Genomic DNA, 72,089 nt, shown 5'->3' with positions numbered 1-72,089 from the left:
CTTCGTAGCACATTATCGTAGGGGGAGATTTCAAATATCTTTTGCACCCACGGTGGACAGAATGCCCGAAGGCACCAAGTACCATCTTTACAATCTAAGCAATTAGTGGATTTTTGTTTGGAACTGGGGCTGGTGTATGTATGGAGGCAGATCCACCTCATAGATAGGAATTTTCCTTTCTTCCTTAACCCGCAGAAATGCCACACTAGTGTTGATCCCTTCCTCACCTTGCAGCAATGTTCGATTCAGTGGTGTCCTGTACAATTGGGAATATTACCATTTCTGACCATGCAGCAGTATACTTATTGGTTAAGATTAAGGGCAATATAGCAGGTTCAAGACACTGGCGAATGGATCCCTTTATTCTTAAAGACAGTAAGTTCATTGAGTATTTCTACAATGAATTCAGATATTTCTTAGCCATTAATTCAGATTCAACCAGTAACCCATCCATTCTATGGGAAATTGCTAAGGCTTATGCCAAAGGAATAATTATTCCTTAGGATGTGGCAGAAGCTAGAGCAGGAACGCTTGCTCCAGACACGGTTGTAGGCAGCCGAGAGGGCATATTGTGATAGACCCTCGGTGGCTAGGCTGCAGAGGATCACAACGCTTCGGTCTACAATGAATTCTATGCTCATACAGACAGCCAAGAAGGAACTTATTTCCAAAGGCTGTTTGAGCATGGTGATAAGCCTGGCACGCATTTAGCCTATCTTGCGAGGAAAAAGAGCGTGAACAAGTCATTACCTAAATTAGGAAAGGTACTGGGACTCCTACCTGCGTTCTAATAAAGATTAAAGCCGCATTTCGGAAATGTTACTCCGAATTATATCAGACTGAGCATTATGAGGATAGGTAGGTTAAGATGGCGTATTTCTTCAAGAACTTGGATCTTCCAGAGGTAACCCCCAAAAAAGCGTCTTGCCTTAATGCGCCATTGACAGTGCTGGAGGGTATAAAGCATCTTCAGAGCGGAAAGGCGCCCAATCCTGACGAATTTCCAAGAGAAAGTTATAAACCTATCGTCAACGCCGATGCTTACCATGTTAGTCACTCATGACTGCCTCCCAACATCCTTAAGAGAGGGTCATGTCTCTCTTATCCCTAAGAAAGTGTGCTTCTTAGAGGCCCACCTCACTTCTAAATGTTGATTTCAAAATCCTGTCTGAGACCCTTACATTACGGCTGGAAACTGTGTATCCTTTCATTGTCAAACTGGACCACAGCAGCTTATAATGGGCTACAGATATTCCAGCAATATTACGAGATTGCTCAATATGATCCAAGCGTGTCAACAACAAGTTATACAGGTATTAGCCATCCATTAAGATGCAGAGAAGGCATTTGACTGGGTTGAGGGGCTGTATCTCTTCTATACGTTAGAATGGTTTGGTCGAGGCAAAGTTTTTATCAAGTGGGTTAGGGTCCTTGAAAGCAATCCTCTTGCCACGTTTCTCACCAATGGTGTGCGACCCTATAACATTAATATTCCTAGAGGCAGTCAACAAAGAAAGCATTCACACGGGGTATAGCAAGCAAGGGATGGAATTCATTTTAATAAGAGCTATCCGACCTAGCCAGGATATTGGAAGTGCCTTCCATCTTCAAATGTCTTATCTAATTTTGTCGTACAAATGGACAAATTCCATGTTTAATATAAGTTCAAAGATAGGATTAATGATTATACCTAAATAGGGAATATCCCCATAAACCCCGGGACCATTGAAAAGGAAACCAGGAATCTCTCTCGGCATCAGGTATTTCCCTAAGGTCACCCATAGGCATAGCCATCGGTTTTGTGAAATCAATGGTATAGCCGGAAAAGGCAGCATTCGAACTGTTGCATTGCATGAGTTGAGGTACCAAAACTGTGGGATATAACAAAAATATAAGACCATCACCTGCAGAAAATGTAATTTTACGTGACTTCTATTCCACTTCTGGGGCAGATATGCTGTGGTCCCTGCAGATGGCCTTCTCCAGTGGCTCAATCACCAACTTAAACAACACGAGCGAAAGGGGTCTACTTACCTTTGAACTTATATTGTTGTGTTTGGTGCCTGAAAACCTGCTGGGTCTATTGTGTTTTCGCAAGCTCGTCATGGAGCATAGCCCTTTGGACTTTTTCAAAGGTATGGTGCAACAGAAAACAGGATTCTTATAAAACATGGCAGCCCTTTTTGAATTACCAAGATACAGGCAGATATGCCACTCTAATAACGACTTTTATACAGCTATGACGAACTTGACTAATGATTCTAATGTCCAGGCAGAAAGAATTACGGGCAAATGAACGTGTATTAGTTAATGCTTGTGTAGGTTGAGAGCCAAAGTGTTGTGACACTGAGTTGTATTAATCATTTGTTTTTATTTTGATTTTTCTTCTGCCCATTTATTTACCTTTTTGTTTTGTATGTACATGTACAATGGTGCAATTTTGTTCAATTTGTATTGTTTTTTGAGATGGGTACTTACTGGTTCATTGTAGCATGAAGAAGATTTTCTCTCAATAACAATATTTTTTTTTAAATTACCATGTTATCCTGGATAGAATAGAGTCCCAAAGGACCACTTTTCTCATTCGTGAGACCACAGATTGTGGTTTATCCTCAGGGTCATTACATCTCGGGTAACAGGGTAAGTTTGGGAGGACGTCCCCTTCATGGTAACCTCTGTCAGTTTGGGGAATTGAACCTGCGCTGTTCGCCTTCCTCTGCATCACAAGCCAGCCAGCCAGCCAACAGAGTGGGAGATTGTGTAACTGCTATGGACAGAAATAGCCAGACTCAAAGTAAAGTATAAACTTTGATAAGAAGGGAAAAGGTACAATTCAGATGACGGTCAAGATAATGGCTGAGGGGAAAAAAGCCGCTGGAAATTGTATTTTAAAACGAGACAGGTGATTAGATGCTTTCTTTGGTAAAATATAATAAGGTGACACAAGCACAATAACCAGAATTATTCATTGTGATTAGATATCGATAACCGTAAACTAAGAGTATATTTTTGATTGGTCTGTGTGAAGCATGCTAAGCATCGCATGAAAGTAAAAAGCTGATGGACCATATTTTTTGGAGGCTCCATCCCCATGGGAAATGCCTCCCGAACACATGCTTGAAGAAACTCGTGGTAAAAAGTGGCTGAGTGTCGTTTGGTCAGTGACAGGAAACCAGGGGGCTGAATGATTGAAAGTTCCTGCAACGTGAAGCTCAGGAGACAGTCAGATCGTCCCCGATCTTATTAAATGGTACAGCACATTTGAAGGGCTGAATGGCCTTATTATGGCTTTGAATTTCAAGTGATTAACAAAAAAACACTCTGTTCCTTCCCCTAATGTTTTACACAAAGAGGCACTGCCATTTTCCTGAAACTGGGAATTATTTGGTATATTATCTGGAACATACCATAATCAGCATTCTCCAGACCATTCTACAATCTGTGGGGGTATTACAAAGGTCAGCAACAGAGGGGGAAGGGGGTGGGGTAGGTGCTGCATGCAGGAGTCAGAGTGATGGAGCATGAGCCTTGTTTGGGGTCGGTGCTATAACAGATATACAGTGAGTGTTAGGGAGCACGGAAAATACAGTGACTCTAATGCTGACGAAGTGGGGAAGGTTATTGATGCTTGTCGTGTGTTACTGAACGTTCTTCAGACCGCAGATACTGCACTGAGCTCGGCGGTGAGTACAGACCATGCTTGGTGGGTCTGGTGGTGTGGCCCACTCTGGGAAGTGACATACTAACTCATCCACCAGGACATCCTTGACCCTGTTGACAACCCGTGGTGTAATTGGCCTTAATCTGCCATGCTCTTGGTAAATTGTACAGGGCAGCTCCAAACTGAAGAACACCCAATCGTGTGCCCATTGTCATTTTAAAGATGGCACCAGTGTCAGGGTTCATGGAATATCCAGGGGCATACGGGCGATGGTGGGTACCTCCAGCCAAGACGGGTGGGAGAATCGGGCTGGCATTGAATGAGAGGGATACCAGGGGGTAGGGTGGGTAGTTAATGAGGTGAGTTCGATAAGATAGCACCAGGGAACTGGCTCGGCTTCGTGCAGACAATCCCTCTGTCACACTCAATGAAAATCACACAAAGATGAATTATTTTTGGATTCAGCCCAATGAGTTGAAGACTCTGCTGACACCATTCCCAGATACAAAGCTGCAGAACAAATCCTCATCCAAAACTCTCCATCATCTGAACTCACACCTATATCCTGTTCACCATCATTCCTGCTATTACTGGCATATCTTGCCGGATGGTATTGAAATGTCTATATTTCAGCATTCTGAAACCTGTGATCACATCCTTCCATGACATTGTTTCTCAATCTCACTTTCTCTGTCTAAATCCAAAACCACTTTCCTTTGCAGTCATGCACAGAGACTGGCTATTCAGCCAAAACTGGTCCTTACTAACCAAAATGTCCGTCCACATTCACCCCATTTCCCTACAGTTGGCCCGTATCCTTCTCTGCCTTTCCAATTCATGTATTGTTCAAACAAAGTCCAGCGAGGTTTTGTGACATCAAGAAAGGTCTCAGGAAAGATCTCGCTGAGTCTACCATTCATGTCACCCTTGCAATCAGATTACATAGGAACAATTTGACTGGACCTTTTTAAGCAAGAAGTAGAAGCAAATGCTAGTGTGAGATGTGTAAGGAAGTAAACACTGCAGGGGAAAAATTGTGTATGTTATAAAAAGGAAATTAGATACACAAGCGTTTGCAGGCAAAACTCAACGGGTCTGGTACTATTTGAAGGATGAAAGTCGAAAGTTTGGCCCTCGAATAGCACAGCAGGTCAGGGCGCATCCAAGGAGCAGGAAAGTCGATGATTCAGTCATAAGCCATTCATCAGGAATTCATTTCAGAATTCACTTTTTCCTAATCCTCTGTAGGAAGAGAGTGAGTCAACATTTTTAATTTGGGGATTCTTCGTCAGAACAGCTTTTGTTTTCGATCTCCAGTATATGCAGCTCTTTGTTTTATTTTAGATCAGCAATTATCTTGCATGCTGCAGTATTAATGGACAACTTGATCTGGGAAGAAGGGGAAGGGGTGAGGGCAGAAGAGCAGGCAATGAGTCCGTCATAGCTTAAGGCCCTGTCATTCAGAATGTAAAACCTGGGGTGGAGGAAAAGGAAGGCTTGTCGGAATCACCGTACTGGAATTAGACATAATTTGAACAGATGTGACGGATCCAGAGAATGTGGGAGGATGCAGACTCGCTCGCAGCTGGTCATTGAGTGACACAGTGGCTAGCAATACTGTCTTACAGCACCAATAATCTGGGTTCGATTCCACCCTTCGGTGATTCTCTGTGTGGTGTTTGTACCTTCTCTGTGTGTGTGTGAGCTTTCTCTGGGTGTTTGGTTTTTCTCTCAGTCCAAAAATGCCCAGGTTAGGTTCAGTGACCTCACTAAATTGATCTGCAGTATCCAACGATGTGCAGTTTCGGCGGATTGTCTATGGGAAATGTAGGGTTAGCGGGGTAACGTTTGGGTTTGTTGATCTGGATGATATCTGGAGGGTCAGTGTGGACTCGGTCGGCCAAATGGTCTGGTTCCACACTGCAGGACTTCTATAATTTCTATGTAGCTGTCTGTGTTTGAAAACACTTCCCAGGATCCTACCTATTAGTGCTAATACAATGTGCCTCAACAAAATGTTACACTTTCCATTTGTCTAACATGAACTCCATCAGCCACCCCTCGGCCATTCACCCTATCTGATCAGCATCCCATATTACTCTGAGTTAACCATCTTCAGTGTCCACTACCTCACCATAGAACATAGAACATAGAAAAATACAGCGCAGTACAGGCCTTTCGGCCCTCGATGTCGCGCCGACCGAAGCCTACCTAACCTACACTAGCCCAATAACCTCCATATGCTTGTCCAATGCCCGCTTAAATGACCATAAAGAGGGAGAGTCCATCACTGCTACTGGCAGGGCATTCCATGAACTCACAATCCGCTGAGTAAAAAATCTACCCCGAACATCTGTCCTATACCTACCACCAGTTAATTTAAAGCTGTGTCCCCTAGTAACAGCGGACTTCATTAGCGGAAAAAGGTTCTCACTGTCAACCCTATCTAAACCCCGAATCATCTTGTACACCTCTATGAAATCTCCCCTAAACCTTCTTTTCTCCAATGAGAAAAGCCCCAAGTGCCTCAGGCTTTCCTCATACGATCTTCCTACCATACCAGGCAACATCTTGGTAAACCTCCTCTGCACTTGTTCCAATGCCTCCACATCCTTCCTATAGTATGGCGACCAAAACTGTACACAATACTCCAGATGAGGCCGCACCAGAGTCTTATACAACTGCAACATGACCTCAGGACTCCAGAACTCATTTCCTCTACCAATAAAGCCCAGTAAACCATATGCCTTCTTCACAGCACTATTTACCTGGATGACAACTTTCAAAGATCTGTGTGCATGGACACCAAGATCCCTCTGCTCATCCACATTACCAAGTAGTCTACCATTAGCCCAGTAATCCATCTTCTTGTTACGCCTACCAAAGTGAATGATTTCACACTTAACTACATTGAATCCCATTTGCCACCTTACTGCCCAGCTCTGCAACTTATCTATATCCCCCCGTAACCTGCCACATCCTTCTTCGCTGTCCACAACTCCACCGACTTTCGTGTCGTCCGCAAACTTGCTCATTCAGCCTTCAAGCCCCTCCTCCAGGTCATTTATAAAAATGACAAACAGCAATGGTCCCAAAACAGAGCCTTGTGGAACACCGCTAGTAACTGCGCTCCGAGATGAACCTATACCATCAACTACTACCCTCTGTCTCCTTCCAGCCAGCCAATTCCTAATCCAAACCTCCAATGCACCCTCAATGCCATACCTCCGTAGTTTTTGCATTAGCCTGCCATGGGGTACCTTATCGAACGCCTTGCTATAATCCATATACACCACATCTACTGCTTTACCCTCGTCCACTTCCTTGGTCACCTTCTCAAAGAATTCAATAAGGTTTGTGAGGCACGACCTGCCCTTCACAAAACCATGCTGACTATCCTTGATCACATTATTCCTATCCAGATGTTCATAAATCCTATCCCTTACAATTCTCTCTAAGACTTTTCCCACAACAGAAGTGAGACTCACTGGCCTATAGTTACTCGGGCTATCCCTGCTCCCCTTCCGGAACAAGGGGACCACATTCGCTATCCTCTAGTCTTCTGGCACTATTCCCGTAAACAACGACGACATAAAAATCGAGGCCAATGGCTCCGCTATCTCCTCCCTAGCTTCCCAGAGGATCCCAGGATAAATGCCATCAGGCCCAGGGGACTTATCTATCTTTATCCTTTCCAGAGTTTCCAACACCTCTTCCCTACATACCTCAAAGCCGTCCATTCTAATTAATTGTGACTCAGTATTCACATCGGCAACAATGTCCTGTTCCTGAGTGAATACTGACGAAAAGTATTGATTTAGTTTCTCACCAATCTCCTCCGCCTCCACACACAACTTCCCACTACTAACCTTGACTGGACCGATACCTACCCTAGACACATTTTATTCCTGACATACCTATAGAAAGCCTTTGGGTTTTCCCTAATCCTACCAACTAAGGACTTTTCATGTCCCCTTCTCGCTGCTCTTAGCTCTCTCTTTAGATCCTTCCTGGCTACCTTATAACTCTCAATCGCCCCAACTGAATCTTCACGCCTCATCTTTACATAGGCCGCCCTCTTCCCTTTCACAAGGGATTCCAATTCCTTGTTAAACCATGGCTCCCTCACAAAACCCTTTACTCCCTGCCTGACTGGTACATACTTATCAAGGACACCCATTAGCTTTTCCTTGAACAATCTCCACATATCATTTGTGTTCTTCCCTTGAAGCCTATTTTTCCAATCCACGCATCCTAAGTCATGCCTCACCGCATCATAATTTCCCTGCCCACAGCTATAACTGTTGCCCTGCAGACCACACTTATCCCTCTCCATCACTAGAGTAAAAGTCACCGAGTTATGGTCACTGCTCCCGAAGTGCTCACCTACCTCCAAGTCTAACACCTGGCCTGGTTCATTACCTAGAACCAAATCCAGTATAGCCTCACCTCTTGTTGGCCTGTCTACATATTGTGTCAGGAAACCCTCCTACACACATTGGACAAACACCGACCCATCTAACGAACTCGAGCTATAGCTTTCCCAGTCAATACCTGGGAAGTTAAAGTCCCCCATAACAACCACTCTGCTAATTTCACTTTTCTCCTGAATCATCCTCGCAATACTTTCCTCTACTTCACTCGGACTATTAGGAGGCCTGTAGAAAACTCCTAACAGGGTGACGTCACCTTTCCTATTTCTAACCTCAGCCCAAACTACCTCAGAAGGGAAGTCTTCCTCCATCTTCCTTTCCACTGCTGTTATACTATCCTTGACAAGCAATGCCACACCTCCCCCTCTTTTACCCCCATCTCTGACCCTACTAAAACATTTATACCCTGGAACCTGCAACAGCCATTCCTGTCCCTGTTCTACCCAAATCTCTATAATGGCCACAACATCGAAGTCCCAGGTACCAACCTATGCTGTAAGCTCACCTACCATATTTCTTATACTTCTGACATCGAAGTATCCTTCGATATCGATGCCATGTTCCTAACCTCCCTTCACTCAAGGTCCTGTACTCTAAAGCTACACTCCAGGTTCCCTAACCCCTGCAGAGTTAGTTTAATCTCTCCCAAAGAGCACGAGCAAACCTCCCCCCAAGGGTACTGGTGCCCCTCAGGTTCGGGTGTAGACCATCCTGTTTATAGAGTTCCCACCTTCCCCAGAACGAACCCCAGTTATCCAAATACCGGAATCCCTCCCTCCTGCACCATCTCTGTAGCCACGCATTTAACTCTTCTCTATCCCTATTCCTCGAATCTCTATCACGTGGCACGGGTAACAAACCAGAGACAACAACTCTGTTCGTTCTAGGTCTGAGCTTCCAACCTGGCTCCCTGAAAGCCTGTCTAACATCCTCACCACTCTTCCTACCTATGTCGTTGGTGCCAACGTGGACCACGATCTGGGGCTGCTCCCCCTCCCCCTTAAGGACCCGGAAAACACGATCAGAGACATCACGTACCCTTGCACCTGGGAGGCAACATACCAATCGTGAGTCTCTGTCGCCCCCGCAAAACCGTCTATCTTTGCCCCTCACTATTGAGTCCCCAATAACTATCGCTCTACCTTTCACCACCCTTCCCTTCTGAGCAACGGGGACAGGCTCCCTGCCAGAGGCCTGAACCTCGTTGCTTACCCCTGGTAAGTCATCCCCCCCACAAGTATCCAAAATGGTATACTCGTACTTGAGGGGAATGACCGCAGGGGGTCCCTGCACTGGCTGCTTCCTCCCACTCCCCCTCACTGTCACCCATCTCTCTATAACTTTCGGAGTAACTACTTCCCTAAAGCTCTGATCTATGACTACCTCTGCCTCCCGAATGATCCGCAGTTCATCCAACTCCAGCTCCAGTTCCCTAACACGGTCTTGGAGGAGCTGGAGATGGGTGCACTTCCTGCAAGTGTAATCAGGAGGGACGCTAATGGCTTGTCTCACCTCATACACGTTGCACTGCCTTCGCTGTCATTCCTCTAAAAGGTAAACTTTAAAAACTAGATCTAAAGAAACAAACAAGCAAAATGCAGCACTTACCTGCTTATCCCAACGGGTCGTATTATTAGGTTAGAGGAGGGCGGGTGGGAGGCTCTACCCCTGTAGTGCCTCGAGTTCCTCGCCTGCGTGCTTTTATAAGAAACAAAACCTTCCCAGGTAAGCTCGCGCAACACCAGCTTCCGGGTCCGCTAGGCGCTTAAAAAAACTTTAAATTTTAGCTGTTAAAAAAACAATAACTGGACTATACCGTGACTTTAAAAAAATACCACCAGACAGCCGTTACCTGCTCCGCCGAGAAAGTGAGGCCGAAGGCTTGGAGCTGCGTGCTTTTATAAGAAAAAAACCTTCCCAGGTAACTTAGCACGACACCAGCTTCCGGGTCCAATTTTGGTGTTATCTGCAAACTCACGAACCATTTCTATTGTATTCTCATCCAAATCATTTCTTTAAAATGACAAAATCCATTAGATACTTGTGGTACACTGCGGGTCACAGGCCTCCAGTCCAAAAAAATATACAAGTTCATAAACATTTCCTTCATCTATTACCTTCGAGCCAATTACCTCCAACTCTCCCTGTATTCCATGTGATCTCACCATGCTAACCAGCTTACCATGCGGAACCTTTTTGAATGCCTAATTAAAGTCTATATTCTATTCCACAGTTATATTTCTGTGTCTTCATCAATCTTTTTCGTCACTTCTTCAAAACGCTAAATCAAATTAGTAGGACACGATTTCCCACACACAAAGTCATGTTGACTATCGCTAATCGGAATTTACATTTCCAAACACAAGTAAATCCTGTCCCTTTGAATCCCCTCCAACAACTTACCCATCAATGATGTCAGTCCCACTTGTCTACAGTTTCCTGGCTTTTCTTTACCAACTACTCTTAAACAATGGCACAACCTTACCTGTGACTGTCCATGATACAAATATCTCAGCCAGAGACTGAACAATTACTTCCCTAGCTTCCCAACAGATCTGGGGTACATCTGATTAGTTTATGGATCATAGAACAGTGCAGCACAGTACAGGCCCTTAACCAGTTGATGTTGTGCCACCAGTTTATCCTACTCTAAGGTCAGGCTAAACTTCATTGTACTAAAATCCATGTGCCTAGCCAAGAGTCACGTAAAACGTCAGAGGGGGTTATCCACCTTTATGCATTTTAAAATATCCAGCTCCCCATCTTCTGTAATATGGACAATTTTCAAGATATCACGATTCATTTCCCCAAGTTATCTACCGTCCATATCCTACTCCACAGTAAATGCTGATGCAAAATATTTATTTAGTATCTCACCGATCTCCTGTAGTTCCACACACAGGTCACTTTGCTAATCTTAAAGGGGTCCTGTTCTCTCCCTAGTTCCTCTTTTGACCTTAATGTATTTGTACAATCACTTTGGAATGTCCCTTACCCTACATTCGAAAGATATATCATGCCCCCATTTTGCCCTCCTGATGTCCCTCTTGGGTATTAGCCTACATCCCTGGGACTCCACGATGGATTCACTCGATCCCCACTGTCTGTACCTATCATTCTGCTCGCCATTCAGCATTCCCTCCACTTACCAGCCGCACCCTGCTCATAGACAGGAACATGTTTTCGCTAGACTCATCCCCGGCCAATATCTGAAACTGAAATAGCTGAAGGCCTCCCACTTTCCCTCCAATAGCTTCTCCAAAGCAGCTTTTCAAAGTGCCAACATAAAACATTCAAAGTTCGCCTGACTCAACTTCAATCTTTAAAATTTATATTAGAAGTATTCTTCTCCATAAGTATTTTACAACTAATAGTTCCTGCACAACAGGCTCAAGAAGCAGAATGGCCTCCTCCTGTCCCTCTGTAACTGACTTTAGAGAGTCAATGACCTCTGTCCCTTGGTAACAGGGGCGTGTGGACAGAATTACTTCCTCCTGTTCCTGCGCAGCAGTCTCGATGCTTTGAATGATGTCCCAAGGTTATGGAAGAATTTGACAACAGTGCACATAAAACCAGGGGCAACATTACACAACGTAAATGGAAAATAAATACATGCACTGGTTTATTGGCTCTGGAAATTACCCCACCAGTCACCTTATGCAGCGGATCTGTTACTTTTTCACTGTCGCTGTTTATAAACAGTATGTAATATACACAATCCTGCGGTGTTTTGGTCCTACTCCCACATACATGGAAGAAACAATAAGAAGATTGAAAGATTTATGGTCCATCCCGAAGCAACGCCCGTCCATTCCACCCACATCGAGTAAATGTTCCCTTTTATTGGGATATGAAAAGTGATGTCAGGAAGGGATTAACTGGATCTGTTCAGTGACTGTGATTAATATTAGTCTCCATGGGTTGCAATTACCCCAGTGGACGGTTTCTATCTTTTAATGATAAATGGGCTCCGTTCAATGTGTTATCCCACGTTATAGTGGGAGCATTGCTGACAGTGTTAACAGGAATCAGCAGCTCCAGAGAGACGGGGGGGGGGGGGGAGAGATTAGAGTCTGAGAACAAGAGTCTGGAATGTTTCAACAATGAATCAGAATCTGAGAACATTAGACTGGAATGCTACTGCAATGGATCACAATCTGCAAACATTAGACGGGAATGTCACAAGAATGGACAGGAGTTTATATTGGGATGTTTGGTTTCTTTCTCCATATTATGATCGAAGGTCATTATCGTGGCGGATCAAATATGCACTTTACATTATACTATATTTTTATTATCCAATTCTGGCTTTTGTTAGCGTACCTGGTAAGTCTTACTGTTCAGTCATTAATTCTATAAATCATGTTTGACAGTAATGCTGTTCTTTCATTCACTCTACCCTCCTTGCCACTGTTATTGTTCCTGCTAAGACTCTGAATCCTGATATTCACTTGACAAATCACTACCACATTGTTAATTCACTCTCTCCCTCCTTGCTTCTGACAGTGTTACTCATGGGTTGCTATGTTGACTTGCTCAGTTTCACCGAAGAACCATGATTCGTTGTATGACTGAACTTGCTAATAAATATTGAAAGCATTGAAGTCACTATCTTCTGTTCTGGTTACAAACTGCATTTCTTTCCTCTGACTCCATCTCGTCCCCGGCCAATATCTGAGGCTGAAATATACAAATGACAACAATTCCCAGTAATTGCAAAACATAGGGGTAGTCTGCTCAGCTCCCCATGCTGGGCAGATAGTCCAGTTTGCTGAGCAATACACTGGCATAGTCTGCCTAGTTCTCCATGCTGGCCAGATGGTCCAGCGAACTGAGCAAAACACTGGGATAGTCTGCACAGCTCTCCATGCTGGGTAGATAGTCCTATTCACTGAGCAATATACTAGCATAAGCTGCGCTGCTCTCCATGCTGGACTGTCTATTTGACCCAGTGTATAGTTTCTGCGTTTGTTCTGTGAGGCAAATTCAGAATTTCGTGGAACAAATCTTTTCAGCTGATCTGGCAATGCCATTATTCAATGTTCTCATTCTTGTGACTTGAACCACGAAGGTCTCACTGCTCCAGATAGACCCACTCCCTTGTTTTTTTTCTCATATTTCAACAAAATGCTCTGTTTCTGTATAAATTGTCCATTTCTAACTTTGATGTGAATATCTCTGTCCATTTCTATCTATCTCTGGCCTTGCGTTTTGGTTGTGAATCGAATACTGGAATTATGAAGTTCAGAAATAATGTGATGGTATGTGTCAGGCTATTGTTCACTTCCCGCTGTGTCCCATGTGTTACTCCATGGACAGGGGAGTGTGTGATGGGCTGTTGTTCACTTCCGGGTGTGTCCCTTGACGTGCTTCATTAAGAGGTATGAGTGTGTGCAGGGCAGTTGGTCACTTCCCGGTGCGTTCCACGTCATGCTCATGTTGGACAGCGGTGTGTGTTTTGGACTGTTGCTGGTGTATCCCATGTGGTGTTCCATGGACAGGGGGTTGTGTTTCCGGTTGTCGTTCACCTCCCGCTGTGTCCCAAGTGGTGTTCCATGTTGGACAGGGAGTTTCAGCAGCTTTGACTCATGTCTTTAAAACGTGGTCTGTGCTTGTCCAATGAACGCCTGTGTTTGTCCCTGACAGTTGATCGCGTGGTTGGAAACACGAGGAAGACCCTGAAGTATAATTATAAAGGAGTAGATATCTTACTTTTTGTGGAGGGAAGCCTGATTGTCTCCTGTTATTGAAAATTTAGTGGAATGGAGGGGCTGGAGCTGGTTTTCTAGAGATTGTGCTGTGAGCAAACTCAGACATTCATGGAGCCCAGAGCATTTGGTGACCCAACTCTGGATGGAGCATGGGGACTGTAGTCACAGCATCAGGGTCTGTGACATGAACAACAAATGGAGAAGAGGCTGCAAAGCATGGAAGCTCTGAATTCATGGACTGGGTCTGTGTGGGGGAAGGGATCTGCCAAATCTGTCTGTGTCTTAATGTGAGCACAGGCTCTCGCTCTCATCCTTAAATACACACACACACACACACACACACACTCCGCATCTCTCGCACAGACACACCTATAAATCTGGGGGTCTAATTTGCGTTTGCAAATTTCTATGTGTGGATAGAGAGTATTTTGTTCAAAACAACATTCAATTTGTACGCAGCCAATCATTGTGGCATTTTATGGTGTCCCTTGAGGTGCTTCATGGACAGGTGTGTGTGTGTGTGTGTGTGTGTGTGTGTGTGTGTGTGTGTGTGTGTGTCTGTGTGTGTGTGTGTGTGTGTGTGTGTGTGTTGTGTGTGTGTGTGTAGGGCAGTTGTTCACTTCCCGGTGTGTTCCAAGTCGTGCTCCATGTTGGACAGTGGTGTGTGTTTTGGACTGTTCTGGTGTATCCCATGTGGTGCTCCATTCACAGGGGGCTGTGTTTCGGGTTGTTGTTCACTTCCCGGTGTGTCCCAAGTGGTGCTTCATGTTGCACAGGGAGTTTCATCATCTTTGACTCATGCCTTTAAAACTTGGTCTGTTCCTTTCCACTAAACGACTGTGTTTGTCCCTCACAGCTGATCGCGTGGTCAGAAACACGAGAAGGACCCTGAAGTATAATTTCTTGCTTTGGAAATAAAACCAGTATGACTCAGGGTAAAACACGTCGGACTCCACACAAGACCGTCCATGATTTGTGCAGGGAAGGTCACATCTTAGCAAAAATAACAAAATTCTTTGAGGAATGACAAAGTTGAGAGTGGAGAAAGGGCTATAGATGTCATGTACATGGACTTCAGTAAGTCGTTTAATGAGATAGACTGATGGATAAAGTGAAGTCGCAGGGGTCCATGGTGGACGAACTAGGTGGATTAGAGAACTGGCTGGGCAACAGGAGACAGAGAGTAGTAATAGAAGGGAGTTTCTCAAAATGGACAACTGTTCTGTGTGGTGTTCGACAGGGATCCGTGCTGGTACCACTGTTTGTTGTTATACTTACATGATCTGAAGGAAGGTATAGGTGGTCTGATTAGCAAGTTTGCAGATGACACTGAGATTGGTAGAGTAGCAGAAAGTTGAGGGGACTGTCAGAGAACACAGCTGCATGTAGATAGATTGAAGAGTTGGGTGGATAAAGGGCAGATATGAGGTGATGGAGTTTGGAAGATCCAATTCGAGAGGTAATTATACAGTAACTGGAAAAAGCCCTCGGGAAAATTGATATCCAGAGAGATCTGGGTGTTCAGTTCCACTGTTCCCTGAAAGTGACATGTCGATAGAATGATCAAGAAGGCATACAGCATACTTTCCTTCCTGCATTCCAACAATTTAAGAAGTGGAGAACCAGAGACCAGTTAACTCGTCACCCACAGGACGGAATCTGTTGGAATCTATTGTGTACAAGAGTAGGCAGGCCATATTACAGTTGTACAGGACTTTGGGTCGGCCACATTCAGAATACTGTGGACATTTCTGGTTGCCATATTCCTGAAAGGATCTGAATGCTTTGGAAATAGGGTAGAGGATTTTCACCAGAATGTTACCGAGGATGGAGACAACGATCTATAAAGAGAGGTTTGAAAGATTAGGATTATTAGGATAGATTAGGACAAAGGTCCCATGGCGACTTGGTATTTCTGGGAGATTTTCTGGATCTTCCTCTTTGAAGACAGACGCAATGTCACTGTTTTGTCTCCTTGTCATTTTTCTGTTCTCTACAATAAATTCTCATATCCACACATTCTCTGTGCCACATTTGATCTTGGTTTCATTTTCCATTCAAAGATCAACAAACACTGTTCGCGAGTATTTACAAAGGGAGGTTGAGCGAGGACTTGATTGAGGTTTACAAAATCATGAGTAGTGTAAACAGGGTGGATAGCAAGAAGCTTATTCCCAGAGTGGGGCACTCAGTTACTAGAGGTCAAGAATTCAGGATGAAAAGGGAACAGTTTATTAGGGATATGCTCGAAAAGTTCTTTGCACAGAGGGTTATTGGTGCTGGGATGCGTTGCCAGTGGAGGTGGCAGAGGCGGGGACGAAAGCGTCATTTACTACATATCCAGACAAATACGTGAATGGGCAGGGAGCAGAGAGATACCGAACCTTAGAAAATAGGCGACAGGTAAAGATAAAGGCTCTAGATTGACACAGGCTTAGAGGTCAGACGGGTCCGTTCCTGTGCTGTGACTTTCTATGTAATTTGTAAATACTAGATAACAGCGTTTGTTGATCCTTGAAAGGAAAATGAAACCAAGATCAAATGTGGCACAGAGAATGTGTGGATATGAGAATTTATTGTAGAGAACAGAAAAATGACAAGGAGACAAAACAGTGACATTGCGTTTGTCTTCAAAGAGGAAGATCCAGAAAATCTCCCAGAAATACCAAGTCGCCATGGGACCTTTGTAACTAAAGAGTAAAATTATCATATACAGTTATGAGGTAGCATTTGGAAACAGAACTGGGATGAGGATTGATCAGTCTGACAGACCGGATATAATTCAAACTGAAATTTCAGAGAAAACAGCAATACACATGTTGATTACAAAAGGGGCCACTGTATTTCTCTGTATTCACTTCGGAAAGTTATAAATGCATTCTAATGATTTACGAACGGAAGACGTGGGAGAGTGGAGGAATACAGGCCAGTTAGTTGTCATGCACAGTAGGGAATCTGTTGCAACCTATTGTAAGGAATATCTTATTGGACACTTACTGGACAAGTAATAGCAAATTACAAGAGAGTTGTTCTGCAAGGGAAGTCATAATTTGCAATTTTTCTCTAGAAGATATCTCGTGTAGATGTAAATAATAGTGAATCAGTGAAAGTGGTACAGTCAGATATTCAGGAGGAGGTTTAATCATCACACACAGTAAGTTATTAGAAAACATATGCAAACAGGGGAAGGTAAGCATTAGAGAAACTATTGGAGAACATAGGTGGCTGTAGAAAGTTATTTGTGTGACTGCAGACCGGTGTACGCTGGTGTGCCACAGGTGTCAGTGCTGTGCCCCTTTAAACGCCTTCCTTTAAAGGGAATCCGAATACATACGTTACAGAATCAGCTAGACTCAAAGTGTTAGCTTGCTCTCTCTTTACGGATGCTGTCTGATTAACTGTGATCTCTAGCATGTGTTTGTTTCAGTATGGATTCTGCTTCTGAAGTGATTTGCTCCGACTAGAAGTAAAGACATTCTGCACTAGTAACACAGACAGTTGGGGAGACTGTACCTGGACTGTACCTGTAAATTTTTGATGTCTTGATCTAGGTAAAATACACTGATCACAAATACTGTATAGGCATTCTCCAGATTAATCTCTCAGATGGTACAATGGTCTGCTGAGGAGACTTGGTCTGAGATCATTTCGGGAATCTGTTTGAAACTGGAGAACTCTGATTGATTGTTATATGAGAACTTCACATCTATTTACTTTGGAAAGGAAGGAGGTAGGGACAAGAATTCAAGAAGATGGACTGTGAAGCTCTTGATCAGATTGATGTAAGATGTGAGCAGCGATTGATGGTCTGGGCTGGTATAAAACTGGACCAATCTCCAGGTCTAGATCAGTTACATCACCGGCTGCAGCAGGAGGCAAGGAATGAAAGGCGCTGATGCAATTGTTTAAATAGAATCTGGTCACAGGTGAGGTGTCCGAAGACTGGAGAACACCCTTTATAGGAAGGGTGGTAGATATAGAGCAGGGAACTATAGACCAGGGTGATTCAGATCAGTGTTAGAGAAAATTTTGCAAAACATAGGTGGTGGTAGAAGGCTGTTTGTGTGACTGGAGAACGGTGTCACCTGATTAAATTACTTACAGTGTGGAAACAGGCCCTTCGGCTCAACAAGTCCACACCGCCCCGCCGAAGCGCAACCCACCCATATCCCTACATTTACCCCTTACCTAACACTACGGGCAATTTAGCATGGTCAATTCACCTGACCTGCACATCTTTGGATTGTGGGAGGAAACCGGAGTACCCGGAGGAAACCCACGCAGACATGGGGAGGACGTGCAAACTCCACACAGAGAGTCACCTGAGTCGGGAATTGAACCCGGGTCTCTGGCGCTATGAGGCAGCAGTGCTAACCACTGTGGCACCGTGCCGCCCACGGTGATGTACATTGTGATGTACCACAATGATGTACCACCTCATGTACCAGCTGTTGTACCACAAACGCTGTGTCCCATATTATTTGTGGTATTTATAAATGATGTAGGTGTGAATGTGGAAGGGGAGTGGCAGCGTGATAAGCAAGCCTGTGTTTGATGCAAATATTGGCTGGTGTGTGGCAGTGAGGAGAAAGGTCTTATATTACAGGAAGATAGAGATGGAATAGTCAGATGGGTGAATCAATGGCAGATAGGATACAACCCTGATAAATATGAGGTGATGCAGTTTGGAGTGGGAGCAGCGGCCGAGGAAAAACGAACCCGGGAGACTACAGCTAAGGTAAGACAGTTTGTTTCAAAATTACTTACCTGTAGCGGGCAGCGGTTTTTTTTTCTCTCTTCACAAAAAGAGCGGGAGCAGCAGAGGAAGTGACGGTAAACAGAGGGGCATCCGGGAAGGAGAACGGTGAGTATAAATACTCCCCCTTTAATTCACCAACGGTCATTTGAGTGGGAGCAGCGGCCGAGGAAAAACGAACCCGGGAGACTACAGCTAAGGTAAGACAGTTTGTTTCAAAATTACTTACCTGTAGCGGGCAGCGGAAGTGAGGTTGGAGCGCATAGCTGGGCGGGAAGGCAAGTGATTAGTATTTGAGTGGGTGTGTTCTAAACCCCAGGTTATTGACTCAGTGTTCTTGTTTTTGGAGACAGTGTACAGTCATGGCAGCACAGGCGGTGGAATGTTCCTCCTGCAGGATGTTTGAGGTAGGGGTGACCACCGATACTCCTGCCGACTTCGTGTGCAGGAAATGCAGTCAGATCCTGATCCTCACCGAACGAGTTCGGGAACTGGAACTGGAACTGGATGAGCTGAGGATTATTCGAGAGGCTGAGAGGGTGATCGATAGAAGCTACAGGGACATAGTTACGCCAGAGAACAGAGGTAGCTGGGTAACAGTTAGAGGTGGGAAGGGGAAGAAACAGGCAGTGCAGGGTTCCCCTGTAGTCGTTCCCCTAAAAAATAAGTATGCAGCTTTGGAAACTGTTGGGGGGGACAGCCTTGCAGGTGTAAGCTGCAGTGAAGGGGTCTGTGGCTCTGAGATTCAGAAGGGAAAGGGGGAGAAGAAGAGAGCGCTAGTTATAGGGGACTCTCTAGTCAGAGGGACGGACAGGCGGTTCTGTGGACATGGGCGAGACTCTCGGATGGTTTGTTGCCTCCCGGGTGCTAGGGTCCGAGACGTCTCGGACCGTGTCTTCAGAATCCTTAAGGGGGAGGGTGTGCAGCCAGAAGTCGTGGTACACATTGGCACCAACGACATAGGTAGGAAGAGGGGCGGGGAGGTCATTCAAGAGCTCAAGGAGTTAGGCTGGAAGCTAAAAGCTAGGACAGACAGAGTCGTCATCTCTGGGTTGTTGCCGGTGCCACGTGACAGAGAGGCAAAGAATAGGGAGAGAGTGCAGTTGAACACGTGGCTGCAAGGATGGTGTAGGAGGGAGGGCTTCAGATATTTGGACAATTGGACTGCATTCTGGGGAAGGTGGGACCTGTATAAACAGGACGGGTTGCACCTGAACCAGAAGGGCACCAATATCCTGGGGGGTAGGTTTGCTAGCACTCTTCGGGGGGGTTTAAACTAATTTGGCAGGGGGATGGGATCCGGACTTGTAGTCCAGCAAGTAAGCTAGCTTTGAGTCAGGATGTCCAAGACTGTAGGGAGGCTGTGGAGAAGGTAGCACTGACAGGGACTACTTACAGACACAGAGATGGGCTCAAGTGCGTATACTTCAATGCAAGGAGTATCAGAAATAAGGTGGGTGAACTTAAGGCATGGATCGGTACCTGGGACTACGATGTTGTAGCCATCACGGAAACATGGATAGATGAGGGACAGGAATGGCTGTTGGAGGTTCCTGGGTACAGATGTTTCAGTAAGATTAGGGAGGGTGGTAAAAAAGGAGGGGGGGTGGCATTGCTAATTAGAAATGGTATAACGGCTGCAGAAAGGATGTTTGAGGGGGATCTGCCTCTGGAGGTAGTATGGGCTGAAGTCAGAAATAGGAAAGGTGCAGTCACCTTGTTGGGTGTTTATTATAGGCCCCCAAATAGCAGCAGAGATGTGGAGAAACAGATTGGGAAACAGATTTTGGAAAGGTGCAGAAGCCACAGGGTCGTAGTCATGGGCGACTTCAACTTCCCAAATATTGATTGGAAGCTCTTTAGATCAAGTAGATTGGATGGGGCGGTGTTTGTGCAGTGTGTCCAGGAAGCTTTTCTAACGCAGTATGTAGATTGTCCAACCAGAGGGGAGGCCATATTGGATTTGGTACTCGGTAACGAACCGGGACAAGTGGTAGGCTTGTTAGTGGGTGAACATTTTGGTGATGGCGACCACAATTCTGTGACTTTCACCTTGGTTATGGAGAGAGATAGGTGCGCACAACAAGGAAGTTTCTACAATTGGGGGAAGGGAAATTACGATGCTGTAAGACAGGATTTGAGGAGCATACGTTGGGAGCATAGGCTGTCAGGGAAGGATGTGGTGGAAATGTGGGACTTTTTCAAGGAGCAGATACGACGTGTCCTTGATATGTATGTACCGATCAGGCAGGAAAGAGATGGTCGTGTGAGGGAGCCTTGGTTGACGAGGGAGGTTGAATGTCTAGTAAAGAGGAAGAAGGAGGCTTACATAAGGTTGAGGAAACAAGGTTCAGACAGAGCAGTGGAGGGATACAGGATAGCCAGAAGGGACCTGAAGAAAGGGATTAGGAGAGCTAAGAGATGGCATGAAAAATCCCTGGCGGATAGGATCAAGGATAACCCCAAGGCATTTTATGCGTATGTGAGAAACCTGAGAATGACGAGAACGAGGGTAGGTCCGATCAAGGACAGTGGTGGGAGACTGTGTATTGAGTCGGAAGAGATAGGAGAGGTCTTGAACAAGTACTTCTCTTCAGTATTTACGAACGAGAGGGACTGTATTGTTGAAGAGGAGAGTGTGAAACGGACTGATAAGCTAGAAGAGATATCTGTTAGGAAGGAAGATGTGTTGGACATTTTGAACAACTTGAGGATAGACAAGTCCCCCGGGCCTGACGGGATATATCCTAGGATTATGTGGGAAGCAAGAGAGGAAATTGCAGTACCGTTGGCAATGATCTTCTCGTCTTCACTGGCAACGGGGGTGGTACCAGGGGACTGGAGAGTAGCGAATGTTGTGCCCCTGTTCAAAAAAGGGAATAGGGATAACCCCGGGAATTACAGGCCAGTTAGTCTTACTTCTGTGGTAGGCAAAGTAATGGAAAGGGTACTGAGGGATAGGATTTACGAGTATCTGGAACGGCACTGCTTGATTAGGGACAGCCAGCACGGATTTGTGAAGGGTAGGTCTTGCCTTACAAGTCTTATTGAATTCTTCGAGGAGGTGACCAAGCATGTGGATGAGGGTAGAGCAGTGGATGTAGTGTACATGGATTTTAGTAAGGCATTTGATAAGGTTCCCCATGGTAGGCTTATGCGGAAAGTCAGGAGGCATGGGATAGAGGGAAATTTGGCCAATTGGATAGAAAACTGGCTAACCGGTCGAAGTCAGAGAGTGGTAGTAGATGGTAAATATTCAGCATGGAGTCCAGTTACAAGTGGAGTTCCGCAGGGATCAGTTCTGGGTCCTCTGCTGTTTGTAATTTTTATTAATGACTTAGATGAGGGAGTCGAAGGGTGGGTCAGTAAATTTGCAGATGATACAAAGATAGGTGGAGTTGTGGACAGTGAGGAGGGCTGTTGTCGGCTGCAGAGGGACTTAGATAGGATGCAGAGCTGGGCTGAGGAGTGGCAGATGGAGTTCAACCCTGCCAAGTGTGAAGTTGTCCATTTTGGAAGAACAAATAAGAATGCGGAATGGAATGCGCTGCCCGTGGGAGTGGTAGAGTCAGATTCATTGGCGACCTTTAAGCGGCATTTGGATAGGTACATGGATGGGTACTTAATCTAGGATACAAGTTCGGCACAACATCGTGGGCCGAAGGGCCTGTTCTCTGCTGTATTGTTCTATGGAGGAAGGAACCAGACAGGAGAGTATACACTGAATGGCTACACTCCAGGAAGCTCAGAGGGTGCTTCTCCGCACATCCATGAATGTAACGGGGGAGGAGAAAAGGTTACGTAAGAAATCATTGTAAATCGTAGGCATAGCGTTTACTCATTGAGGCATAGATTACAAGAGCTATGTATCACTTTGGTTCTGCCAAGATGGAATACTATTTAGGGGTTCTAGGGGCTACATTACAGGAAGGATGTGACTATTCTGGAGAGGGTACAGAGATTCACCAGCATGTCCCCAAGGATGGAGCATATCAGCTATGGAGAGAGGTTTCACAAAATCCAATTGTTTACTTTGGAGCAGAGAAAGCTGAGGGGGACTTGATTCAGAAGGATAAGATTTCGAGGGGCATGGCCAGGGTGGATAGGCAGCAGCTCTTCCTTTTAGTCAAAGTGCCAAGAAGAGGGCAGCATACGTATAAAAGGAAGGATTTTAGGTTTAGAGAGGATTCATGGATTGTTTTTCACCCAGAGGGTGATGGGGTCCGGATTGTACCTCCTGAGGGAGCTATCATGGGTAACCTCACAGCCATTAAAAAGTATCTGGACGAGCACTTGAAGTGTCAAACCATTCATGGCTAAGGGACTGATGTAGTAAAGTTGGAATAATATAGATCGTGCTGTAATTTTGATGCTACACAGGCTATGCTTCTGTGCTTGTATGGCTGTGGAAGGTCAATCATTGAACAGCTTAAGACAGGAAGTAATAGGTTTCGGAAGGACACATTGAACAAGCGTGAAACGGAAAAGCTTCTCAAAATGCAATACATCAAGACGAAATATTGGAGAAAATAATTGTAGCTTCCTTACAATCCAAATCCAGCGAATGGAGAACAGGAAAATGGCAGACTATGAAGTATCTACTTCAGTTCGGCCTTCATGAAAGATAAAAATTTAAAACTTCCAAGCAATTCTTGGTCTACTGAGAGAAAAACAGGAAATACAATCAAATCAGTAAATAAACAGTTTTAGAGAAAATATTGGACTGAAATCTGATAAATCCCCATGGCGTGATAATCTTTATCTCTGATTCCAAAAGGAGGTGGCCATGGGAATAATGGATACTTTGCTTGCTGTCTTCCAAATTCCTGATGATTGAATTGACAGATTTGAGAGCAGCAAATGTAACCCCAATATTTCTGAAGGAGGCAGGGAGAAAGCAAAGACTTACAGTCTGCTTAGCACCAAAGAAGCAAACAGGACTATACAACAGTCTATTAGAATGAATGCTTTGCCAGGGAACTTTGAGAATTAAATTAATTTGAAAGTAATGAACATGGATCAAGTCAATGCCAAATTATTAAAGGTGAATCATATTTGAGAAACCGGCTGGGAAATAAATTATGGCGAAGCAATAGATGCAGTGAATTTGGATTTTCAGAAACCTTTTGAGAAAGTTCCAAGTCTAATGTTGTGAAAATGCTACTCCTTTAACAAGGACGTTGCTGTCCTTGTTTTTTTTCAAAGGTGTCTTAAAAGCCGTGAACCCGAAATGTCTGGGTTTGACTGCTCTATAATGAAAGCACGTACAGTAAGGAGCAAGCTATGCTAGATCTGGTCCTATGTAATGAGAAAGTAATAATTAATGACCTCATAGTTAGAAATCAACTTGGAAGGAATGACCACAGTATGGTTGAAGTTAAAATACAGATGGAGAGCGTGAAGATAAAATTCAATACCAGGGTCCTGTGCTTAAACGAGTGAGACTACAACAGGATGAGGGAGGACTTGGCTAAAGTTGACTAGTAACAAATACTTTATGGGAGAGTTGACGAGCAGTGGAGAATTTCAAAGGAATTTTTCAAACTCCTTAGCAAAAGTATATTCAGTGAAAAGGAAAGGCTCTAACAAAAGGGCTAATCTGCATCGGGTGTCTCAGCAATAAGCGAGGCTACCACATTTAAACGGAAGGCATGCAAAGTGGCCAAGGACAGCAGGAACCTAGAAGATTGGAAAATCATTAATGGTCAACAGAAAGTCACGAAAAGAGCTATAAAGAAAAGTAGGATCGAACACAAGAAAAAAAACTAGCACAGAATATGAAAAGAGATTGCAAATGATTCCCTAAATATATAAAATGAAAATGAGTGGCTAACGTAAATGTTGGCCCTTTAGAGGCTGAGAATGAGCATTTAGTTATAGGATATGATGAAATGACTGAGACATTGAGCAGGTATTTTGTATCGGTCTTCCGAATGGAAGACACTAATAACATGCCAGTAATTGACAAAGAGATGAGGGTAGGTGAGGTCATGTATCATAATCATTATTACGGAGGAGGTAGTGTTGGGTAAGTGAATGGATCTAGAGGCAGACAAGTCCCCGAATGAAATGCATCCCAGGGTACGAAAAAAGATAGCAAGAGAAATATCAAGTGCAATTGTGATAAGTTTCTCAAATTTGATGAACTTTGAGGCAGTTCCAGCAGATTGGAAAACAGCAAATGAGACGCCACTGTTTAAAAAGGCTGGTAGAAAAAGGATGGGGAATTAGAAACCAGTTAGCTCAATCTGTGTAATGGGGAAGATACTTGAGTTCATTATCAAGGGAGAAATAGCAAGGCATTTTGATAGAAATCGGCCCATTGCGCAGACACAGCATTGTTTCCAGAAGGGCAGGTCATACTTAACAAGTCTTTTTGAAATTTATGGAGACATTATGAGCAAGGTAGACAATGCGGCCCCAGTGGATGTGGTGTATCTATGTTTCCAAAAGGTCTTCGACAAGGTGCCACACAGTACACTGCTGCAGAAGATAAAAATGGAAGGCGTTATGGTAAAGTATTAGTATGGATAGAAGATTGGTTGACTAACAGGAAGCAAAGGGTGGGTCTAAATGAGTGCTATTCATATCTGGCAATCAGTGATTGGTGGCGTGCTTCAGGGATCAGTGTTGGGGCTGCAATTATTCGCAATTTATATCAATGATATGGAGTTGGGAGCAACTGTAGTTTGTCAAAGTTTGCAGATGACAAGAAGATGAGTTGCAGAGCAAAGTGTGCAGAGATATATGAAACTTTTTAAGAGGAACACAGATACTTTGAGTGAGTAGGCAAATGTCTGGCAGAAGGAATACGATGTCAGTAAATGTGAATTCATCCATCTTGTTAGGAGTACCATTAAAAAGGATTATTATTTGAATGGTAAAACATTGCAGTATACTGCTCTGCAGAGGGTCCTGGGTGCCAATGTGCATGAATCACACAGGTTGGTCTGCAAGTACAGCAAGTACTGAGGAAGGAAAATGCTATGTTGTATTTCATTGCTGAAGGGATTCAATTTAAAATCAGGGAAGTTATTTTGCTGCTGTACAGGGTGCTGGTGAGGCCACAACTGGAGTATTGTACGAAGTTTAAGCCATCTTACTTGAGAAAGAATGTACTGGCAATGGATGGCGTTCAGAAGAGTTTCACTGGGTTGAATCCGGAGTTGAGAGATAATTTGTTGTTTTTTTCAGATAGTTAAGTTATTCTATCTGCTATCCTCTTGTGTTTGTGTTTCATTCAGCTGCATCAATTCTGGAATATCCACCTTACACCTGCTTAAGTCAATGAGCAAAGGTTGGGACAGAGTTAATTCCTTGAAGTGATTTGAGGATGTCTGTCCTGGTCCATAAGTGTGTAACAGCTAGATCTAATAGCATGGGTTGAGAATGGGAGAGTTTCAAGGAAAACGTTTCTCAGCATAAACAGTTCTATATATTTTGGAGTGAAAAGCAATTACTAGTATGATCATCCAGGAATTGATGTTTGGCCCTAGCTATTCTGAAAACATATCAAACATTTGTTCAATGGCTTTGTATGTAATCTTTCCAAATCTGTTGATGGCCCCAAATTGAGATTGTGAGTGAGTGATCAGGATGTAAAGAAGTTCAAAGATGATTGAGATAATTGGAGGGAATGGGCGAATACGTGGCAGGTGAAGAACAATGTGGATAGATGTGACATTGAGCACATTACTTGGAAAAATAAAATAACGGTTAACATTTCAATAGGAATTGATGTAAACCTGTTGCTCTGTGAAGAGACTTATGTGTACACCTTTGTTGACTTCTTCACCAAATTGACGGACCGAAGTTCCTACTTCCTTTTTTATCCAGATAGTTAATCAGTGCAAAGGCTATAGAGTATATAGTGTTTGGGAAAAGTCAATTGAAGAGATATTTGGCCAAAAACTAGAGTGGGGAAGGCTCAATGTGTTGGATGACCTACCTTTTCCCGATGTACCACTTTTTAAGAAAGGTGGGAGAGAGAAAGCAGGAAATTATAGATCAGTTAGTCAGACCTCAGTGCTCGAGTCTATTATAAAGGATGAAATTAAGACACATCTGGATAGTAGTAACAGGATAGGTCAGAGTCAGCATGGATTTATGAAGGGGAAGTCATGCTTGACTAATCTTCTGGAAAACTTTGAAGATGTAACTCTGAATCTGGACGGGGGAGATCCAGTAGATGTAGTGTACCTGGACTTTCAAAAAAATTTTGATAAAGTCCCACATGGGAGGTTCGTGAGCAAAATTAAGGTGCATTTTATTGGGTGCAAATACTAACTTGACTATCAGTTGGTTGGCTAATAGGAAACAACGAGTTGTGATAAACGGCTCCATTTTGGAATGGCAGGCAGTGACCAGTAGGGTACCGCAGGGATCCGTGCTGGGACCACAGCTTTTTACAATATATGTTAATGATATAGAAGATTTTAAATCAGCAATTATCTTGCATGCTGTAGTATTAATGGAACACTTGATCTGGATAGGAGGAGAAGGGGTGAGGGCAGATGTGCAGGCAATGTGTCAGTCACAGCTTAAGGCCCTGTCCATTAGAATGTGAATCCTGGGGTGAAGGTTAAGGTGGGCTTGACAAAGGCACCACGCCGGAATTCGATATCATCTGAACAGATGTGACAGATCCATAAAAAGTGGGAGAAATAAGTCACTCAATCTGCTGGTCGTTAGGTGGCAAAGTGGCTAGCGATATTGCCTTAGAACGCAAATAACCTCGGATCGATTCCACCCTTCGGTGATTCTTTGTGTGGTGTTTGCTTTTTCTCCCCATGTTTGTGTGGGTTTCCTTCGGGTACTTGGTTTTCCTCCCGCAGTCTAAAAGTGCATAGGATAGGTTCAGTGGCCTTACTAAACTGCACCAAAGTATCCAGGAAAATGCAGGTTATGTGGATTGTGTAAGGGAAATGTAGAGTTACTGGGGTAATGTATGGGTGTGTTGGTCAGCATGTTACCTGGAGGTCAGTGTGGACTCGACGGGCCAAATGGTCTGTTATCACACTGCAGGGTTTCTATAATTTCTATTTTGCTGTCTGTGTTTGGAAACACTTCCCATGATCCTGCCTACAAGTGCTAACCCAATTTGGCTCACAAAAATGTTACACCATCAGTTTGTCTGAAGTGAACTCCATCAGCCATTCCTCGGCCCTTAGGCACATATTATCAGGGTCCCGTTTCACTCTGAGTTAACCATCTTTACTGTCCACTATCTCACCACTTTTGGTGTTACCTGCAAACTCACGAACAATTCTCTACTAATACTCACATCCAAGTCATTTACATAAAAGACAAAATCCATTAGATCGTTGTGGTATACTGCTGGTCACAGGCTTCCATTCCAAATAGAATATGCCGCACCAGCATTACCTTCATCTCTTACCTTTGAGCAAATTAACTACAACTCTCCCTGTATTATGCGATCTAATCATGCTTAACAGTCTACCACGTGGAAACTTTTTGAATGCCTTATTAAAGTCCATATTCTATTCCACAGTTCTATTTTTGTGCGTTCATGAATTTTATTCTTCAAATCTTCAATAAACTAAATCAAATTAGTGAGAAAGGATTTTCCACATGCAAAGTCATGTTGACTATCGCTAATCGGAATTTACATTTCCAAACACAAGTAAATCCTGTCCCTCAGAATCCCCTCCGACAACTTACCCATCAATGACATCAGGCCCACCGGTCTATAGTTTCCTCACTTTTCCTTACCAACTGTTCCTAAGCAATGGCACAACTTTACCTGTGGCTGTCCATGATAAAAATATCACAGCCAGATATCAAACAATGGCTTCCCTAGCTTCCCATAAGATTCTGGGATACACCTGATCAGGTGGTAGAACACAGAACAGTGCAGCACTGGACAGGCCCTTGAGTTGTTGATGTTGTGCCAGCAGTTCCTCCTACTCTTAGAGCAGATTAACATATGTGCCCTTCATTGTACTAACTTCCAAATGTCTATCCAAGAGTCACATAAAAGGTCAGAGGGAGTTATGCACCTTAATGCATTTTAAGATGGACAGCTCCTCATCTTCTATAATATGGACACTTTTGAAGATATCACCATTTATTTCCCCAATGTCTCTACCTTCCATATCCTACTCCACAGTAAATACTGAAGCAAAATATTTATGTAGTATCTCACCAACATCCTGTAGTTCCACACATAGGTCACGTTTCTGATCTTTAAAAAGACCCTGTCCTCGCCCTAGTTACTCTTTTGACCTCAATGTATTGGTAGAATCTCTTTGGATTGTCCCTTACCTTATTTTCGAAAGCTATCTTATGCCCCCAGTTTACCCTCCTCATTTCCCTCTTGAGTATTAGCTTATAGCCCTGGTACTCCGCGATGGATTCACTCGAGCCCTACTGTCTGTATCTATCATATGCTTCCATCTTTTTCTTGAACAGAACCTCAATTCTGCTCGCCATCCAGGATTCCCGACCAGCCTTGCATTGCTCATGAACTGGAACATACTCTATCTAGACTCTATAATCTCATTTCTGAAGGCCTCCCACTTTCCTGCCACGAGCTTCTCCCAAGCAGCTTTTGAAATCGCCAATATAAAACGTTCAAAGTTGGCCTGATTCAATTTAGAACTTTACAGGACTGTTCATCTCCATAAGTATTTTAAAACTGGTAGTTACTGACTAACAGGCTCAAGAAGCAGAATGGACTCCTCCTGTCCCTCTGGAACAGACTCAATAGGTTGAATGGCCTCCTCCTGTCCCTCTGCAACAGACCCGAGAGGCTGAATGGCCTCCTCCTGTCCCTCTGTAACAGGTTCAATGGGCTGAATGGCCTCCTACTGTCCCTCTGTAACAGGCTCAATAGGCTGAATGGTCTCCTCCTTTCCATTTGCGACAGACTTGAGAGGCTGAATAGCTTCCTCCTGTCCATTTGCAATAGACTCGAGAGGCTGAATGGTCTCCTCCTATCCCTCTGCAACAGACCCGAGAGGCTTGATGGCCTCTCACTGTCATCTGTAAAAGGGTCGAGAGGCTGAATGATCTCCTCCTGTCCCTCTGTGACAGACACGTGGGGACAGAATTACCTTCTCCTGTTCCTGAGCAGCAGTCTCAATGCTCTGAATGATGTCACAAGGAGCAGCACTGCACAACGCCAATGGGCAATAAATAGGGGACACTTGTTTATTGTCTATGCAAGTGCCCCCATTGGTCACCTTATGCAACTGGTCTGTTTATTTATCTCTATCTCCCTTTATAAACAGTATGTAATATAAACAGTCCTGCAGTGTTCTTGCACTACTCCCACATACATGGAAGAAAGAATAGGAAGATTGAAAGATTTGTGGTCCACCCCAAAGCAACGCCCATGTATTCCATTCAGACTGATTAAATGTTCCCTTTTATTGGGACAGGAAAAGTTATGCAAGGAAGGGGTTAACTGAGCCTGTTTGAACACACATGCGCACGCTCTTTCTCTCTCACACACACATACATGCTCCTCTCTCACTCTCCCCCTACCCCCGCCCACACACACTCCGCATTTCTTACACATAATTCTGTGGGGTGAATTTGAATTTGCAGATTTGTATTTGCAAATGCACTCTATTTTGTTTTTTTTTAAAAAAACATGCACATTGTAGGCAGTCAGCCAATGTGGCATTTGATAAAGTCCTGCCTTGGAAATAACGGATCGGCAGCTCAAGAGATGCAGTGGGGAGAGATCAGAATCTGAGCACAAGTGTCTGGAATGTTCCAACAAAGAATCAGAATCTGAGAACATTAGACTGGAATGTTCCAACAATGTTTCGCAATCTGAGAACATTAGGCTGGAATGTCTCAAGAATGGACAGGACTTTATACAGGGATGTTTGGCTTCTTTCTACATATTATGATCAATGGCCATTATCGTGGCAGATCGATTATGCACTTTTCATTATTCAATATTTTTATTATCCAATCCTGGCTTTCGTTGGTGTCCCTGGTAAGTCTCAATGTTCAGTCATTAATTTTGTAAAACATGATTGACTGTAATAATGTCCTTTCATTCTCTCTACTATCATTGTCGCTTTTAGTGTTCCTGCTGAGACTCGAAATCGAGATGTTCACTTTACACACCACTACTAACTGCAGCAATGAACTTGTTAATTCACTCTCTCCCACCTTGCTTCTGGCAGTGTTACTCATTGGTCTCTATGTTGACCTGTCCATTTTCAACTATGAAACATGATTCATTTTATCATTGCCCTTGCTGTTTAAATATTGAAAGCATTGAGGTCACTTTGTTCTGTTCTGGTTACAGATTGCATTTCGTTCCTCTGACTACATCCCATCCCCGGCCAATACTGAGGCTGAAATACGCTGTCATAGTCTACACAGCTCCCCATACTGGGTAGGCAGTCCACCTAACTGAGCAATACACTGGCATAGTCTACACAGCTCCTCATGCTGGACAGATAGTCCAGCTGACTGAGCAATACACTGGCACGGTCTGCACAGCTCCCTATGCTGGGTAGAAAGTTCAGCTTCCTGAACAATACCTTTGTACAGTTTGCACAGCTCTCCATGCTGGCAGATAGTTTATTTTACTAAGCAATACATTGGCAGAGTCTGCAGAGCTCCCCAGTTAGTCACACTGCCCTGTCCTTTTCCCCATATTTCACCAATATGGCCTATTTCTATCTTAATTATCTGTTTCTATCTTTCATGTGAATTTTTCTGTCCCTCCGTATCTTTCCCTGGCTTTGAGTTTTGGCTCCCTAATGTATCGAGTACTAACAGTGTGAAACTCAGAAACAATCAGTGTCCCATGTTCCATGTTATATATGCAATCTTGCAGTGCTCTTGCACTACTCCCACACACGTTGAAGAAAGAAAAAAGGTTGACAGTTTAATGATCCATGTTGGACAGGAGGGATTCAGCAGTTTTGACTCATGTCTTTGAAACTTAGCCTGTGCCTGTCCACTGACGCCTGTGTTTGTCCCTCTCAGCTGATAGTGTGGCCAGTAACACGAGGAAGCCCTCGTGTATTATTGTAAAGGGGCAGGCATCGAACTTGCATCGGAGGCTGAGGGGTGATCTTATAGAGGTTTGCAAAATTATGGGCGGCATGGATAGAGTAAACAGACAAAGTATTTTCCCTGGGTTCAGGTAGTCCAGAAATAGAGGTCATAGGTTTAGGGTGAAAGGGGAAAGAGACCTAAGGGGCAACTTTTTCAGAGTAGTACTTGTATGGAATAAGCTGCCGGAGGAATGGTGGAGGTTGGTACAATTGCAACATTTAAGAGGCATTTGGATGGGTATATGAATAGGAAGGGTTTGGAGCGATATGGGCTGGGTGCTGGCAGGTAGGACAAGATTGGGTTGGGATATCTGGTCAGCAAGGACGGGTTGGATCAAAAGGTCTGTTTCCATGCTGTACATCTCTGTGACTCTTTGACTCTATGAAAATCTTCTGACTGACTCCAGTTATTCAAGGTTTAGTGGAGCTGTTGCGGATGGTTTGCTGGAGATTGTGCTGTGAGCTGCCACAGAAATTCAGGGAGACCTGAGGATTTTGTGACCCAACTCTTGGTGGAGCATGGGGACTGTCGTTACAGTATCTGGGTCTGTAACATGAACAACAAATGCAGCAGAGGCTGCAGATTAGGGCGTGAGACTGTGTGTGGAAAAGAATCTGCCAAATCTGTCTGTGTCTTAACGAGGACATACACACACGCCACCCTTGCACGCACATGCACACACACACGCATGCACATGCTCTTTCTCTCACACACACACACACAAATGCTCTCTCTCTCTGACTCTTCCTCCACCCCCGCGCACACACACTCCACATTTCTCATACATAACTCTGTGGGGTGAATTTGAATTTGCAGATTTGTATTTGCAAATGCATTCTATGTTATATTTTAAAAGCATGCACTTTGTAGGCAGTCAGCCAATTTGACTTTTTATAAAGTCCTGCCTTGGAAATAAAACCTGTCTGATTCCAAACAGACTCCAAACAAAACCTTATCTAGTTTTGGTGCGGAGAGGTCACATCTTCGCAAACACAATAGATTTATTTGTGGAAGTGAAAATTGACAGTGAGGAAAGGGCTGTAGATGTCATATACTGGACTTCAGTCAGGGTTTTGATGAGGAAAGCTGATGGAGAAGGTAAAGTTGCAAGGGGTCCAGGGTCTACTAGCTAAACGGGTGGAGAACAGGCTGGGCAGCAGCAGACAAAGAGTAGCAGTGGAAGGAAGTGTCTCAAAATGAAGAACTGTTCTGCGTGGTATTTCACAGGTTTAAGTGCTGGGACCACTATTGTTTATGATACGCATAAATGAATTAAAGGAAGGTAAAGGTGGTCTACTTAATAAGTTTTCAGATGGCACTAAGTTTGGTGGAGTAGCAGAAAGTGAATGCGACTGTCAGAGAATGCAGCAGAAAATAGATAGATTGGAGAGTTGTGCAGAGAAATGGCAAATGGAGTTCAATCTGGACAAATGTGAGATGATGCATTTTGGAAGATGCAATTCAAGAGTGAACTATAGGGTAAATGGAAAAAGCCCTTGGCAAAATTGATTTACAGAGAGTTCTGGGTGTTCACATCCATTTTTCCTTGGAGGGGCAGGTCGATAGAGTGGTCAAGAAGGTATACAACATACTTTGCTCCCTGATTCCACCATTTTAAGAAGGGAAGAAAAGAGAAAGTGGCGAAATACAGTCCAGTTAACTTGTCATCCACAGGAGGGAATCTGTTGGAATCTATTGTGTAGAAGAGAAGACAGGTCATATTACAGGCTTTGCTTCGACAACATTTGGAATAGTTAGTACAGTTCTAATCGCCACATTACCAAAAGGATGTGGGTGCTTTGGAGAGGATGTAGAGGAATTTCACCAGCATGTTTCCTGGTATTGCAGGCAACTGGCTATGAAGAGAGCTTTGGTAGATTAGAATTATTTTCATTAGATTGATGGAAGTTCGGGGGACCTGATTGAATTCTATAAAATCATGAGAGGTATAGACAGGGTGGATAGCAAGACGCTTATTCCCAGAGTGGGGTACTCAATTTCTCGGGGTCAGAACTTCAAGATGAGGGGGAAAGGTTTATGGGAGATATGTTCAGAAAGTTCTTTACACAGAGACTGGCAGATGCCTGAAACGCATTGCCAGCGGAGGTGGTAGACGTGATCACGATAGCGACATTTAATATGCATCAAGACAGATACATTAGTGGGTAGGGAGCAGTGGAATACAGATCCTTCGAAAATAGGTGACAGGTTTAGACAGGGGATCTGAATCGGTGCAGGCTTGGAAGGCCCGAAGGACCTATTCCTGTTCTGGAATTTTGTTTGTTCTTGGTAAATACTGGCGAAAAGTGTCGGTCCATATTTGAAACGAAAATGAAAACAAGGCCAAATGTGGCACAGTGAATATGTGGACAGGATAATTTATTGTAGAGAACAGAAAATTGACAGGGAGACGAAACTGTTACATTATGTCTACCTTCACGGACGAAGATCCAGAAAATATCCCAGAAATACCATCGGACTTTTGTAACTAAACACTAAAATCATTCATACTAGTGACGTGTAGTATACAATAACATACCTGGATTGAGGATTGGTAAGTCTGACAGACCAGATGTACTTCATACTGCAATTTCAGGGAAAGCAGCAATACCTAGATGGATTCGATTGTAGATGACTGTATTTATCCGTATTCAATTTGAAAGGATATAAATGCATTCCAACGATTTAAGAAGGGAAGAAGAGGGAGAATGGAAAACTACAGACCAGTTTACTTGTCATCCGCAGGAAGTCATCTTTTGCAATCTATCATAACGAATGTGATATTTGACACTGAGAAAGTAACAGCAAACTTCAAGAGAATTATTTTGCATTTATGAAAGAGAAATTATAATTTACAAACGTTTTGTTTGAAGATATATCTTGTAGACCTAAACATAGAGAAGCAATGGATGCGATATAGTCAAATATTCAGGAGGATTTTTAATCAGCACATACAGTAAGTTAACAGAAAACATTAATGCAAAGGGTATTGGGAGGAACATAGACAAACAGGGAAGGTAAAGTTAAGTTTGCCTTCATTTAAAGGGAATCCGAATACAGACGATGAAGGGTCAACTAGACTCAAAGCGTTATCTTGCTCTCTCTTTACAGATGCTGTCTGTATGACTAGCATGTGTTAGTTTCGGTACAGATCCCAGCTTCTGTAGTAATTTGTTCCGACAAGCAGTAAAAACATTCTGCACTAGTTACACAGAGTGCTCGTGAGACTGTACCTGTAGCATGGTATACAATTTTGATCTGAAAATGTGTTGTTGGAAAAGCGCAGCAGGTCAGCCAGCATCTAAGGAACAGGAGAATCAACGTTTGGGAAGAAGATTGCAGGTCAAGAAGACATGCAGGTCCTTGGCCTCCTCCATCACCAGACCATGGCAAAACGACGCCTGGAGGAAGAGCGACTCATCTTCCGCCTAGGAACCCTCCAGCCACAGGGGATGAATGCGGATTTCTCCAGCTTCCTCATTTCCCTCCCCCACCTTTTCTCAGTCCCAGCCCTCAGACTCAGCACAGACTTCTTGACCTGTAATCTTCTTCCCCACGTCTGCGCTCCCACCCCCTCTCCGGCCTAACACCCTCACCTTAACCTCCTTCCACCTATCGCATTCCAAACGCCCCTCCCCCAAGTCCCTCCTCCTTACCGTTTAGCTTAGCCTGCTTGGCACACCCTCCTCATTCCTGAAGGAGGGCTTGTGCCCGAAACGTCGATTCTCCTTCTCCTTTGATGCTTCCTGACCTCCTGCGCTTTTGCAGCAATACATTTTTAAGCTCTGATCTCTAGCATCTGCAGTCCTCACTTTCTCCTACTAAGGGAGGTGGCCAAGGTAATAATGAATACTCTTCCAAATGCTTGATGATTCTGGAACTGAATTCACAGATTTGACAGCAGCAAATGTAACCCCGGTATTTCGAAAGGAGGCAGGAAATCGCAGTCTGCTTAGCGCCAAAAAAGCAATCAGGATGATACAAGAGTCTATTAGAAAGGACACATTGCCAGGGAACTTTTAAAATTACATCAATGTAAAAGTAATGAACATAGATAAAGTCATTGCCGATTTATTAAAGGCCAATCATATTTCAGAAACTGATTGGGAATTAAATTATGGCGTAGCAATGGATGCAGTGAATTTGGATCATCAGAAACATTTTTGATAAAGTCCCAAGTCTAGTGTTGTGACAATGCTACTCCTTTAACACGTTTATTCTGTTCTTGTTTTATTTTTCATGGATAAAGCAGCGAATCCAAAAAGTCTAGGTTTGACTACTTGGGAATGCTTTCAAGTCTAAAATAAACGCACTCCCAGGTGAGGAGCAAGGTATCCTAGGTCTGGTCATGGACAATGAGACTAGAATAATTATTCACATCATAGTGAAGGAGAGGAGTGATCACAGTATGGTTGAATTTAGAATACAGATGGAGATTGTGAAGATGAAATCTAAGACCAGGGTCCCATCAAGGGAGACTATAATAGAGTGAGGGAGGAGTTGGCTAAAGTCGTGTCGAAACAAATACTTCATGATGGAGGAATTGACAAGCAGTGAAGAATTTTCAAAGGAGATTTTTAATTTCTGTGGCAAAAGTGTATTCCAGTGAAAAGGAAAGACTCTAAGAAAATGGGTAATCTGTCAATTGTGTCTAAGAAAATAAGGGACACTGTCAAATTGAAAGAGAATAAATGCTAAGTGGCCCAGAACAGTAGAAAACCAGAAGATTGGGGAAAACTTCAAAGATCAACAGAAAGCCACAAAATGAACTGTAAAGAAAAATATGATAGAACACGAGAGAAACAAAAACAGTACACAATATAAAGATCGATAGATGATGGTATTTACCTTAAATATATAAAATGAAAAAGCATGGCTCAAGAGGTGGTCCCTCAGAGGATGGGAAGGGACATTTAGTTATAGGATATGACGAAATAGCTGAGGTATTGAACAGGTGTGTTGTATCTGTCATCATAGTGGAGGACACTAATAGCATGCTAGTAATTGCCAAAGAGTCGAAGGTAGGTGAGGATCTTGGAAACAATCATTATTATGGAAGAGATAGTGTTGAGCAAACTAAAGGAGCTGAGGATAGGCAAGTCTCCTGGCCCTGATGGAATGCATCCCAGGGTTCGAGAAGAGATAGCAGGAGAAATAGCAAATGCAATTGTGACAATTTGCTAAAATTTGCTGAACTCCAGGGCTGTCCCAGCAGATTGGAAAACAGCAAATGTGACGCCACTGTTTAAAAAAGGAAGTAAACAAAATATGGGGAATTGCAGACCAGTTAGCGTTTCCTGTGCAGTGGGGAAACTGCTTGAGTGTATTATCATGGAAGAAATAGCAAGGCATTTCGATAGAAATCGTCCCATTGCGCAGCATGGTTTCATGAAGAACATTTCATGTTTAACAAGTCTTTTAGAAATCTATGGAGACAATGCGAGCAAGATGGACAACGAGGCTCCAGTGCCTATAGTATACCTAGATTTCCAAAAGGGCTTCAACAAGTTGCCACACAAGAAGCTGCTACATAAGAAAAAGGTGCATGGCGTTACGGGTAAATTATCAGCATAGACGATTGCTTGACTAACAGGAAGCAAATTGTGAGTGTAAGTGAGTGATATTCGGCTGGCAAACAAAACCTAGTGGTGTCCCTCAGGGATCGGTGTTGGTGCCACAATTATTCACAATTTATATAGATGATTTGGAGTTGGGGAAAACATGTAGTGTGTCAAGGTTTGCAGAGGACACGAAAATGCGTTTTATAGCAAAGCATGCAGAGGACTGTGAGACTTCGTGGATGAACATAGATACTTTGAGTGAGTGGGATAAAGTCTGGCAGATGGAATATAATGTTGATCAATGTGTTGTCATCCATTTTGTTGGGAGTGCCAGTAAAAAGGATTATTATTTGAATGGTAAAACGTTATACAGAGGGACCTGCGTGCCAATGTGCATGAATCACAGAAGGTTGGTCTGCAGTTACAGCAAGAACTGAGGAAAGCAAATGGAATGTTGCCCTTCATTGCTAAAACGATTGAGGTTATAAGCAGGGAGGTTATGTTGCAGCTGTCCAGGGTGCTGGTGAGGCCACACCTGGAGTACTGCATGTTGTTTTGGTTCACTTACTTCAGGAAGGGTATACTGGCACTGGAGGGGGTGCAGAGATGGTTTATTCGGGTGATTCTAGAGGTGAGGGGGTTGGCTTAAGAGGTGTGACTTAGTAGACTGAAACTAATTTCATTGCAATTTAGAAGAATAAGAGGATGATCTCATAGAAACATATAAAATTATGCAGGGAGTATATAAGAGAGAAGTAGAGAGGATGTGTCCGCTGGCAGGTGAAGCTAAGACAAGAGGGAAAGGCCTCAACAGTAGAGGGAGTAGATTTAGGATTGAATTGAGGAGGATCCTCTTCACCCAGAGGTTTGTCATCTCTGGAATTTCCTGCCCAGTTAAGTAGTTGGTACTACTTCAGTAAATGTATTTAAAACTGAGGTCGATACTGTTTGAACAATAAAGTAAATAAGGGATACGGCGAGAGAGCGGGGAAGTAGATCAGAGTCCACGAGTAGATCAGTCATGATCTTATTGAATGACAGAGGACCAAACAGCCGACTCCTGCTCCTAGTTCTTCTGTTCTTCTGAAAGGGGAGTGGCCGGTTATCCCAGTTCTGCTCCTCTGCTTTGGTTTGTTTGGTCTGATTTTCCGCAGCCTGGCTGTTTACTTAAAGCAGGCAGCTGTTTTGAAGCTACCGGACCCAAAGAAGCAGGTCCATGTTGTTCCCCGCCCCCTCTGACATCTCTCCTGTAAGAAACTGGGTTTGTTTATTTTTCCTTTCGGTGTTCCTTTCGGGTTTTTATGGGGATTATATCAAGTCCTTGGAACTCCATCATTTAGTTGGGATCATCTGTTGGGTTTTCGGATAGGTTACGTTATTCTGCATTGTGTCCCCTTCTGTTTGCGTCTCACTCAGTAATCTTGCAAAGACATTCTGTTTTGTCAAAAACTAAGTGATTTGACTAGTTGTATCACTCCTGGAATATCCGCCTTACACTTGCTTAAGTCAACGAGCAAAGTTTGCGTCTGTGCTACTTCCTTGAAATGATTTCAGGGGTTCTGTCCTGGCCCATAACAGTGTGTAACAGCTAGATCTAATATACTGGCATGGGTTGAAAATAGGAGAGCTGACATGAAAAAGAGAATCAGCATAAACCGTTCCATATATTTTGGAGTAGAAAGCAATGTCTAGCCGGATAATCCAGGAATTGATGTTTGGGCCCCATCTATTCACAAAACAGATCAAACATGTGTTCATCGGTATTAAATGTAATCTTTCCAAATCTTCTGATGGTACCAAACTGAGATTTTGAGTGGGTGAGGAGGATATAAAAAAGTTTCAAGGTGATTGAGACAAGTGTACGAAATGGTACAATACGTGGCAGATAAAGAACAATGTGGATAGACGTAACATTTAGCATTTTGGTTGGAAATATAGACGAACCGGTTAGCATTTCAAAAGTAATTAATGTTAAAAAGTTGCTGCATGAAGTTACTTATGTGTATACTTTTGTTGACTTTTTCACCAAACTCCAAGGTCAGTGCAGGGTAGTGCGTTCTGAAGCCAGAAGTCAATACTGGGATTGATATTGGCACACTGACCAATATACATAGACCCACCAAGTGGAGAGCTGTATCATTGAAAAGGATCTCGATCTCCTTGCACTCCACGCACAGAAAGCAATACTGCTGCAACAGAAAGCAGGTAGAAAGATAAATAGTATGCTGACTTTCATTTCCGGGGGATTTGAACCACGGTGTATCTTACTGCAGCTTCACAGGGCCTTGGTGAGCCCCCATCTCGAACATTGTGCAATATTGTGTGCAGTATTGGTCTCCTTACCTAATAAAGCACAAACCTGACATTGTGGGAGTGCAGTGAAGGATGACCAGACTGATCTCTGGGATGACAGGCTTGTGGGAGCAGCGTTTGAGGCGACTGGGCCTGTATTATATTGGGTTAAGGAAAATGGGTGGAGATCTCAGTGAGATATATAAAACTCTGACAGGGTGAAACAGATTGTCAGCAGGGATGATAATTCCACTGGCTGGAACGTCTAAAACAAGTTTCATAGCATTAGGTAAAGGCAAGCCACTCTGCATTGAGATGAGAATAAATGTCCGCACGCAGAGACTGGCGAACCTGGGGAATTCTGTCCCATATAAGACTGTGGAAACTAAGGCACTAAAAGAGTGAAGGTGCAGCAGAAGTCTGGTGTGGAGATACAGGATCAGCCATTGTTATATTGAATGACAGAGCAAAATTTACGTACCAAAGTTCCTACTTCATATTTTTCTGATACATGATCACTTCAAAGGATATACAGTATATAGTGTTAGGGAAAAGTTAATTGAAGAGTTGTTTAGTCAAAACCAAGGGTAGAAAAGGCTCAATTTGTTGAAAGGCCGACTCATTTCGCGATGTTTCTGTGCAGTCTGTCGGAAAGCTCTGTTATTATTGTCATAACCTCTCAGATGTAAGGAAGGAGGTCTCTGTAGTATCGACAGGACTGTGATTCCAATTCCCTTTTCCGATACAGAGGCTGGTGCCGGGTGTTAGCTCCTTTTTCTACCCTTTAAGACCTCGGAGAAATTTGATATAACGATTAGATTAGATTAGATTAGATTACTTACAGTGTGGAAACAGGCCCTTCGGCCCAACAAGTCCACACCGCCCCCCCGAAGCGTAACCCACCCATACCCCTACATCTACATTTACATTTACCCCTTACCTAACACTATGGGCAATTTAGCATGGCCAATTCACCTGGCCTGCACATCTTTGGACTGTGGGAGGAAACCGGAGCACCCGGAGGAAACCCACGCAGACACGGGGAGAACGTGCAAACTCCACACAGTCAGTCGCCTGAGGCGGGAATTGAACCCGGGTCTCAGGCGCTGTGAGGCAGCAGTGCTAACCATTGTGCCACCGTGCCGCCCACTTGCATGGCCGCTTCAGAGAGCATTGAAGAGTTTGCCACATGTCTGTATATCTGGAGTCACTTGTTGGCTGGACCAGGAAAGCCCTGGAGATTCACTTCCTGAATGTACATTGGGGAAGGAAATTTATGTTGACAATGGACATGCGCTTCAAGGTCAATATTACTGGCACCAGATTTTAGATTTCGATTTTTTTTATTAATTGTTTCTAACTTCCACCAGCTGCCAGAGTATTATTCTGGTCTGGATAAGTAACATTTCCACAGCAACACCGTCTCCACATGGGGGCATATCGGACACAGCACTGTGCACGTTATTTCTGTGCTGGTCGACATCTTCATCAAAGGAATTCCCACCAATTTGATTATCGTGATGGGACTGAAGGGGTGGTAATTGGTCAGATTGTAATTATTGTCCTCTTAGGGGACGGGACACGTTTGTGCAATTTTCCGCGTTGCCAGGGAGATGTTAGAGTTGGAGCTGGAATGAAACAGCTTCCACAGAGACACGGCTTGTTGTGCAGCACAAGTCTTTAGTTCTGTTGAAGGAATGGGGGCAGGACCGATTCCCCTTTTCGTATCTACTGTGTCCAGCTGTTTCTTAATGTTACGTGCAGCGAATCGAATTGTTTGAAGTCTGTGATTCTGTGGGGACCATGCAAGCAACACTTTTGGCTGAGGATAGTGTATACGCTGCATTCTTGTCTTCTACACAGATGTTCTGGAAGGTTCCATTTTATTCGCGGAATGGTAAAGCAATAGCCAAGTGGTGTTGCTGCTGATGCGTTCTCTCCCACAATCCAAAAATGTGCAGGTTATTGGCCTTGCTGACCCCTGTAATGTTCTGGTGACCTGAGTTCGAATCCTATTACAGTACATGATGGAATTCAAATCCAATATCTGTTTGGGATCAAGAGTTTAATGATGATCATGAATCAATTGCTGATTGTGGGAGAAATCGATTTGGTTCACTGATGTCCTTTAGGGAAGGAAACTGCCATCCATACCTGCTCTGGCCCACATGTAACTCCAGACACACAGCAATGTCATTGACTCTTAACAGTCCTCCGGGCAATAAATGCTGACCTAGTCAGCGACGCCCTAATCCCAATGAACATTGTTTTCAAATAATATTTGTGGAGTCTTTTCTCTTGTCAGTTGTTCCATGGTTCAACTACATTTCTGATGGATGTGGCAGGACTGCAGAGCTTCGATCTGATCTGTTTGCTTTGTAATCATGTTGTCCTCTCTATCAGATATTAGTCCTGCTGTTTGGAATGTAAGTACAGTAGTCAGTGCGATAGCTTTAAATGGATTGTCATCAGTTTTAGGTACATATGGTTCTGACCGTGGTATATTCACCCATAATCGTCAATGAAACATCGATCTGATAATGGGAATAATAGACTGAAAAATTAGACTGGGCAAAAATTTACAGGTTGTAACTGAATACAATTCTCCTTCTGTCCAGCTGTGATCTACAGTACCACATGAACTTCCAGGATTGAGCTGTAATTTCTGCAATGCAATTCAGCTGTCTGTCCCCCAGTCCACACCGAGACCCATTCCCCCATCACCCCGTGATCTACCCTGTTTACTGATGTGTTAACACTTCCATTTTAATATTCTCATTCCTCTGAGTGTCTGTCCATGGTGTCACACCTCTTATTGTCATGTATCTGAAAACCCCTAAATGTTTTCCGTGGGGCAGCACCATGGTTCAGTGGTTAGCGATGCTCCCTCATAGCGCTGGGGACCCAGATCCGAATCCATCCTCAGACAACTGTCTTGCACATTTTCCCTGTGTCTGTGTGAGTTTTTTTATGCATGCTCCGATTCCACCCATAATCCAAAACTCTGCAGGTTATTGGCCTTGCTGAACTGACAATAGTGTTCAGGAATGTACAGGTTAGATCCATTAGTCAGGGGTAAATATAGGATACGGAAATGGGTCTGGTTGGTTTAGTCTTCAGAGGACCGGTGTGGACTTGTCTGGCCGAAGGGCCTGTTTCCACACTGTAACGATTCCAACTTTAAAATTAATCTGAATATTTTCCGACCAGTCGTGCCACTTTTCGTTTTAACTTTGTAACTTTTTTTTCTCTGTTTCTCTCCATGGCCTCGATTAAGAACTTTGTAGCGTCAATGATGCCAATCTTATGTAATTTCAGAACCAATGAATTTGTACATCTTGCGTTATTATTCACTTCCCAGTGTATGGTGCTCCATATTGGACAGGGCGTTTGAGCAGCTTTGATATGCGTCTTTCAAGCTGTTCAAAACCAGAAATTGCTGGAGAAACTCAGCAGGTCTGGCAGCATCTGTGGACACAAAGAAACAGAGGTAATATTTCAAGTCCAGCTTGACTCTTGTTCAGAACTGAAAAGGACGTTTTCATCCCTTGATAAAAGTGGACGAGGGATGATGGGAAACAGAGCATGTGGAGGTGCAATGTCACAGCTGAGAGATATTTGATTGTGGTGAAAGAGAAACAGATGTAAATTGGGTGTAAATTAAAGTGTAAATGGAAGAAATGGTTTCTCTCTACTGAGTGCAATATAAACAAGACAAGATCATCGGGAAACCAGGAAGCAGAATGTCTGGAACAGCTATAATGGGTTCAGACTGTGAAGTTATGGAAATGAATGTTAACTCCTACGTGCTGTAACGTACAATGCATAAAGTGAGGTGTTACTCGAGCTTGGGTTGTGCTTCATTGGAACATTGCAGCAGCTCAGGTCCGAAATGTCTGCATGAAAGCAAGGAAGGTTTTTGAAATGGGAAGCAGTGAGAAGATAAAGGTTATTTCTCCAGACAGAGTGGGAATGTTCCTCAGTGCAGTCTCTGTTTGGTCTCACCAGTGCAAACGAGACTGCATTTTGAGCAGCAATGACAGGAGACTGGATTGAAAGAGTACAAGTGAAATGTTTCTTCACCTGGGAGTCAGTCTCCGCTGATCATATGTTCAGCCACATGCAGAAGTTCCCCCGAATGATTGAATAGAACCAGACATCTAAATTGAGGATTTCAGTCTCACATCTGGTCTGAATCGTGATATGGAATTACACCCAGAGGAAGGTCAGTGGGTACATGGGCAAACATTCAAGCAAGGGCAGGCATTCAATTTCTGCACATCCTGCTCAGACATTATTGTTTCTGTTCGAAAAGAAGGACAGAAAGAAGATGAACCACCCGTGGCTCACAAAGTCTGTCAAGGATACTATTCAATCACAAATTAATGAGCATTAGTGTGTACCAAGATTTGGGACATTTGTTTCAAGAACCAGAAGCAGATGCGAGGCATGTATTTAAATTGTGCTTCCGAAATTACACCTTGAAACCCCTGCCATTGCTACTCCATCCTCTTCCCTCCTTGTCTCACCTTTCTGATTCCAGGTTCTGCCTCTCCAATTACAGAGCACATTCTCTCACATTATGGTCCCTACTCACTACAACTGAAGTTCTTTGATCATGTCTACCTTTCCTTGCAGTAGCATCAAGCTACGTTTTGTGCTGCCACTTTGCCTCTGGTCTCAGTGTGGTTCGGCCTCTCCATTCATGCTGTTTTACATCGCCCACTCACATCTCACTCCGGAAAGTTTCCTTTTTGGAGTAAACTTTATTGAAAACACCTCTTCCCCTTTGCACTGAATAACCCAAATTTCAAAACGTATTCTCAGCCTTCATCTCACTGTGCTAAAGGCACCTGCACGCTGCCCGTGTGGTATGACAATTCCTTTTCTTACATAGCTCTGGCCAGAGAAACGTTTTCACTGTAGAGATCATCCCTCCTTTAGACAAAGGAATTTATTTTCCTGACGTCTTATTGGCACTAGTAAGAGTTTCACGCAGCCTTAGTAGTATAACATGGAGAAAGGCAAATCACAGTATGAAGTTTGGGTTGTTTACCTGTCATTTTTTAAATATAGTTTCAAATTTGCAGTGCTTATTAGTGAATGATTGTTCTTGAAGTTAGTATCAAATAGAATGGAGGACGTTGAGAGGTGACATTCTGGAAGTTAATAAAATCATGGGAAGCAGGCATGGATAGGGTGAATTGCCAAAGTCTTTTTCACACGATAGAGGAGACCAACCATATAGGATACAGCTTTAGGGTGCAAAGGGGAAGATTTAACAGGGACAAAATGGCAACTGTTTTCGCACAGAGGAGGTGTGTGTATGGAATGAACTGCCAGATGAGCTGGTAGATGCAAGTACAGTGACAACATTTAAAAGATATTTGGACAAACATATGAATGGAAAGCGTTTAGAGGCGTGTAGACCAAATGCAATCAGATGGGACGAGTTTAGTTTGTAAAACCTGGTCAGCATGGCAGGTTGGATGAAATGTTTGTATGCAATATGACTGTATGAATCTAGTAAGCGAGGGGAAAAGCAAAACAAAATAGATGGAAAAAGGATAAACAGATATGTAGTAAATAAATTGGCAAAAAAAAAATAAAAACAAGCATCAAAAGTTTTTCTGCTTGTATATAAAAAGTTGAAGATGAGTGTGTGACCTTTTGGAAGAAAGAATGTCAGGAAAGTATATTGAGGACATTCGGAGGGCATGACTGAGGAAGTTAATACAAGGAACAGACAGATAATTTACACCAGTATTTGACATCAAGCCTCACAGGGAAGGCACTGTAAGCATTTCAAAGTCATCAAGAAAATGGTAATAGGAGGGTTCTCGAACTGTCTCTAACAAAAGGTACACGGTTTTTAACAACAGATAAGACTAAGGATAGGCAGGTCAGCAGTAATTCATAATTGGTTTTAAAAGTAGTGGTTACAGAGTGACTGGTGTCACTGTGTGAAATATTCTATAGCTCTCTGGATTACAGGCGTGTTCCACTGAAACTCGTGAAGCTCAATATGACGCCTGTTTTCAAGAATAGAGTGAGACGGAAAGCAGCAAACATTTCCCCTAACCATTATTGCTGGGAATCTGCGACAGTATGTTAAGGAAGGAATTGCAGGGCATTTAGAAAAGCTTCACGCAGAGTCAACATGGTTTTGTGAAAGGGAAAGTATATTTTGCTTATAAAATCAATCAAAGTTTTTCTGGAGATCCCTGAGAATGCAGCAAGCCGACTTAATAAAGGGGAACTGGTAGACATGAGGCTTTCCAGAGATTTTCCACAAGGTATCACAAAGTAAAGGTTCTTCCACAGACAGAAACTCATAGTATGATGGATAATGTATTAGCATGGGAAGACAGATGGTTATTGCGTAGAAATTGGAGAGTCAGGATTCATCGATCTTTATGATAAAGACATATCTACTGGAGTAGCACTAATATCAGTCAAATGGCTTCAGTTATTTACATCTATACTGAGAGCCTGAAGGAGGGAGCTGAGTGCAATACCCATCCGACTTTGAGGATGACATGTCAACCAAAAGGCAGGCGGTTATTTAATGAAGAGGAGTCCCAACAAAGGAGCAGTACAAAGGGATTGGAGTGTTCCTGCGCATGAAACATAACGTCAACATGCTGATGCAGAAAATACATTTAGCGGGTTTCTGGGATGAAAGGGTTGAATTATTGAGTACATCTAAAACGGTGAGGCAATTATTCATTGTGCTTGAAATTAATGAGTGTGACATTACTGAAATGGACAAGGTACAGAGGGGGCTTGACAAGGTATTTGTTGAGAATGTGATTCCCCACCTGGGCAGAGTGTCTCACTCCGGGACATTGATACAAAATAAGGGATATTAATTTTAAACTGAGATGTAAAGAAATGTCATCTTTCAGAAGATAGTAAATGTCTGGAATTCCCGAGCCCAGAGAGTTGTGGAAAGTGGGTTAACGAATGCATTTACAGACGGGTTGGATTGGTTTCTGACATATAAGCGAGTTGAGAGATACGAGGGGGTAACAGGAAAATGGAGTTGAGCCAGCCTGAATTCTCCAAGTACATTTTCGAAACAAGACCTAACCATCGGTGTGGCCTCGTTCTGCCTGTGTGCAGCAGGTCCGACGGGTTGAATGGAACATCAGAACACCGGGCTGAGGGACACGAGTGGGCCAATCGACACTTCGACATTACTCCACCGGTAATGTGGGTCATGGTTCATCTTATTTTGCTCTCAGCTGCACCTTTCTCTCCATGCACCATTATCCCTGATTGACCTGTCTATGGAAAATCAGATGAAGCCAGCCTCGACATAATATAAAGATTCAGCCATCACAAACTTCTGGGAAAGAGAATTCCCACTTGAATAAATGCCCACTTTGTGAATTCTCCTCACTCCGGTTCTGATTGTGGTTGTAGGGTGCCACTGTTACCTTTTCTAGTCCCACTCCTCCACTGTTCGCATCAAATTTAAATGGAACCAGGTTGGAGATATGGCCGATGATCAAGGTCTCAGACTGGGTCAGGTTCAGTGATAGGAACAAGTCAGGCAGATTTCTTTAGTCAGCCACATATAACTAATAGAAATAACGGAGCAGCATGGTGGATCTGTGGTTAGCACTGCTGCCTCATATCACCAAGTAGCTGGGTTCAATTGCAACCGTCAATTCTCACCATATCTGTGTGTGTTTCCTCCCGGCGATCCAGTTTCCTCCCACCGTCCAAAGATGTGCAGGTTAGAGTTAATTGACCATGTTCAATTGCCCATAGTGCTCAGGGATATGTAGGTTAGCTAGTTTAGTCATGGGAAATGCAGGGTTACATGGTTAGAGTAGGGGACAGGTCTGGGTGGGATGCCGTTCAGTGGGTCAGTGTGGACTCAATGGACAGAATGACCTGCTTCGACACTGTAGACGTTCTATGACAATGACAAGTTTGGACTAGGCAAACACCCAGTGGATATCTACCTGGTCCATGCTCCCCAAGGTCTTGCAAATTTCAATAAGATCGCCTCTCATTCCAAGAATAATCTATTAAAGCCTCCATAATATAAGCCCTTCATTTCTGTAATACGTGAAGTGAAGCATATCTGAACTGCTTCCAATGTAATTATATATTTTCTCAGGTAAAGAGACAAAATAACAACCTCACACCCCAGATGAGGTTATTTATTATTTTCTCAGTGTTGTGAGACTTTGGAAATCTCTTCCCGCAGAATATTGGAGGCAGAGATATTGAATATTTTTTTAGGCAAAGACAGAAGTTTCGTCTATAATAATAGATTCAAGGATTATTGGGTAGGAATGTGCAGTGTGGGGAAATGCTGGTAGTAGTACAAAATGACACTGATCTTAAACAGCCAGGAACATAATGCAAAACAAACGGTAACGTAATTAAAAAGAAAATGAAAAAGTGATAGAATACAGTTCCAAAGGAACATGGGGCAGCTCTGTCATGAGAGAGAGACCACTCGTGGTGGTTTAACCTGAGGGTCAGCACACCTAAGGTGTCGGGGTGAGGTCGAGAGAGCATCCTCTTCATAGTAATCTCTGCCAGTGTGGGGAATTGAACCTGCGCTGGTGTCCTCCCTCTGCATCACAAACCATCCAACCAAATGAGTGGGAGACTGTGTAACTGTTACAGACAGAAACAGCCAGAGACAAAGGACAATAGAATCTTTCATAACAAGGGGAAAAGGTACAATTCAGATAACGTTCAAGATAACGGCTAAGGATAAAAATGACCTCGTCTCGAAATTGTGTTTTATAACGTCACAAGTGTTTAGAAGCTGTTTTTGGCTGAATACAATAATGTGAGACAAGTGAAATAACTAGACACTAATTGTTATTGCTTACTGATAACCATAAAATAACTGTAGATTTTGGCCTGTCTGTGAAAAATGAGCTTATAATTTCATAAAAGTATACAACTGATGGAATATATTGTTTGGAGTGTCCGTCCACATGGGAAATGCCCTCGAACAGGCGCTTGAATAAATCCCGGGTAAAAGTGCCTGAGTGTCGTCTGGTCGGTGACAGGAACCCAGTGGGTTGAATAACTGAAAGTTCCTGAAACATAGAGCTCAGAAAACCATCAAATAAGCCGCAATCTTATTATATGCTAGAGCACATTTGAAGAGTTGATTAGCCTCATGATGGATGTTAATTGTAAGTGATTTGAATAACACACATCTCTACTCCTTCCCTTTGTATGTTACATACTGATGCATTGACATTTTCCTGAAAACGGAAATTACTTGGAACATTTTCTGGAACATCCCATAATCGGCATTCTCCAGAATATTCTATCACCATGTGAGAGTATTGGAAAGGCAAGAGAGAAAGAGAGAAAGAGGAAAAGCGCTGCGTGCATCAGTGAGAGTGATGGGGATCCTTGTTCGGGGGTAGATGCTAGAACAGATTTCAATGAGTGTGCGGGATCAGAGAGAAGACGGTGACCCTTATCCTGGCAGAATGGGGAAGGTTATTGATGCCTGTCCTGTATTGTTGGATATTTCTTCAGACCGCAGATCCTGCACTTAGCAGGGCGGTGAGCTCACACCACTGTGCAGGGCCGCTCCAAACTGAGAAAGCTCAACCGTTTGCCAATTGACCTTTTAAGGGTGGTGCCAGTGCCAGGGATCACAGAATATCCATGGGGCATCCAAGAGATGGTGTTTACATCCAGCCATGAAGGATGGGAGAATTAGGCTGGTATTGAACTACACCGTGGGTAGTTAATGAGGTGAGTTCGATGTTATTTATTATAGGAAACTAACTCAGCCTCGTATAGATAATCCCTCAGTCACACTCAATGAAAATGGCACTGAGATAAATTATTCTTAGTTTATGCCCAATGAGTTGAAGAATCTGCTGACTCCACTCCCAGTTACAAAGCTGAATAACGAATGCTCACCCAAAACTCTCCATCATCCGAACTCACACCAATATCCCATTCACCCATCATTCCTGGGAATTCAGGCTCGCGTTGCTGACTGCTGTCAAAATATCTTCATTTCAGCATTTTGAAACCTGTGATCTTCAATAAAAATGTCGCTCAATCTCCCTTTCCCTCTTTTCCTCAAAATTATTTTGTTTGTTGATACTTAAACTGATTCCCGCACCATCTCTCTCTGGCCATGACGTTAACACCCACAGCACCCCCGTGTCATGGTACAATGGACATATGGGGCTTTAAATGGATGGGAGCTGCACATCCTGTCGCTCCCACCATGGTCTGCAAGTTTCCCCTCACTATGGGCAGAAATCCTACACAGTGTTGCTCAGCAATGTACTGGAGTGGTGAAAACAGCTGCTTTGATGGTAACTGCTCTAGGGTTACAGATCCATTCGCTGCACAGATTCCCATACTGTAAAGATGCCTTGTCCAGGTCTATAGAGCAAGACACTGGTTTGGACTGCATATCACCCCATGCGGGACAGACCGTTTCGTCAGTGTTTCTGAATGAATGCATCAGTGTGTACTGTACTGCTCCAAGTGTTGGACAGATAACTAGTGGACTGGATAGACCTGTGCTATATTCCATCCTGGACTGATTGCTGGGTTGTACTGAACCTGGTCTGTACAGTGCGCCATGTTGAGCAGATATCTCATCTGGGCTTATATGGTCTGGGCATATACGGTCTGGGCTGGATCTGTGGGGTGGATTAACTCTGAGATATAATTTCTGATAGAGCTATCACTCCTCCAGCATGGCGCATTCCGCTATTAAATCCTCTGTTTCTGCAACATGTTGTTCATTAAGTAATTAGCCAACTAAAAAGTGAATGTCTGTCATTTTTGTTATGGAACTGAGCAGTCACATCTCAATATACATGATGAAGGTAGTGCTGACCTGAACATTTTCTTATTTTAAACATAAATGTGAGGTGCTGTGTTTCAGATGCAATTCACTTAGTCAAAATATTCGGCATTAAGCAAAACACAATGTATTCAACCACTGTTGACAAAACACAAAAAAAATCAGAGTAATAGATTGTTTAAATACTAAACAATAACTGTTCCAATACGGTAATATCCTATAAACACACACTTGTCAAACAACAAATTCAGGAAACAGATTGTCTCACATGCATTTCTCCAATCCGGGAGGAAAGAACATCAAAAGACAATTCTGAGAGAAATCTCAGAGAGAGTGTGTTGCAGCCAGGAAAGATGTCCACCCTTCCAACCCTGCTGAGACCCCAGCAATAACTGGTGAAAGGTAAAACTAAGAATCCTGGTTCCGCGAGAGTTTGACCGACACTCCTACAGGACCAGGCCCCAGCTGCAAGGACTACAAGGAATGGACTGTATATACACAGTCAATGCCACTGTAGGAGCCTCTCAAAAATGCCTAACCTCGCCTAAGCCGTTACATGATGGTAAGATAAATGTCAAAGTTAAACATAAATAAATAAAATGAAAGGATGCAGCGCGCCTGGTTATCAGACACAGCCGGCCTTGGGAGCCCAGCAATTCCTACCCTGCCACAACATAGTAGGATCATCGAGCTGGTGAATAGAAAGCATCATCTCTCTGCCTCACCTCTAACTTTACAATTGGAGATGATACCATTAGCCCAATAGTCAGCGATGTCAACATTCCAACCAGACCAAGTATTATTGTGACTTATAAGCATTGTAAGTGAAAGGAACTGTTTGTACATTAACTATGATTGATGTCAGTCTCCATGGATACTAACTGTCTTTCGAGGATTTCCCTCTTCTATTATTAAGGGGCTTCCTTCAACCTGTTCTTCCATAGTATCAGCGGCAGCGTCATCCTCAAGATGATTGGGCTTAGCAGCTACAGGGAGAGGGAGAGGAAGAGAATCTTAGAACAATAGACTGGAATGTACCAACAATGGACAGTAGTTTTGTCCTTGGGTCTACACGTGCTTTCTCAGGATTGGGCATGGTTAGAGTTGAGGATACGAGCCGTCCTGGTTCGTATCCTGGTTACTATCCCATCCTCGCTATTATTGTTGTTCCTGGTAGGCCGATTTCTGTTAATTATCTTAGCGATGGGGAAGGTTATTGCTATTTCTGTTCATTATATATAACAAATACATAACCTGTTACCTTCAGTTTCATTCACAAATTCCACTTCATTTCTTTCAATTTCGGAATTCTCACTCATAAACATCTAAGAAGGAACAAGACTGTTCAGACCTTGATTTTTCCTTTTACCCTGAACCGTTTTGTGTCTCTATATTCTCTCTGTTATCAACCCTGCCTACACCCACCACTATAATATCCCCAGTCTCCAGCTCTGCCTCAGTGCTGTTCCTGAATAAGCCATCATCTGCTCCCTTGTTAACTCCAGATTTTACGGCTCCAGTTCTTCACTGACAACTCTTACAATTACAAATATTTTGACCACAAGCTTGCACTTGTCTCTCCAGTTATTTCACAATAGGGACCTCATATCACAGTAATAATGTCACTGGTTGTGTTATCACTCTAAAGTTATAGTTTCAAATTCTACCAGAATCAATGATTGAACTTAAATTCAAATGGCATCAATCAGAAAGAAACCTCATTTTACAAACGGCAACCATAAACCATCAGGATTTCTTTTATTATTTCACTGATAGCCTTTGGTTAAGAAACCAAGTGTGACAATATTGCCTTGACAAATGGGCTCGGAGTCAACGGCAATCAGTGATGGATGACAAATGCTGCCCTTGGCAGTGATGCGGACATCTCGTGAAACAACAGAATTAAAGGTGAAATAAACCAAGGAACTGTAGATGGTGGAGATCTTAAATAAAATGCCCCAGCATCTGAAAATATTGGAGAATCTAAGCAAGTATGGCAGCCTCTGTCAGGAAAAAATAAGATAAAGTTTCGAATCTAGTGACCCTATATCACAACTGAAAGCAACTGGGATGTAATGTTATTTATATCAGGGAAGGTCAGATGTGTGAGGGGGAGGGTAGTTGAATGGATGTAGAAATGCCCAGCGAGAAAGAGAGAGAGAGAGAGAGAGAGAGAGAGAGAGAGAGAGAGAGAGAGAGAGAGAGAGAGAGAGAGAGAGAGAGAAATGAAAAGCAAACATAGGTTTGCTGATAATCACCCAGAAGGGAAATAACATGGGTGCTTATTCTAAAATTTCCCCTTTTCCCATATTCCTGAATATCATGTCGATTTAGATGTGTCCCTGTTTAAATTGAATTATATTCACGCTGTCTTTCTTCTCTGAGTGTGATGATCAACTCCATCGGCAATACTGGTCCTGCCCTTATAGTTGCTGAGATGAAAAGAAACGGAATGTTACATTGTTAACTGAATTTTTTGGTGAAGGGAACTGTAACTGTCAGACTGTGCAGAGATGTAGCTGTTTTGTTCTGCTAAGAACAGAAAGGTTTTCAACACTGAATTGTTACATCGTATGTGCGAAATTTTGACTTGCTATTCTCATTACAGATAAAGGGATGTTCTGTGGACGCTTTTTACGGGTTTGTGTTATCAGCTGCTGCGTCCATCCAGAGAGACCCAAGGGAATGGTGACCCCACTCGGGAGAGATATGAGCACTGCATTTACAGAGTGTTCTGGTTCCATGGTAAACAAATGGAGTCGAGGTTACACAGAAGGGAAGCTCCGTACACAGGGAGGGCCAGGGCACTGCATGATCCTACCAGGAATTTCTAAGAACATGTGTCTAAGCTGGGCCCATTCCAAGTGCAAAATACGAAAAGAGCGTCTTTCAAAAATGAGGTACTCACTGAACTGGGTCCCCTCCTTCAAACTCACACCAGGACTGTGCTGACACTCACCATGAAGTGAACTGGAGTATTTCTGGAAATTTCCAGGCAAGAGTGCATGACATATCCATCACAATGAAGTGGATTGGATTGAGTCTGAAACTTTCCAGGCAGGAGTGCGTAACATAACCGGAGTGTAGTCCTCCGATATATCACTAGCTGATAGAAGCCACTTGCCTGCTGAGAGGAATACATTTATTCTGTCTCAACAGAAGAAGGTGCAGAAACTAACTTCCAGAAATACTAGGGAACTAGGTCCCTGGTGAAAATGAGGGGCTGCACGAAATTCGAATTAATGAAGAGTATGTTTTAGAAAACCTATTCGAATTGAATATTGGTATTTTGCTGGAACTGATTAGCTACATCCCCGAGTATTGAGGAGGTAGGAACACAGCTAGTGAAAAAAACTACTGACTATTCGTCAAAACTGGTCAAATACATGTAAATCCTGCTCCTCTCAATGCTCTCCAAAAATATGGCCACCAATGACGTCAGGCTCACTGATCGATAGTTCAGGTCACTATTCCATTTCCTCGTCCCACGCTTCCGCTGCTCAGTGCAAATGTTAATGTAACCGGGTTGGTGATATGATCAACAATATAGGTCTCAGACAGTGTGAGGATTAGGAACGAGTCAGGCAGGATTCTTTAATCTGCTAAAACTAACAAGTTTATGACCGAAACAAAGTTACTCACACTAGGATGGAAAGAGGAATGACAAATAATTGACTAATGCAAACCTGTGCGTTGATGTTTCCCTCTCTAAAAATACTGACACATGCACACGTTTGATGACAAACTGAAATATATAATCTCTGCAAAACGTTAACTTGAGAGAACTGTGCCCAAATATTAATTGAACTCACGACGAAAGGAAGCATGAGTGATAGTTTCAAACATCATTCAGCTTATGAAGCTACTCTGCTCTTACAAGCTACTGGTAATGGGATAACTTCCTGGAACAGGTGGATTTAGTTGGATGGCCTTTACTTCAGGCAGTGGGGCGATTCCAATCAATCCTCGACAGGAATCCTCCATGAGTGGTAAAGACGACTGAGGAGTTTTCAGCTCACACACATTGCTGGGAAGAGGAACAGAGAGAGAGAGGGAGCAACAGGCTGTTACTTCTCAGGAAGGGTGCATTTCCTCCCTCTCTAAGTTGAATCACACAATAACGTTATCCGGCCCCAAACTGGACCAAATGAAGTCTATTTGAACAGTGTCTGAACTATGCGAATCCACCACATTCCCTGCTCCATGTAGGTACATCACTGCTGCTGTCGGACACCCAGCCATTTCTTTTGGAACAAACAACGCCACTAGGCCTCAAAGCCCTCCGCTTCTTTCTTTCCCGCCGGGGACCAACCAGTACCCTTCCACTGACACCCTCCTTCGACTGACTGAACTGGTCCTCACTCCTAACAACTTGTCTTTCCAATCCTCCCACTTCCTCCAAACCAAAGGAGTAGCCATGGGCACCCGCATGGACCCCAGCTATGCCTGCCTCTTCATCGGATATGTGGAAGACTCCAGCTACACTGGCACCAGCCCTCCGCTACATCGATGACTGTATCGGCGCTACCTCGTGCTCACACGAGGAGGTTGAACAGTTCGTCCACTTTACGAAGCCCAACCTCAAATTTATCTGGACCGTTGCAGGCTGCTCCCTCCCCTTCCTAGACCTCTCCATTTCTATCTCAGACTACCAACTCAACACGGACGTTTACTATAAACTGACCGACTCCCACAGCTACCTAGATTACACCTCTTCCCACCCTGCCCCCTGTAAAAACGCCATCCCGTATTCCCAATTCCTTCACCTCCACCGCATCAGCTCCCAAGAGGACCAATTCCAATATCAAACAACCCAGATGGCCTCCTTCTTCAAAGACCGCAATTTCCCCTCAGAAGATGCTCTCCACCACATCTCCCCCACTTCCCGCTCCTCCGCCCTTGAACTCCACCCCTCCAATCGCCACCAGGACAGAGCTCCACTGGTCCTCACTTTCCACCCCAACAACCTCAAGATATATTGCATCATCCTTCGTCATTTCAGCAACCTCCAAATAGACCCCACCACCAGGGATATACTTCCCTCCCCTCCCCTATCAGTGTTCCGGAAAGATCACTACCTTCGTGACTCCCTCGTCAGGTCCACACCCCCCACCAACCCAACCTCCACTCCCGGCACCTCCCCTGCAACTGCAAGAAATGCAAAACTTGCGCCCACACCACTCCCCTCACTTCCCTCCAAGGCCCGAAGGGATCCTCTTATATCCATCCCAAATTCACCTGCACCTGCACACCCATCATTTACTGCATCCGCTGCACCCGATGTGGCCTCCTCTACATTGGGGAGACAGGCCGCCTAATTGCGGAACGTTTCAGAGAACATCTCTGGGATACGCGCACCAACCAAACCCAATTGCCCCGTGACTGAACACTTTAACTTCCCCCTCCCTCTCCGCCAATGACATGCAGGTCCTTGGCCTCATCCATTGCCAGACCACGGCAACACAACGCCTGGAGGAAGAGCGGCTCATCTTCCGCCTAGGAACCCTCCAACTACAAGGGATGAATGCTGATTTCTCCTTTTTTCTCATTTCCCCTCTCCCACCTTTTCTCAGTCCCAACCCTCGGACTCAGCACCGCCATCTTGACCTGCAATATTCTTTCCGACTGTCCTCCCCCACCCCATCTCCGGCCTATCACCCTCACCTTAACCTCCTTCCACCTATCAAATTCCCAATGCCCCTCCCCGAAATCCCTCCTCCTTACCTTTTCTCTTAGCCTGCTTGACACACCCTCCTCATTCCTGAAGAAGGGCTTTTGCCCGAAACGTCGATTCTCCTGCTCCTTTGTTGCTGCCTGACCTGCTTTGCTTTTCCAGCAAAAGGTATTTTCCCTGTCGTAAGGGAGTCCAGAACTAGACGGCATAGGTTTAGGGTGAGAAGAGAAATATATAAAAGAGACCTCACAGGCAACTTTTTCATGCAGAGGTTGGTACATGTATGGAATGATACATGAGAGCAAGTGGTGGAAGCTGGTACAACTGCAACATTTGAAAGGCATCTGCATGGGTATATCAGTAGGAGGGCCTTGCAGCGATATGGCATGTGGGACTAATTTGGGTTGGGATATATGGTCAGTATGGAGTTAGACCGAGATGTCTGTTTCCATGCTGTACATCTCTAGGACTCTAGGCCTGTATGGTCCAGTCTTCACTGTTCCCTGTGGGAATACCACAGACAGTACAATTCTAAGGAGGTAGGAACATCCTTATCTCAATCTTAAATGGGGAAACATTTAATTGTAAAAGTGTGTGAACCTCACAGCAAGTCGGCTTCATTACATCAACCTATTTTCCTCTTGTTTTAGTGTCAGCTGAAAATGTGGTTGTGGATGGTAAATTGTTGGGTCATGCGGTCTGAACTCTATGGAACCCCAAAAGTTGCCAACCACTAACGAAACAACTATTCTATCTCTCTGTATTTTGTTGGCTCATCAGCCCTCTATCCAGGCGAATAACTTCCTCCCAAACCCATATCTTCTTATTTTACAGCTTAATATTTTGTGTAGTGTTTACTCAATGCCTTTTCAAAGTTCAGGTGCTCTACTCCTCCAGGATACCTATTCTCTAACTTTGCATCTCACATCTTTAAACAATTCGAGCAAACAAATGCTTAAAAAAATGCTGATTCTGATGTATTCTGGTTTTATTTTGCAAATCCGCTGTTGTTAATTAATTAATAATGGAGTCTCACAATTTCCCTTAATTCCTAAGTTTGCTCACAGCCTTTTATTGACAAGTGAAGATGATTATCCTAAGTCCTAACTTTTCTGTACCCTCTACATTCCCTTTCCTGTGTTCCTCTGAAGCAGGTACAAATCTTTAAAAGATCTGATCCAATTGCTGTGTAATAGGCATGAGTGTCTAAATGGATTCACTCAATTCCTGGTTTATATGCTCAATGGGCTGAATGTCCCCATGGTGTTCCTACATTATCGTCTCGATGGCCGGAATGTCCTGTTTTACAGATTCAAAATCTGCTTCTCCTCTTCGTGATAATACGTCAGAAGCCTGAGGGATTGTGGAATTTTCCTGTTGCTGTGCAATATTTTGAGGGGCTGAAAGGTCTCTTCAAATTCCTTCACAACAGGCTCGAGACACTGAACAATCACCTCCTGCATCCTGAAATGGGATCGAAGGAGTGATTTGTCTTCTTCTGTTCCCGTACAACAGACACATGGGTGAATTATCTCCACCTTTCCATAACAAGTCTCAAATAATTTTATCTCCTTCTTTATTTCTCGTGCTCAATGGTCTCCTGTTATTCTAGGGAACCAATCTCTTCCAGTTCCTGTGTTAGCGAATTGAGGAGGCTGAATGGACTGATCCTGTTGCTGCATAACAGGATACTGGTGCCTCATGGCCTAATCTGCGTGCAGTGTTATAGACTTGAGGGGCTGATTGGACTCCTGCCGTAATTATATATCAGGATTCAGGGGCTGTATAACCTTGTCCTGTTCTGGTGTAACAGGTTCGAAGTCCTTCTGCTGTTCCTGTGTTACAGGCTGGGGAAATGGAATTGGATATGTAATTGGCTTCTGTTGCTGACTCTTTCCGGTGTTCTATGTAAACATAAGGTCACTTTTCATTCTTGTGAACTCTCATATGGATTGGATCAACCTGATGATCCTTTCCTTGTAAGTTAACCGCTTCACTGCAGGAATCAGTTGAAGGAACCATTTCTGATCTGATTCCAATATAGCAATATCCTTTCTTCAGTTAGGAGACTATATCTGTGGATACTACTCCAGATGTGATCCTGTACAACATCAGCAACACTTTACCAGTCTGCTGTAAGGTTCCTAGCCAGGTTAGAGCACGCTCAGCTGTCTGGGGGAATGCATAGCATTGTTGAAAGATCATTGTCCTTCTCTGCTCCACCAGTATAACGGGAGATCTGGTGAAAATGTCGTAATAACACTTGAGAAGAATGAATGACGTGACGAGATTATCTCAACCTCCAAATAGGCTTCACCAAATATCTCACCTGAATCTACCATTAATCTTCCAAGAGGCCACATAGCTCAGATTCCACAGAATCTAATAAGGTGAAGCTTAGAAACAAGGAAAAGCAAAGATTGATGGAAGTCATATGTCAAAGTGAAAGTTCCAATACAAATGTTGGGTATGATATAAAACAGAAAATTAGATACCCAGGTTTGTGGTTACCGCAGTAATAATTAACAGTATCAAGCTACATCTAAACTGTGGTAACCCACGTGAATAATAATGCTGGGAAAATGGATTTCATTAGCGTATTTGAGATGGTTTCCTTTAACAGTATGTTGAGTACTGAGGTAGAGGTCAGGCTGCTTTGAAAATGATATTATGTGATCAGAAGAGCTAATTGAAAACCCTGCTGTAAAGGAGGTTTCGGGAATAGTCTTTATAATATATTGAATTTTATATGACGTCTGAAAGCAAACCAGTTATTTTTGAAACTGTTGTTATAAACCTGAGTATGCAATTCATGAAAGTATGAGGATAAAATTAGCTTAATTGAATTGGAAAAGTACATGAAAAAGATTTTTTGGAAGACAGGCAATGGTCGTTGTTTAAATAAACACCTAAAAATGTACAATACACACATGTCCACCAGAGTTCAAACAGCAAAGGGGTAAGGTGACTTAACAATAGTGAACAAAATAAGTTAAAGATTGCATTATATCAAAGGAAGCAGCTCAGAAAAATGTCAGATATTGTTGTAAGCCATGGATTCAGAGAGATTTGAGGACCAATGAACTGATAATGAAATAATTTTAAAAATGCAAACTAAAAAGAAACATTAGGATGACCGAACGCTTCTCTCGATACTTGATTGGAAAGTGAAGGCAAGAAAACGTGTGGAATGGAGAATATCCACACACGATAGTTTCTTGCAGAGAACTTGGAAATTACAGAGAAACTAAACAGCTCCTTTCATGCCAACCTTATTAGAGGCAAGATTAACTGATGGTGAAATTCAGTTTGTGTTCTCCGGTGATTGTCAAAATGAAATGAGACCGCAGTGAAGCTTAGAAAGTTCACACAGAGAGACGGACTGACATAGGAACAGGGAGATGTGTTGCCAGGCAAGGTTAGGGAGAATCCCAAGATGTTCTCCACGTACATCAATCAGAACAAAATAACCAGGACACAACTAGGGCTCATTAGAGACCAAGGGAGCACTCTGTGTGTGAAGCTGGAAAACATTGATCGAATGTTACATGAAAGCACCATATCTGTTTTACTTGGAGAAGGAGGATGCAGGGACAGAATTCAAGAATATGGATTGGGAAGCTCTTGAACAGACTGATATAAGATGGGAGCAGGGATTGGAGGCTTTGGCTGGTATAAAACTGGACTGATTGCCAGGTCTGGATAAGTTGCATTACAGGCTGCTGTTAGAGACAAAGGAGAAAAGACGCTGAATCAAAATTTTAAGCCGAATCTGGTCACAGGGAAGTTGGAGTTGCCAGATGACTGGAGAACAACGAATATGGTCCCACTTTACAGGAAGGATGGTGAAAATGGACTGACTTTTAACCAGTCAGTTTTAGATCCGTGTTAGTGCAAGTACTGGAGAAAATAAGAAAGGAGAAAATTTATCTCTATTTGCAGAGGCAAGGTTTGATCAGGGGGCGTCAGCATGACATCATAGGAGGGAAGTCATACCAAGTGAATGTTATTGTCTGTTTTCGAGCATGTTGTTCTTATGGTTTTTCAGCAAGACCTTTGACAGAGCCCCATATGTGAAACTGATAAAAAAAAACCATCATGATATCAAGGGTAACTTAGTGAGTTACATCAACATCGCCTCAGGCGACTGACTGTGTGGAGTTTGCATGTTCTCTGCGTGGGTTTCCTCCGGGTGCTCCAGTTTCCTCCCACAGTCCAAATATTTGCAGGTCAGGTGAATTGGCCATGCTAAATTGCCAGCAGTGTTAGTAAAGGGGTAAATATATGGGTGGTTTGCGCGCTTTGGGGGGGTCGGTGTGGACTTGTTGGGCCGAAGGGCCTGTTTCAACACTGTAATATAATATCTAATCATTATCTTATTCGCAGGAGACAGAGGGTGGTGGAGGAAGGCTGTTTGTGTGTCTGGAGACTAGTGGCCCCTGATGCACCACAGGGATCAGTGCAGTGTATCTTATTATTTGTGGTATTCATAAATGAGAATGTGTTAGCGGGGGCGGGGGGGGGGGGGGGGGGGGGTGGCGGTTGTGAGGGAGTGTGCTAATTAAGTTTGTATTTGACACAAGTATTGGCCAGGTGGTTGGCGGTGAGGAGGAAGGCCTTATGTTACAGGAAGATACAGATGGAATGGACAGATAATCAGATAGACTGTAACTCTGATAAACATGTGGTGATGCACTTTGGAAGAAGGTACCAAAAATGGGGGCATATAATGAATGGCAGCACACTAAGAAGCTGAGAGGTTGTTCCTCCACAGATCCCTGAATGTGACGGCACAGGGTAATAGTTTAGGTAAAAAATGAGGACTGCAGATCAGAATCAAGAAGAGTCGTTATTGTAAAGCACAGTCGGTCAAGCAGCATGCAAGGAGCATGAGAGTCGATGTTTTAATCATAAGCTTTTTATCAGGATTGGTGGCCATATTCCTGATGAAAAGCATATTCTCAAAACGTCGACTCTCCTGCTTCTCGGATGATGGCTGATTTGCTGTAGTTTTTGACTGATGTTAATACATTAGTTAATAAGGCAGAAGGAACCAAAGACAGAACCTTCGTTCACAGAAGTATAAATTGTCAGAGCTATACAAGTCTATGTTTAGGCAATGTTGGAACACTGTGCATAGTTCTGGGAGCCATATTGCAGGAAGGATGTGATTGTAGTGGAGGGGTGCAGAGGAGATTCACCGGGATGCTCCCTAGGTTGGAGCATATCAGCTATGGAGAGAGGCTGGATAAGCTCAGACTGTTTACTTTGGAGCACAGAAGGCTGCGGGAGAGGTAATTCACAAGGATAAGATTACGAGGTGAATTTCCAGAAAGATTTTTGCTGATGTCCCAAACCCAGTGTGCAAAATTAAATCTTATGGGATTGTGGCAAATATTTGGACATGGTTACAGAATGGGACAGCTGGCAGGAAAGAGTGAGTAAAAGTTTTTGATTTTGATTTTATGACTAGGTGTATTTTCCAGGATAAATACAATAAAATACAGTGAAATGTTTTCACTTGTTTCCACAAAGTGGTGCCATTTTGAATAATTGAAGACAGTGGAATAAACAGGGGATACAGCCTGAAGAGAGTTTATGGGTTGTGAAACAGCTCCTAACCATCGACCACCCCTGCAACCCAACCCCTTCATGACAGCTTCATCCCCATCTACACCAGACCCCAGCAACATCGAAGTTTCTGATCCTCAAGCACCATCTTTGCCATTGGGCAGATACTCGTCCATCACCAGCTCATTGTCTCCTCTGCCAGGCCATTCCAATATCATGTCTCTTACTGCGGGGCCCACCTTATCGATGTTACCATCATGGCCTTCCACTATCCGCTTCACCACAACCAGTGCAGGACCCAACCAACAACATGTCTCCAATCTTCGGCCATCACCTTTTACTGCTGGGCCCTATCTCACTCATATTGATTCTGCTGATGTTGCAGCTGCCAATTCCAGGTCATGTGCTTGCTCCAGGAAAGTAAGTAAGGACTAATTCTCCTCCGCATTGGGCTTAGCTTGAGTTCCAAACCGTGGGTCCAGCTTTAGGTCAGTAAATTACAAAAAGAAAAGTGGAGGAGAAAATATGAAAAAGAAAGCAGGTCAGCAAAGAAGCACTTGGACCCGAAAAACAGGAATAAAAGGATGCGTTTATTGGAGATGAAGGCTCGTGGAGTATCTCACGATTATGTCCTTGGATCTCAGCTATTCGCAAACACCTCAAACATTTGGTTGACGGAATCAATTGTAATATATCTCAGTATGCTGTCGGAGAAATGCATTGAGGAGATTCTTGGCCATGGTGAGAACGTGGGAGGCTCACTGTATTGAATGACCTACTCCTTTCCCAATGTTTCTATGTAGTCTGTGGATAAGCACTTTCAATGTTGTCACAAGCTCTCAGATGTTAGGAAGGAGGTCTCTGCAGTGTTGACAGGCCTGTGTTTCGCTTTTCTAATGCAGAAGCTGATGCCGGGTGTCCTGACCAGTTTTATCCTTTAAGACTTCAGAGCAGTTTGATACAATTGAGTGTCTTGTTTGGCCATTTCAGAGACCATTGAAGAGAATATCACATGTCTGTGTGTCTGGAGTCACTTTTAGGCCAGACAAGGAAAACACGGGAGATTCACTTCCTGAAAGAACATTGGGGAAGCAAATTGGTGTTTATAATTGAAATTGGTTTCAAGGTCTTTATTACTGACTCAAGATTTTAGATCTCGATATTTTATTAATTGTTATTAACTTCCACCAGCTGCCAGAGCATTAGCCTGGTCTGGATTAGAAATCCAGTGACATTTCCATCTCCACATAGTAACCTATCGCAAACCACACTGAGCAGTTCATTTCTGTGCTGCTTGACATCACTGTCAAAAAGAACTCCCAACAACTTAACTCTCCTCTAAAGGGACTTGTCATAGTTAAGTAATTTTCCACATTGCAATATAGATGTCAGAGGTGGAACTGGAATGAAACAGCTTCCCCAGGGACACGGCTTGTTGTACATTGCCTTTGTCATATCTACGGTGTTCAGATGTTTCTTCATGTCACATAGAGCGAATCGATTATTTATAAACTGCCATCTGTAATTCTGTGGGCATCCTGACGAGGTGAGGTAGATCATTGACTCAATATTTCTGGCTGAGTACGTCGCAGATAACTACATGCTTCTCTTTTGCACTGATGTGCAGGGCTGTTCCATTATTAAGGAGGGGGACATGTGTTGGGTCCTCTCGTGCAGTGAGTTGTTCAATCAATTAACGACTGGACCTGGCAGGACAGTAGAGCTTCGAACTGATCAGTTGGTCTTGCAATCATTCCGCCCTCCCTTTCAGATGGTAGCTCTGCTGTTTGCAATGTAAACAGTCAAGTGTGGTAGCTTTATGGTTTGCCATCAGTTGTAGGTACACATAGTTCTGCCATGTCATGTTAACCACACTCGTCGCTGAGGCATAGATTCGCTTATTGGTCATGGTAGACCGAGGGATAATCCCAGGCAAAAAGTTACAGATTATGGTTGAATATAATTTTGCTTATGTTGCTGTTGTGGTCTATAACATCACATGCAACACGCAGTTTGAGCTGCAATATCTCCAATACAGTTCTGCCCCTAGTTCACACCAAGTCCCACTCACCCATCAGCCATGTACTCCGTGGCCTACTCTGGTTTCTGATGTGGCACACTTCCAATTTTATATTCTCATTCTACTGAGGGTCTCTCCATGGTGTCATACTTACAATTTGTCTCATTTCCCAACACCCTTTAACATAATTATCTGAACCCTTTCCTTTCCAGTATGTGCTACCTTCTGTGTTTAGAGTGAATGCCTGTCCCTCTGTTTCACTCCCTAACTAACAGTAAGAACTCTGTAGTTTCAGTGATGCCAGCCTTACTTCATATCAGAGACACGGAAATTGTGCATCCTGTGTTATCTTTCACTACCCGGTATATGCGCTCCAGGTTGAACAGGGCGTTTGAGCCACGTTGACACATGTCTTTGAAACGTGGTGAAAAGCAGAAATTGCTAGATAAATTAAGCAGGTCTGGCAGCATCAGTGGAGTCAAAGCAGACTTAATCATTTGGGTGCACTGACCATTCTTCAAGGCTCACAGTTTTTTGTTGTTCTTGTTTCAGATTTCATGTATCCAGAGTTATTTGTTTAATTGAAAATGTGCTTTTTCATTTCTGGAGAAACACAGCAGATCTGGCAGCATCCACGGAGAGAGAGAAACATAGTTAGCATTTCAAGTTCAGTGTGACTCCGCTTCAGAACAGAAAAGGATTGGAAAATGGGCTTTTAACTCCCTTGACCGAGGTAGAGGAGGGGTTACCGGAAACAAGATGGTGTGGAGGAGCAATGCCACTGAAAAATTGACTTTTATTTCTGGTAAAAGAGAATCAAATGTAAAATGAGTATTAATTAGATTGTGAAGGGGGGAATGGGTTCCTTAATTAAGTGCAAGACAAACGATTCACAAACAGGGCAAGTTCAATGGGAGACCAGGAGAAAGAATGTGTGAAGAATGGAGAACAGCCATAATGCTGTCAGGCTGTGGAAGTATGGAATTGAATAAAAACTCCTTCAGGATAGAACGTACCAAGGTCTAAAGTGAGGTGTTACTCGAGGTTGAGTTGTGCTTCATTGGAGCATTACAGCGGCCCAGGACTGAAATGTTAGCATGACAGCAAGGTACTTTATTGAAATGGGAAGCAATGATAAGGTCAAGGTTATTCCCACAGACAGAGTGGGAGTGTTCCTCAAAACAATTTATGTTTGGTCCCCCCAATGTAAAGGAGACTGCATTGTGAGCAGCAATGACAGGAGACTGGATTGAAAGAGTAAAAGTGAAATGCTGCTTCATCTGGAAGATGTGTATTAGGTTGTTATGAAATAACGAATGTGTCTGCGATCTTTTCAAATGTCCAGATGTATTACTTCTTATATATCTTTGAAGGTTACCACTCAGGTGGATAGAGTTTGTAAGAAGGCCTATGGAGTATTATCGTTCATTAGCAGAGGGATTGAATTCAAGAGTCGTGAAGTGATGTTGCAGCTGTACAGGACTTTGGTTAGGCCACATTTGGAGTACTGTGTGCAGTTCTGGTCGCCTCACTTTAGGAAAGATGTGGAAGCTTTGGAGAGGGTGCAGAGAAGATTTACCAGGATGTTGCCTGGAATGGAGAGTAGGTCGTACGAGGATAGGTTGAGAGTTCTCGGCCTTTTCTCGTAGGAACGGCGAAGGATGAGGGGTGACTTGATAGGGGTTTATAAGATGATCAGAGGAATAGATAGAGTAGACAGTCAGAAACTTTTTCCCCGGGTACAACAGAGTGTTACAAGGGGACATAAATTTAAGGTGAAGGGTGGAAGGTATAGGGGAGATGTCAGGGGTGGGTTCTTTACCCAGAGAGTGGTGGGGGCATGGAATGCGCTGCCCGTGGGAGTGGTAGAGTCAGATTCATTGGCGACCTTGAAGCGGCATTTGGATAGGTACATGGATGGGTGCTTAATCTAGGTTAGAAGTTCGGCACAACATCGTGGGCCGAAGGGCCTGTACTGTGCTGTATTGTTCTATGTTCTATGTTCTATGTTCTATATGTGGACCACCTAGCTCCACAGCTTGGAGAGAGGAAGTACTATAGGTGCGGGGGGCCAGAGTTAATAAACTTGGAGCTGGATAAACACAGCAGACCAGGCAGAATCAGAGGAGCAGCAAAGACACTATTTTGATGTTGGACCTTTCGTCAGGACTGATGAGGAGGAGGGGAGCCTAGAAATGGAGTGATGGGATATGGAAGGGCGGCGGGTAGATATGGTGGTGGGAGGCACATGCAGGTATGAGGTTACTGTGATTGGTCAGTGGGAAGGATGGAGCAGATGCAGGTTGGTCTGGTCAGGTAAAAGGGACATGGAATAAGGCTGTGGGTGGAGGGATTTTGAAGCGGCTTCAGTCAATATTGGGGCCACTGGGCTATCAGCTTCAAAGGTACACTCTCAGGTGGTGTTCCTCTGACAGTGGACAGGCTAAGAATGAGCATGTCGCTGGACGAGTGGGAGTGGAAATTAAAACGAATGGTAACTGGAAAGTCGGGTTGTTTGTTTCATGCAGAGCACTAGTGCTCCACACAGAGTCTGATCCTGACCCACTCAGCACATCTCCAACTCCCAACGTTGTCTCCTCTATGTTGTGGAGATGAAAGGGAGACTCAGGGACATATTCTGCTCTCTGCACGCTTGAACAAACAAACTCAGCATTCCAGTTGCCATCCATTTCAATCACTCCCCTCCCCTTGCTCATCCAGCAACAGGTCTATCTTTGGCCTCCTCCACTTTCAGAGTGAAGCCAAACAGAAACTGGGGAACACAAGTTGATATTTCAGCTGGAGACCTTAGAGCTCAAGTCTCAATATTGAATTCACTGGAATGAAAGTCTCTCTACCCACAGCCTTATCCCATGTCCCCTTCTCTGACCTGACCAAAGCTGTCCATCTTCCCATTCGTATATCTGTTGCACCCTTCCCACAGACCAATCACAGTAATTCCCTGCCTGCATCCCCCTATCGCCATTCCACCTACCCTTCCACCAGCCCAACGACCCTCCCCCTATTTACTTCCCGGATCCCCTTTCCCACCCCAATCCTGATGAAGTCTTTCAACCTGAAACGTTGACTTTCCTGTTCCTAGGATGCTGTCTCACTTGCTTTGCTTTTTCAGCTTCATATGTATTGGCTACATAGTTGCACGTTGGGACCTTATCAGCAACAGATTTTATTGTGCTTTTTATGCATTCCTTGTTGTCTGTTTACTGACAAGCTTATCTCAACATTCTCACTGCAGGATCTAGGAAACAGTCTTTTTGTCAATAATGCTCCTGTCTGCTTCGAACTGATTTCCTTTGTTTTAACCATACTTTCATCTTTGCTGTTCGCAATGGCATTGTAAACGTAACTCTTGTTATGCTGTAGATTAATCACACAATTTCCAATATACTTCACAACTTCCTGGTTCTTATACTCCACACATCTATTCATAAACCCAAAGATCCAATAAGTCTTCGATAATTTCCTGTCTTCTGTGTCCCTCTCTCCTTAAACGGGGAGGTTATATTTGCCAGTCCGCCCTTACTCCAAATTTTCCTGAACGATCACTAGCAATGCCTCCACAATTACCTTCGATATCTCTTTAGAACTACGAGCTGCTGTCCAACTGGTCTCGCTGATTGATTCAACTTCACCTTCCCTAGCACCTTCTCCTTACTGAGGTCAGTATACTCACCTCTATACCCTGACTGTCTTGAAGTTCTGGCATTTTGCGGGTGTCTTCCACCGTCAAGACTGATGCAAAGTATCTATTCAATTCCTCTGCCATTCCAGTGCTTCCCATAACTACTCAAGCCTAATTTTACAATAGTCCTTTGTTTGTTTTGTTTACTCCCTGTCGACCTGGTTATATATCTAAAAATCGCTTTCCATATTATTTTACACTATTAAGAAGCATAATATTATATTTCACCCTCTCCTCCCATTTGCTGTTATTAGTTATCCGTGATGGAATTTGTAGACTTCGTAATCCTTTGGATTCCAAATAATCTTCACCACATTGTGTGTATTTTCTTTTCTTTTTATGCTTTCCCTGAATTCGTTATCACTCACGGCTGACTTGTCTTCTGCTGAATATTGTTCTTCTTACTTGGGATGAGTTTTTTATGTGCTGCTGAATTATCTCCAGATACCTCTGTCATTGCTGATTACCATCTTCCCGTGCTCAGCTTCCCTTCCAACTAACTCTGGCCATCTGCTCCCTCATGTCTTGTAGTTACATTACTCAATTATAAGACATCACATTCAAAAGTGAACAATAGATGTAAACAGAAGGAGGGAAGTCTGAGGCATGGGACAGAAAGAATGATTGGGCGATTTATTAATTAGATTAAAAGAGAAATCGAGAGATAGAGAGAGAGAATATAGACATGGAGATGTAAAAATAGAGAAGTCTACATGACTGATAGATATAGATGTACATCTGTATTTGGTTTGATAATTCCTGTGTATTGTGGTCCTTTCTACAATGTATGTGAAACAGATTAATATGTTGAAATGTGGGTCTGATGCAATAACTTTTATCTCCATCAATATGACAGGCAACAGCGGTTGACAGAACCAGCAGACCAATGTATATGATTCCCGGTAGAAAATGGATTAACTGAAATAAATTGGAGCACAAGAAGCAGGAAGTTATAACATACATCCTGATAAGAATTAGAGATTAGGTCTGGGAATGCAAGGAATAGGCAGGAGGCAGAGTGTACGTTGAAAGAAGGGGAACATAACATCTCAGCTGAAGACTAAATAACATGTTAACGTTTTATAAATTTTGTACATCACATGCATCATTTTTGTTAAATATGTCTCTCTTGTTCATTCTGAATATGGTGCACACATATGAACAGTCTTATGTATCTGCACGCACGCATGCACACACACACCCACACACACAGACACACTCACTCACACACACAGACACACATACAGTAACCCTCACACACACAGAGACACACGCACAGACACCCACACACACAGACGTGCACTCACACACATGTAAACATTCACACACACTCTCACACACAGAGACACACACACACGCACTCACACACACTGATCAATCGTTGTTCGGCCATTCCATTTCAAAATATCCTGTTTTATTTACACCGTAATTTGCATTTCCTTCTTCCGAATATATTCTTTTTCATTCTCTACATTTGATTTTATTCTGTCTGTCAAGAAGACATTGGGTCTTGGGGGATGTAACTTTACTCCTCGTCAGTCTCCACAGTCACTGTCTTCTATTCCTTTCTGTTTCTTAGCCCATGGAAAATACATATTGTGTCGGACCCTTGAATCCCGATAAACAGGTCTTTTTTTTTAGATTACATACGGTATGGAAACAGGCCCTTCAGCCCAACAAGTCCACATCGACCGTCAGAAGATTAACCCACCCAAACCCATTCCCCTACCCTCTATTCACCCCTGACACTACGGGCAATTTAGTATGGCCAATTCACCTAACCTGCATATCTTTGGACTGTGGGAGGAAACCGTGACACCCGGAGAAAACCCACGCAGACACAAGGCCAATGTGCAAACGCTACACAGACAGTTACCCAAGGCTGTTCAGTAAACAAAACATGTACTTTTGTGCTAAGGCTACAACAGATATAAAAAAGAAAAGGCAAACAAATTGTCCAATAAGATGTTTGCATATTTGCAAGCAACTTATTGAATTGCATTGTGAAAACGATAATTAACCGATAAAAGATATGAGAGTATAATGCAGCAAAATCCGTAGCACAGTGAGAGAATAACAAGCAATTACATTTAAACTTGAGGATTATGGACTAACATTTATTATGTCCAGAAAAAAGATGGTGATTTTATGAGGAATTGCATTTTCCCCATGATATGTAATTCCCAATAGTTCACATTTCAGTGTGGAGACCCCATGCTGGTTGAGAGGGAGCACCAGACTCTGAATGAATTCTCACCGTCTCAATGTGCATTTGTTGTGTGTCTCTGCACTGTTCATAAATCTATCAGCAGCCTTAATGCCTTACTCCTGAAATAGTTCGCCATTCCCACAAGCTTCTGACCTCTATAGGAGTATAATAATGTCTTCTCGGTGATAAAAGGCATTTCCTTGTGACTTGACACAAACCATTCCCTTTTCCCTCTCACGTTCAGCAAACCAAGTTAAAGTGACACATATGTACCACGAGCAAAGGGACCAGGAGGAACAACATACAGCAGTCTATCTGTGTAGACTCGGCTTCACTCTTTGTTTTGTTGGGGCATCAAAGACATCTTCCTATTTCTGTATACGTGGTTCGATAGTCTGAATGGCCACCTCCTGGTCATCTGGAAGCTGCTCAAGGATCTGACTTGGCGACTCCATTCCTGTTTAATATCTCGATGTGCTGAATGTACTCCTTCACTCCTTATGTAATAGGCAGGAGGGTCTGAATGGGCTAGCCTGATTCTTGTCCAATAGTTTCAATGGATTGAATGGCGTCCTTGTATTCTGTTGAAACCAAGTTTCACGCAGAAGCTTATGCTCAGAAATGGTGATTCACCTGCTCTTCGGATGCTGCCTGACCTGCTGTGCTTTTACAGCGCTACATTCTCGAGTCTTCAGTCACTGAATGGTCTCCTCTGTTTCTGTGCACCAGGTTATCGGAATAAATGAACTCCAAATGCTCCTGTCTTGCAGTTTTGAGGAACTGAATGGAACATAGGGACGTATGACCGAGGAGTAGGAGTGTGCCATTAGACACTTTAAGCCTTCTCAACTAGGCAGTAAGATCGTGGCTGACTTGGATGTGCTCTCAGCCCCACTTCCATATCTGTAGTTCATTGTCCTTTACTGTCCAATATGTAAATTCTTTGACTAAATGCAAACACACAGGCACCACAAACCTCTGGGGAGGAGCATTCCCACTCAAACAACCCTTTGTGAAAATCTCCTCATCCTTGTTCAGACTGGGGTTGGACGGACCACTGTTTCATTTTCTAGTCCCGTTCCTCCATTGATCATGATTAATTTTAAATGTAACCCGGTTGGTGATATGACGAATGATATAGGTCTCAAACTAGATCAGGTTCTTTGCTGGGGACAAGTCATCTCGATATCTTACATTTGCAAAAATAATTCACCAAAGCAAAGTGACTCAAAGCTAAGATGGAAAAATACATGGCAAACAGTTTGGACAAATATTTACATTAATATTTATCTTTCAACATACACACAGACACACACACTAAGACATACACAGTGTCTCACACACGCAAGTGCACACAGACACACACATACACATGTCTAATTACAATCAGGGAAAAAAAACTTGCAAAATATCAGCTTGAAAGAGCTTTGTACAAGCAATAGTTAAACTCACGACAAAAGTAAAATAATTAAATGTTCTTCTGCCTCTGAGGTTGTTCCGCACACACAAGCAGGATTTATTCCTGAAACAGTCGGATTCGGCTGAAATTCGTTTGAATTTAGGCAATAGGGAGATGCCAATGATTCCTCAACTGTAATCCTACATGAATGATAAAGATGACTGAATGGTTTTCACCTCTCATACATTTCTGCGAGAAGGAACAAGAAAAACGGAGTGAGCAATAAGCAGTGGCTTTTCCAGCATGTTGCATTTTCTCCATCTCGGAGCAGAAATATACAATAATGTTATCTGAACACCAAACTGGACCACGTGAGGCCTCCTTGAACATTCTTGGCACTGTATGACTATGTCCATATTCTCTGCTCCATGTAGGAGTTTTAATGAAGATATGTTTGTATGTGTCCTCATATTTTTGTCCAATATAATCATGTCTTCATAGTACTTGTTTTCTTATACTATGAAAAGAGTATATAACATATACATGTTGTTTTCTTAAATTTGAATCCTCAGTTCTAGACTCCCATACCAGAGAAAATGTCCATAGGCTATGCACCAGATACACTCTCCTCAATATCTTATACGGTTCAATACCAACGCCTATCGTTCTCAATCCTGAAGTGCTCTCGCCTTATAGAGGTTTATATCATCATGAGGAGCAAGGAAATGGTGAAGATCCAAGAACATTTTCCTAGCTTAGGGCAGTCGAAAACTAGAGCACATAGATTGAAGGTGAGGGGAGAAAGATATAAAAAGGACAAAAGTGGTAACTTTTCACAGAGTGTATAGAATGAACTGCCAGAGGAAATGTTTGAGGCTGGGACAGCTACGGTATTTAAAGCAATTTGAATGAAGCCATTTGAGCGAACACGAAGGTTTTATGGGATATGGGCCAAGTGCTGGCAAATGAAACGTGATTAATTTAGGACACCTGGGCGGCATGGATATGGTGCAGTGAAGGGTCTGTTTCTGTGCTGTATGACAGAATAAGGCCTTCTTTCAAGGAACAAGTACAGTGAAACATCTTCGCAAAGCTTCTTAAAGCGATTGAGTATATTTATTTTTCAGTTTATGGAATCATCACAGCCCACAATACATCAGGTGTTGACTCAGAAATCCCCTGTACAGATGCAGTAAAACATCCTGATCGCCTTTTCGT

Source organism: Chiloscyllium punctatum, chromosome 33 (genome assembly GCF_047496795.1).
Source record: "Chiloscyllium punctatum isolate Juve2018m chromosome 33, sChiPun1.3, whole genome shotgun sequence".
Taxonomy (NCBI): Eukaryota; Metazoa; Chordata; class Chondrichthyes; order Orectolobiformes; family Hemiscylliidae; genus Chiloscyllium; species Chiloscyllium punctatum.
The sequence above is the reverse complement of the archived record's forward strand: the minus strand, read 5'-3'. Positions refer to the sequence as shown.